The following is a 69006-nucleotide window of genomic DNA, read 5'->3' on the forward strand; positions in this document are numbered from 1 at the left end:
GTTGGACCAGAAATTCGGCGACATATTGAAGCCTCTTATCATCTTTCAATGGATTACTGTGATAATAGTTTCACGATTCTAAGAATATGAAGTTAACTAGGTCTGTAGGAATTGTCATGATTTGATACACGTTGGTGGTATTTAGTGTCTCTTCCCATAAACAACAGTGGTTATTTTATCACAAGCGTTAGGCCACTTAACCCAATTCATAAATATATTTGGCATAGATGAATTGTGCTTTTTTTTTTTTTTTTTGCTTTCTTCAGGACACACATCCCACGGCCCCAACTGTGCATAGACACCAACCAATCACCGGAGTGGTAGCGTTTTGCTATTTATACAATTTAACCATTTTTTTTATTTGTTTCCATGGCGACAACTATTCTGGAGAAAAGAATGAAGTTTGTTTTTGAAACACATCCTTGTACCCTGGGCGTTCCTTCTCTGACAAATATACACCAATAATTTAATAACAATGATTTTGCCAATACACTTTGTTTATTGATTGGTAACGAGTTGTTGTTGGATTGGTCGTAGCGCATCACAGTGTATCTTCTGAACTATGAGCTCTTCTTTTACTAGTTCTTACATTTTCATGTATTTTTCATTATCAAGAGTCTGTTTTTATTTATTTATTTAGAACGTATTGCAAATACACTTTGTTCAGTTTTGCAGGTATCGGGGGGAATTTTGTCACTTGAGTCGAATTCCTTTCCTTGTCAGTCACAAGCTGCTGCAGCGTACGCGTTGTTGTCTTCGCTCTCTGTCTGACAGGTTGGTTGCTTTCAGTACGACACTTATATAAGACGAATGTCTCTCTCCTTCAGGAAACCTTCCACAGATCCTGGACCTGCCATCCAGTGTCACCTGCAGTTTCGTTGAATGCAGAGTGTTTAGTTTTTTTCTTTTGACAGCTCTTCATTGTTGTTTGTCTTCATTCTCCTGCCGAGCTGCTTCACCTTCTTCTTCCTGCTAAATTCCTCATTTTAAGTATTCTGTGTCAATTCATCGTGGCTCCCCATTGAAGGTCTCACTTGAATTTTATTGCGTGTTCTTTTGTGCTTAAATAATTTTAATTTCGTTTGACTAATATCATGAAATGGAATGTGTCATAACTAGATTCTCTAATTTCATTCTTCTTATGAAGGCATCAATACATCATGTGTGGATCTTTAAAAAAATTAATGACCAACAAAAAGACTCAGCAACGCTTCCACTTGAATGTAGTCATGCCATCATCAGACTATGATTACAACTTTTGATATCATTATACATATTAATCAGCGAGAATTTTACCAACCTATATTTAATAAATTTTTTGACATGAGCTATTCATAACATCCAAGGATAAAAAAAAAACTATCCACAGGACTGGAGATGACAAAGTGCTCCTGTTCTGGCATCGTCATTTAACAGTCTGACCTGGATTTAGAGAAACCAAAGCCTTGTTGTCATTCAAACGCTTGTACTCTGGCGCCCCCTGCTGCCAGGTACTAATATTTTGAGGTAGTTTTTCCTGTATTTCTTGATCTGACCGGTCTGTTTCAGATTATTCTGTATTACACCTAATGCTACAAAACAAAAAAAACAGAGGATGCTTTCAGTGGAGTATTGATGAGTAGGAAACGATTTCAGCCGATTCATTTATGAGAAGAGCAGATCAAGCAATGCCGAATTACCGAGTTACCAGTCATCGGTTGTCAGAGTTGTTCTTATATTTATGTATATTTATACATATATTTATCTGCCTAAATAAATAAAAATCACAAATATTTTTCCAGAAATTAGCTCTTTGTTGTTAATTTGGGTGACATAACAAACCCAGCCTGTTTAGGTGGGCTATTTAAAATAAGATACAAATGTCTTTGTAAAGAAAACAACACGTTTTGAGTGGCTGATACTGAAGTATTCAGTGATCTTTTATAGCTGCTGATCAATAATAGATAATTAATAACATTTTGCCATAGTAACAATTGAAAGGAGGCAACTGCACAGTCATTTCAGACAATATATTTCACAGGGAGTGTGAACATTTCAAATGCATTAGGAAATGAGACAGTCGCCTATTCTGATCCATAAAACCTCTCATGAAAATGAGGCATTGTGTCATGAATGCACGATTGAAGTCTTTTTTTTCCACTCTCTAGAATACTGACTTTAGTTGATTGTTGTCATGACAAACAGGTAATTCCAAAATGTTTTTTTTTGTCTTTGTAGTTCCGGGTGCGCGTTGTGTTTAGACATTACGGTAGGAGTCGGGTCAGGTCGACAGGTGAGAGAGGCGGCGGGTGGAGGTGTGAGCGCTCACGGCAAGGGACGGTGGAGAGACTGGATTACTTCTGGAGACAGTCGCCACAGGTATGTGAGAGGTCGAAGCGTGTATTAAGGTAAGTTCATTTGAGAATAGGAAAGCGATCACGTGACGGCAATTGGCTCAGATTATCGTTTATTTATAATGAGTATACAGTATTGATGAAGTATTGATGAATGCAGCTCTGTGTGTATTACAGTTCAGTTCCTGACGCATTCGTCTGAATATTTGAGCTGTATACTTCATTGGTTCATTGGGATGTCATTAAAATACTTCAGTGTTGAATGTGAGTATCCATCAGATTGCTGTCATGTAGTCTCATTTTAACACACGGGTTTCTTGTGGGCCTGCACAACCTCAAATGGGAATATGATTAATTACTTATAGCTCATTATATACAGCATTTATTTAAAACAACTAATGCTGTAATATTTACACAGAAATTCCCTTACAATTCTAGTGAAAATCACTAAATGTCCTATAAATGTAATAAAATTGCCAGACAAACAAACGATCACTGATGATGTCCCTCCTCCAGCCCGTCAGAATGTCCGTGGAGCTCTGCAGTCCCAACGTGAGTGAGAGTGGAGGCTCTCTGTGCCGCGTGAAGCAGCTTCCCTGCCACACTGTCCCCCTGCGTTGTCTCCAGGCAAGTGGACACTGCATGCCCGAACGCCCCCACCTCACCCACCAGCCATGGGCCAACCAACCAGGCCCGGCTGTTGCCTCCGGTCCAGCCCCGGCCATCCGTCACAGGGTAAATGGAGCTATCACGTCCAACTGCAACGGTCAGGAGTGTGCGGCCCCCAGACTGGGAGACGAGGCTTGGCTGGCCGGGGCCCCCACCACAGAGAAGGTGCTGGTGACAGGAGGAGGCGGTTACTTTGGGTCCAGACTGGGGAGAGAACTAGCCCGTCGGGGGAAGTCAGTGATCCTTCTGGACATCAATAAGCCCCCGGCCGATACCCCTGATGGGGCAGTCTTCTATCAGGTATGACGGAGGAGACAAAGAGAATGCTTTTGTCATGAGTTTTGATTATCGGGCTGTAAAGACTTTGCAGAAATATTTGTTATGAAGTATGACAAATTGTAGTTAAGAGACACAAATAAGTGAATGCCCATTGACAGTTGTGCTACTTCTTTACAATGGGTTTGTTATATAACTCGGCAGACCTGTAGTATTTCTCCGTTTCCCTGTACGAGCTGCAACCTGACAGGTGAGTGATCGCTGTCGTCCAGCCAGCTGTTGGAGACACGATTCAGGTTTCACCCTGCCCGGCTTCAGGACACCTTTCCTGGAATAGTTTATGATCACACCTGCTCATATGCTTGTACACCTGCAATTTTCCAAATTTGTGACATTTCTGTGCTGAGAACAAATTTCAAATGATCAAAGACACAACAACAACAACAACAACGTCACAGGTGGAAGACTGTCTCTCTGTGTTCTGTCCAACTCATTAATGAAAGCTTTCATCCCTTTGTCTTCCAGAGCGACATCCGTGACTATTCGTCCCTCTATAAGGCGTGTGATGGCGTCGACTGCGTATTTCACACAGCGTCTTACGGCATGTCCGGACCAGAACAGGTGACTTCCCTTCGTATCCTCTTCATCATCTGCTTCCATCTTCATCATAAGAGAAACAGGTGCTGTTTCTGAAAAGAGGTTGCTTGTAGTAGAATCATTATGAGCTGCATCGTATAGAAATTAAAATGTATTTTCTTTGGTGACAGATTAAACGTTCATTGAACTTTTATGTTCTGTCATAGTGAAGGAGGAGAACAGTCCTGTTTCCAAACCGGTGTGAAGCTGCTGGTTTTTTTATTTCTGTGTTAATTATATTTTTACAGTGATTCAGTTCTCTGTATCTTTATAAAAACATGCCAGTGTCAAGCAGGAGGTATCGGTAGTCGTTGCTAATCTGCAGAGAATGTTATATCAGTAATATAAAGTCAAGTGTCAAGTATTTCTATTCTATTCTATTCTATTCTATTCTATTCTATTAATGCTCTTGTTCCCTTCAAGTCCTCGTTCCATAATAAGCCACAATGGACACTTTTCATGCTACACATTCATCTATCTCAGTGGAACTTCAAAACTCTGCCGTTTCTGTGGGGATTCAGGTGTTTTGCACGGCTAGCAGCTAATGTAGCCTCGGGCTGCTGGTCTGAGGAGAGACTAGACGTCCGACAGAGACTTCCATCAACCTGCACACAGATTATTTTCAAATGGATTTAGACATTGTCAGTCTTAGCCAATACTGACGGCAGCAACATTCCTGCTCAAACACTCCCAGTTGCATAGTCTGTGAGTTCAACGGGTTGTGTGTGTGTGTGTGTGTGTGTGACGTCATTGTGTTGTTTTATGAGGTGAACCTCCTGGATCCAACATGATGACGGAATGTTGCTGATATGGACTTCTGTTGTAATTCAGTTACAATCTGAGGTGTACATGCAGTGAGATGCGTCTTGTGCAGAGTAGAAAATGCAGGATGTGTAAAAACGGGCTAAAGTGTTCTTGAAGCATTTTATCTTCTGTCTTTCTGCCAGTTGAGAAGAGAGCAGGTGGAGTCAGTCAACGTTAAAGGGACCAGCAACGTCATAAATGGTAAGGAAGCGCCGTCACACACAAACACAACAACGTATGGCGTATACTGTCATGAATAAACAACAACAACAACAAGGTGGATTCTAAGGATGATGTGAAATATTTAAATGAATATTAATAGGGACTGATCTAAGCTGCTCTGCTTGTCAGTGAAGGGAGAAAGACTCTTTAATCCTGAGAATGATCATTAGTCTCAATGTTTTTCAGAGGGAACCTGATAAAGATAAAGCAACAGAGGTTTTAAAATTAAAATACTTCCAAAAAATCTTTTATTGATTCTTGATATAAAAAAAAGGTATGTACTTATTAAAATTAATGTATCTAATCGAATCGAATCGAATCGAATCGAATCCAAATTTAAAACCTATTTTACAAGTAGTTGTAGTCTATATATCTATCTATCTATGTTTCCATGGAAACTACTGTACATTAAAGCGTCACCAAATTTCACACACAAAGGAACAATGATAAGCAATCAGAATGAGAATCAGGATACTTTATTGATCCCAGAGGGATATTGTATTGTAATCTAATTAACTGAGCCTTTTACAGTAATATTTTTGGTATTAAATCTTGTATTTGTTTTGTAAATGTTTCTCTTTAAACCGTTCAACGTTCTCTTTCAGTGTGTAAGGAGAGGAGCATCCCCCGGCTGGTGTACACAGGCACCATCAACGCGGTGTTTACTGGAAAACCAATTGAGGAATGTGACGAGGCTTCAATGCCGTATGTTCCCCCTGATGTAGTGAGTAAAAATGAGTGAATACAAATATACAAGTGTCCCTCTTAAACTCCGGTGGCCATCCACTCATGACCGGCTAAACGAGCGATTTCCAGTACTACGGCGGGTGATGCCGCTTGTTTGTGTCTGTTCCAGCACATGGACCACTACTCCAGAACGAAAGCGATCGCAGAGCAGATGGTCCTCTCTGCTAACGGATGCTCCCTAAAAGGTGCGAAGGCCATCAGAATATTCAATGGGATGAAAATCCGGCAAGGAGCAGAGAAACTCGGATCAGCTGACGTTCCTATTTTACAGTTATTCAATATGGTGCAGATGGGTTCAGTTTTCTTCTTTACATTAACAGGTGCAGGGCCTGCTGTTTCTTCCTTCGGTGTAACTGCACACTCTTTCATTTACCACCTCCTCATATATTCAATTAAGCTTAGCGCTGAGCGCAGTTTCATCATATACCGCAGGTTGAAGTTCATGCGCCTGCTGGAGGAGGATTTTCTTTCCCCCCCATTGCCTCGAGCTAAAAGATCTGGTGCCATAAGGACGCCTGAGTAGTGATGGAAAGTACTTCACTTGATGTTAGGCAAGGTCTACGTTACGACAGCTCAAAGGGAAATATATTTCATGAAAGGTTAAACAAGCGCATATACAATGCGTGTAAATCCTCCCTTTCGAAGGTGGAGGCGTGCTTCGGACCTGCGTCCTGCGGCCCAGTGGTATCTATGGACCGGATGAGGAGAGACACCTTCACAGAGTGATGGTGAGAGATGATATACAAAAAACATTTACAGAGCCATCTATTATCAAGATTAATGCTTTCTGTGCTTGCACTGGAAAAAAATAAAAAATAAATCTCATCTTGCAGCGTTTCCGTCCAGACAAATCGTGTTTGTGTCTGAAGCGTTTCCATTATTCATCAGGCTTTTCCACGCATCCAGTTACAGAAGCTTTTTCTTCCTACGAGGCAGCAGTGTCGTTTACTGAAGCTGGTTGGGTCTCTCTCTCTCTCTCTCTCAGGTAAACGTGGAGCGCCGGTTGTTCGTTTTCAGGTTTGGTGACCCCCGGGCCAGGATGAACTGGGTGCACGTGGACAACCTGGTGCTGGCGCACACGCTGGCTGCTGAGGCGCTCACGCTGCAGAAGAGTTGCGTCTCTGTAAGTCAGGACAAAAAGCCCCAGACGACGCCCTTGCAATAAAAGTTCACAGAAAAAATATCTGAAATGTACAATTTCAGGATCAGTGACCAATTCAATAGGTAAATATTAGTTATATTTAAATGAGATTTGGTCCATTTAGTCAACCTTGTTCCGTTATTACACAGAATAAAACCAAAATATGTTCTTAATGCCTCCTGCTATCTCTTTGCGGTTTAAATAAAGACCGTGTGTTTCTGTTTTTTTGCAGAGCGGACAGGCCTATTTCATCAATGACGGAGTTTCGGTCAACCTGTTTGAGTGGCTGGCGCCGCTGGTGAGTTACATGGTGGCAACTCTTTGTCCTCCATGCACCGTTAATGAAGTGTGAATCGGTACACAACTGTTGGTGGGACATTAGAAAGGGCTGAAAGATCGGCGGGCACGTTGATTTGATCCTTTTTTAGGCCGTATCCGTTAAATTTTACAAAAATGCATTTTGTCTAAGCTTTTGTGAAGTTTTCTTCTCTGTTTTCTTCTCTGTTTGATGTCATTACAGTTTGAAAATCTGGGCTACAGCAGGCCTTTGATAACTCTGCCTGTTTCATTCGTCTATTTAGCAGGTAGCTCGCCTCGCTTCCTCTCGCATTTTAGAGATTGGTAATAAGATGAATGAATTTATCTAAGTTTGTCCTTTATTTTCAGCCAACCTGGTAGAACATTTGCATGTATTTCTGAGACCTGTGATGGAGGTGCCTCTGCTCTTGAGCAAAAGTGAGGTAATTACACATCTCTCCATCTCTGCTTGTATTAAGATATTTATTCTGACCTGAATGAACCCAGTGTGTGTGAGTGTGTGTTTGTGTGTGTGTGTGCGTGTGTGTGTGTGTGGGGGGGGGGGGGGGGGGCATTTGGTCCTGTCTACCAGCTCACTCACAAGTAGATTCTTGTTCAACAGTGAAGACAGACTTCATTAAGGTTAGGATTTGCCTACCAGACCCCCCCCTCCCCCCCCCTCGTCTGATGCATCAATTATAGAGAAGCAAAGTGAGCCTTTCATGAATTTAAAAATGTTGTTGAATAACCAATGCTTATTGTCACTGGGTGGAAGCTTTTAATCGGCCTACAATCAGATGGGCTGAAGCACTATAAAAAATAAAAAGCCAGAAGGATTGTCAAGTATCAGGAGCAGTTTTACCTGGGGAGGCCTTTATGACACATCTTAAGGCGCCTCCCTCCATCGCGGCCTTTAATGTCCTCATGAATGCATGATGATGTCGAAACCAAAGCTGAGCCTGCGGTCCTGTACCCGGAGCTCATTCTGTCAGACAGCTGACGGCAGAGGGATCGATGATTTTCCTGTGAATAAAACATAAACTACTGTAGGTCAGACCAGGAAGTCCAAAATGAAGCTTACAGGAAGTGACCTCACTATAGTGTTCATTGCTATGGTGAGTATAATCAGATACCCTGTGATAACATGAACAAGAAACAGGCTGTAAGCACATTATGTATTCATAGGGGGTTGTTATTTAATTTGTTTTGTCCCGGTGTTGCTTAGGCAGAAAACTTTCCTGGACTTTTAATCGGATGCTTCCCCAATGAGAAAAAATAATAATAAAAGTGCAGCAACTCAACACCGCATGTTAGGTAGTCAAATGCTGCAACAGAAAATGATGCATTTCTTGCTTTGATGTTTTCTCTTGGGATTATAACACCAACCCTTCTGATAGGAAGTAACAAAAAAAGTACCGGTACAAAAAGAAAATTCCACATTACACGATCTTTACGCCACCAGTGGCTGCTGAGCCATGTTGCTGCCAACACCACCCCTCTATGATCAGATCTTGGGACTCAATGGGTTTTGGGTTGGCGAGGGGAGCATGGACCCCAAATCTCTGCTCTTCTGTATAATTTTTCATCACTTCCTGCTTGCTTGGTCTGTCTTCCACACAAAGTGTATCACACAATAGGCAAATAGGCTGCTGGAGAAGATTCCATCAGGAATGTTGTCCGGTCAAACCGGATGAGCCAGACTAAATACTTTACAGTTATAGTTTGTCTGGCAATAGATCAGCAACCTGCAATTACTCATCCAGTGAAACGCACAATAATATTTTAGGTAAGGGTGTGCTTGTTGAGCGTGTGCTAGTCTGAAACCCTTCTGTCACGGCATGTGATACCTTATCTCCGTGCAGTAAGAGGATGCAGGAGCTGGAGGCATCGGTCAGTCACACGCTATCAGAGAGTATAACCACATGAGCAAAAACAGTCCGTCTGAACCTTTGGCTCCACAGCGTGACCTTGAACTTGCTCTCTGCAGTGGCTTACGAAGTTTCCGGTAGAAGGCTCGTGTCTTTATGAATGAAGTTGTGAGCTACGTTTAGCAACCTTTCTTCCACTGCAGGTGCGGAGCATAGCCGTGAGCCACACTTTTAAGATTGACAAGGCCCGTCGAGAGCTGGGATATTGCCCAAAGACCTACAACCTGGTGGATTGTGTAGAGCAGTACCTGAAGTCCAGACAGCCTCACTCCAGCCTGCTTCCTCTCAGCTGCTCCTGGACCTCCGTGTTGCTGCTGATGGGCCTCATCTCGGTGCTACTGGTGCTACTGGTGCTAATCTTTCAGAACTAAGTATTGCTTACTGGAAGATGATGGATGGACAGCAGCACAATAAGCTCATGTTGTGTTTTCACAAATTGATAATCCTTATGAATGAAACTTCCCAGACTAGAATATTTACTACATATTATGTCTCCTCCATAATAACTCAATAACTCAAGTCATTTCTTCTATTTTTTTTAATGTTAATTTGTGTCAAGCTATAAAATTATAAAACCTTAAAGCTGCTGCAAAAATATTAAATCTGAGTTGTATGAATGGAATCTTCAGTTTGAAGTTAACATAAATTCATAATATCAGGGTTTGTATTAAAATATTAAATTTTTGACAGACTGCATTTAAGGATGGTTTTAAATATTGTTGTTGACTTGTTATTTTCGTTTTGTAAAACACTCTACTCTCAAAATTAGAGAACATTATGCATCAGCTCAGACTGGTCTGATCATCATCTGGTTTTCTCAACAGTTTGAATTAAAGAAATATTTCAGTTTGTGTTACAAATATTTAAATGTTGACTGCATGTATTCATGGATTGCTTCTTGCTTTTTGTTGTAAAGACTTGTGATTTGTTATGGATTTTACTTAGTAATCAATTAATAATTGTGTACACATTAAGCATTTAAAGTAGTAACAACACCCATGTCAACAATTACTTCATATCTATAAGAGCAGATTTTTCTTTCAGTTAATGTGAAAACTTTGAAGCAATTGCCACAATTGTAAATTATAATCCGTGTTTTATGAAGTTTGGTGAAAATACATCTGTCACTAGGGGGGGCTGTTGTGGCACCATAACGGTTTCCCAGAAAGAAGGAATCACTATTTAATTTATTTAGAATTTAAAATTAAGGGGGAATGTGTGTCAGTTTCCTTACAAACGTTGCATGGGTTACCAATAGTTACTGGATGATAGAAAATAAATAAAGATGCTGGCAGCGGTGGGATTCGAACCCACGCCATCGAAATGACTGGAGCCTAAATCCAGCGCCTTAGACCACTCGGCCACGCTACCACGTCGTTCGATGCCTCAACAGTCCAAAAGTAAAACTCAATAATAATATATATTATGAATAATAAAAACCCAAATAATAAAAACCTAAATAAAGTTATCAATATTATAAATTTAGATTATTCTGATGTGTTTCAAAAGAATGTGTTTCAAAAGAATGTGTTTAGGGAACGTTTGACAACTCAACGCTTGCTAAACTCAATATTTTGATGCTGTATATGTATGTATATATATATTTCAAAAAGTACATCACAGAAAATATACAGTAAAGCTTTGTATCTCTTTTATTCTAGCATGGTTATGCACTGATTGGAAATTGATTAATAGTATTTTACTAGAAATACAAACATTATAGATCACCAGGTGTAATAATAATAATAATAATAATAATAATACGGTCCAGATCAGAATTTGAGGTGCGGTATATCTTATGGGGAACTCGGCATATAATCATAATTATAATTATTATAATTATTAGTTACTAACCTTATAACAATCATTTAGCATTATTTGCCTATTGCCTCATCCCGTAAAAGTAAAGTCCTTAAAATGATCGTTGATCCAGATCGCCACCAAAATCTGACGGATTGTTCTTTAAGCCATAACGTCCATTTCCAACATTAATATAAGAAATAATCAATAAACTCAGTTCTTTATACTCATAATACTGAAAGCAGACAAACGATGGCTTTACTTCTGTTGCAGAGGGACCTCATCCATTATTGTGTGATTGCAGCTTTCATGTAAGTGTACATACTGATCTCTGTTTTTCTGTAGGCAACCCTTTTTTTGAAATCCAGATTTGACGTGCATACAACCATGATGGCAGAGTCGTACACATTAGGAGACGCACCAACCTTGTGCTACATTTTATTAGTTGCAAGAAAAACGTGTTAGTCTTCATAGAGGTCATCTATGCTGCACAGAAACAACTTCCATAGCAGTACAAGTTTCACAGCCTAAAAATAGCACATTGCTAAACGCCTCTGCTAAACTCAGCAGACTTCTTCTTTGTCATGAACATCACCTCATATGGAAAGCAAAATTAAATGACAACAACACTATTTGGATATCGGATTCTGAGGTATCATCAGTTGAGAACTTGTAATGATTTGATGGGATGAGCCAAAGACCCCAAATCGGTCCAACTGTTTTTGGTTTAGTTTTCCTTCCCTTTTTACTTGCAGATTTTTAATCCCACAATATCTAATCCCAACAGAAAATAAGCACCTCGGTTTGACTCCTATCATATTTGATCTGAAGAATGTGCTCTGCATGTTAATGTTGCCTTCAGGACACTCTACATTTCTTTTTGCTCAGAAACTCAGAGGCAACCAAGTTTAGCATCGTCCTGAACGCAGCATTAAGGATGAAGTAAATAAAATATAATTTCATCTTTTACTTTATAAAATAAAATAAACAAGAAATACAGAAAACATAAAAAGTGATTCAGTCATACAAAGTGCAGCGTTGTTACGCGTCCTCCTCCTGGCAGAGAGACGCGGGTCATTCGAGAAAAAGAAGTAAAACGCCATCACCCTCAACTGGTAAATACTGGCAGCATCAAAAAAAAACTTACAGTAGCAGTTAAACTAATTATCACAAACTCCTGAGTACATGGATATTACTATCGTTTTTGACCCATTATTACATTCCAACATTTCTGTTAACATCAATCGCACTCACAGAAACAGCGACATCAATATTCAACATTTGCCTTTTCCTGTAGTAGCAGGGTCAACATCATATTAAGCCTGAGTACTGTTGGAGGTGGACAGAATACCTGCTGAAATATATTATTTACCTCAACATAAATATCGCCCTAACGATGCAAAGAACACTGTAGTCACAAATAAAATATTTTTGCTGTTGAACTTTGGAGTGAATTCTTTAACCTGACGAACGTGTAACAAAAGAGAATAGAATTAAAGGAACAGTGCACGCTATCAAAAGTACAGCTGTATTGAAATGACATGGGATAAGAGAATTGCAGCAGGTGTAATAACGGACTTCCTGCATATGCGCTGCAGTGACCTCCTGAGCTCGCCGTCCACGTGAAAGACGCTGGACGGTGAAGGAACACGGTCATTAGGCAGCGCCCTGGGAATCGCTGTCCTTGACCGGACATCTGTTCTTGCCGAGGTCCTCTTTGGTCTTTTGGATGCAGGTGAAGATTTCGCTGAAGAGGGCCTTGTACTCGGGCTGCTGGCCGTCTTCCTGAACCACTTTCAGATCAGACAGTGCAGCCGAGCTGGACAGGCGGCGGCGGCGGGTCCGACTGCTGGATGTCTGGACAGCTTTATGGTCCAGCTGGTATGTTTCCTGCTGGCACCGCTGCAGCAGCTCATCATATTTAACCTAAAAAAAAAACACACACACACACACATGCAATGACTTTTAGTGCATAGATTTTCTTAAATGGATGTGCAAGTTAAGAAAAGCGTCCTAAGAGGACCCTGACGCCTCGATGAATACGCCACCTGCAATGCGTTGTACTGTGCGTCCACTTCGTTGAGCAGAGAGACGCCCCTCTGTTTCACCGCCTCTGCACGCCTGATGCACAACTGCTCGTGGCCACGGTAGAGCTCGTCTGGGTGCGTCCCTCTGACAACACTGTCGCTGTTACGCCTCGCCCCACTGCGTGTCCTTTGCTCCGCGTCCTTTTCTTCCTTCTCCATCTCATCGTGTCCAGGACCGGATCGTTCTTCTGAGACAAAGAATACCGCGTCAGGCAGCAGCAACTGCTCCGGTCTTCTGGGGGGGGGGGGGGGGGGGGGGACACCAGTCACAAATTGCTGTATTATGTGAAGCCAATACGACTGAGACATTTGTAATCCCGGTCAGGTGTACCTCTCGGCGCAGTCGGAGCGCCACTGAAGACGTAGCTGCTCCACCTCAGCCTCCAGTTCCCTCTGCCTCGCCCGGCAGCCGTCCAGCTGGGCCAGCCGCTGCTCCAGGCCTCGGTTCTCACCGATCGTCCACTCGCTCTCCCACTCTGCAGTCTCCCTACGGCTCCGCTCCAAAGCTATCTGGCTCTGAAGGGCCCGAACGGAGCGCTGGAGGGAAGCGTTCTCCTCCTCTCGGTCCCGCCGCTGGTCTCGGCCATAGTAAGGGCCCTGCGGTGACCAGAGTCCATCAGTGCACAGACTATCCTGGAGCCGATCCCTAAACCGGGAAAGTGCAATGTCAATAAATCAGTTTCAGTAACACTGAGATCACAGGAGAATAGAAATAGGTAGAGTAGTGTTTTGATTTGTTGTGGCTGAATGCTGTGACGGAAATGTTCTGATTTTTATTGTGTCACAGGATCTGGGTCAGCATATGTTGCAACACGGAGAGTGTGTGTGTGTGTTTGCTATGACATATAAGGAGCTAAAGTATGAAAGTAACAACAGGGGGGAGGATTAACTTCCTCCTCCTTCAGATTATGTCATTAGGAGGGGGCGTGGTCTGGCTCTGGATGACGTAAGGGTGAATGGTCAGCATGCCGAGGACTGAGAGAGCAGTGAAACGAGGGTAATAATGTGAGCAATGACACACACACGCACACACACACACACACACACACACACATAATACCTGTCCAGGTGTAAGTCATAAAGCTCTTTGAGGCAGGACACGCTTTGTGCTCCGAGGCTGCGATGCTTCTCTGCCTGGTCTCTTCTGTTTCGCTCTGCCCGGGCAGACTCCAGCTCCTCCACTTGACCTTGCAGGTCCTCCATGTAGGTCTGAAGGCCGTCAACGGCCTCCGTCAGACTGGGGGGGGGGGGGGGGGGGCGGCACCGAGGTGTGACATTCTGTCCATTTAGATTTATCTTTCCATATTTATTTGTTAGCGGAAGAATTCATGTCAAATATTATTGAAATAGCAGACTCATAACTGGAGGACAAACGAACCTGCTGATCTTCTGCTGGGACAGACGCTTGTCCTGCACCAGTCTCTGGTTGCTTTGCTCCAGGTCTCTGGCGGCCACGTCCAGCTGCTCATACAACCTGGAATGCTGATCGTTCATCTGACGCAGCAGATCCACCTGCTTGGCCAGGTGCTGTGAACAAAAGGAAGGAAACAACGTAGATTAGGTGAGCTGCATGACATTTTATTACCAAATACACCAAGTCTCTGCTGGAAGCTGCCAGCTTGGAACCACAAACAGGACTCGTCAGTCTTTGAAGGAACAACCACCATGTGAATTACATATTTTCTACTAAGACATTTCATTTTTTAGCACATTTAAATCACCCTGGAAGACTTATTTGAACTTATTTGGCTTCAACTAAAAGGCTTTTTCTCAAGTAGAAATCAATGCTAGCATTTATCTAGCACTGCAAGACTAACGCTGCATGACGACCGTTATCAACCTCGATAAACCCTCAAGGCGTCGGCCCTCTCAATGCCGTAAGCAAATTAAGGCTCTTATCCTTGCCGATCTACTGCCTACAGTGTCCTTGAACTCAAACGGATCAGCAGTGTCTGCATATGCCAAAATTAAACGTCTGAGTACCGATGCTCTGATGTGTTAAAGCAGATTAAGAGTTTGGGCATTTGTACTGCGTCCAAGAGCAAGGTGGGGAATGAGATGCTGAAGGTTCTCCTATAATTAGATGCATCCTGCCAACATGAAAGGCTCGAGACGTCCGTCTGGCCAGGATGAGCGTTCCTACTACATCCTGTTAAAAACTGTTCATGACCGCTCTTCCCTTTCAGATGTAGTTTTTTTTTTCCAATGAGTGAACCCCCGTTGTTTTATCAATAATTTAAAAATCACTTCATTTATGGGTTGACTGGCAGCACTGACTGTGACTCTTCACACACTGTGATGAGCTCCTTCCTCATATCCATCACCTCGATCTCCTGCAGCTGGTCCCGGTTGGTGGAGTACATCTCCTGCAGGGCCTGCTCCAGCTCGTGGTTCCTCTCGAGGAGGGTTTTCCCCAGCTCCGCTGCCAAGTGGAGATCTGCCCGGGAGGAGCAAGCGTGTAAACGTAAAGACACGAGTCTGTTTCAATGGGCAAACACGGGCAACAGGTAGAACCAGTTGTGTGTGTGTGTGTGTGTGTGTGATGGGTATGAACACACTAACAGGGACCTCATTGTATCATGCCAGTACGTGGCACTGTTGAATCATGGAGGACTCTTGAGGAATGCTTTGAGATCTCAGGATTCTGGCTCTCGAGCACCGAGCGTTGACGAATGAAGCTCGTCTTACGTGGGACTAACCCAGACTAGAAGTTAGATCTGCAACCCGCATGAAGGAATTATGACCTACAATGGTTTGTTGAAACAGAACTCTAAACTATTTGCTGCTATTTCTAGGTACAGGCAATAACAATACAAGGAAACCAAAGCAATATGGCGAGTCCTGTCGTTCTTTTTTTAAACGGGCAACCTTTTGGCCTGCTATGTAGTCCTTCAAATTGGTAGCGACGCAGGCACTGTTGCACAAAACTGCAGTATGGTACAATTCCCTTCTTCACTCGACAAACAACAGAGTGTTTTCTTTTCTGTTCTACAGATCCACTGTGGAATGCTGTAGGAAGGCTTTCCTACCAGCTGCCTCGACTCCGCATACCGAGCTGCCTACAGCCAGGAGAGTCATCTAATTATTCATCGTTAGTATTATTAAAAAAAAAAAAAAGAATCAGGGCTGCAAATAACATCTCTTTGCTTTATAAGTGAATTGCCTCGGAAGTTTCATGAATGATTTGCTGTTCTCTAAATGATATAAAATGTAATTTGCAAGAATTGATAATGAGCTATTAAAACATTTTACCTAAAAACATCCAAACAGATCTACTCAGTTTATTTTTAGGAAATCCAGTCAGAAGCAGCAAAATTGTCCGAAGAATTAAATGAATGTTTGACATTTTGTTTGAAAGATGACTGAAAGAATGATCAGAATAAAAGGCTATTATTTTTAACAACTGTGTTATCCCTGACTCAAAAAGAGCTTTCAGTTCAATAATGTTTCTGTTTTCTATCTTTTCAGCACCATGCGCTGTTTGTTGTCTCTCGTTCCTTTGACCTCCATCTTTCTAATATTCCTCAACACGATGCTGCGTATTCCAACATTTCACCATCCAGAGGCGCAACCTTAAAATAAAACACAAATATGAGCAATATAATGTGTCATAAAATGAAAATAGATCATACTCGGTTATAGTTTTAGTCATAGTTTCTCATTTCAACAGTTATTAAACATCATAAATGGGCATACTTATTTATTGTGTCCCTGTTTTCACCATTTAAATAACTAGCCTGCGGGTTTAAGCTCACACTGAAGGGGATGAGGATCAGGGGCTTTGCTGTTAGAGCTCCGTAGCTGTGGAAAGACCTTTCTGAGGATCTTTGTGTTGTGACATTTAAATAAGTTCTAAATATTTAGTCATATCAAAACACCTTTCTTATAAGATTCATCATTTTTTCATTCCCATCTGGACTAGATGTTATTTAGATTTTGGTGCTGTAAATCAGATAATACACTCTTCTCTGTTTTAAACCACTTGTTTTTTTACAGCATGTTTTAGTCACTGTACTTTATTATTTGATGATTCAAATAAACGTATTAGTATCTGTAGCAATACTTATAAAGTACTCTTTTGATTTGAGCACAGACTTACCGTGCTCCAGGTCCCGTGGGTCACACCAGGGCTGTCCACTCCTCTCAAACTCTTCCTCCAGCATCACGTCAGTTAACATTTTAATCTCAAATAAAGGCTCCTCCCGCCACAAACCAAACACACAGGTGTGTTTTAGTCTAACGACCAACGCCCTGTACGGTAAAAGTGTCCATCCTCCTCCTTGTCGGCGTATTAGTGGAAGGAAGGCGGGGTGGGTGGGTCTGTCTCTCCAGCAACGTGGCGTATTCCACGTCAACATCCGGTGGATGGCAAGATAAAGCGCAATATAATAGGATAATTTAATTTCGTGTTAAATTAATATTAATTTATATTTTAATACTATATATATATGTGTCGTAAAAGCTACGGCGACGACTTATATATATATAAAAAAATAGCTTTTAAAATGTACAGTCCCACCTTCTTTCTTCCCGCCCACACCAACCTTGTCGACGAATCACAGAGCAGCATCTGGCGCCAGAGATTATTCAGCCAATCACATTTTTTGTTTTTATTATGAGTCCCTTTCAAGCAGGAAGAGAAAGAGAGTTCGGCCAGCGTCTTCAGGGACAGTTTTAAACATCTAGTCGTCATCATTATCAACAACGGGAAATAAATTTACATCGTGCCAAACGATGCAGATGGAATAAATAGTATTTGTTTTTTTTACTCAAGGTCATTCACATTTTTTTTTCCTAATATAGTTATTTGAGAAATGCAAGACAACAGCACAAGATAAAGTTCGTTTCGTGTAAGGCGCAGCGTTTTTTTTTTTTTTTTTTTTTTACCCAGCTTGGTGGATTGATCGTTGATCTGCAATGGAGGTGAATCCTCCAGGTGTGCACACCGGAACAATGAAGATAAGCCGACACTTCGGTTTACGAGTCAACCCCGTGGCTCTGGCTTATGCCATGACGACTTTGGGATCTGCCATGATAAACAACATATTCAACTTTTTCTATGTAAAGCTATTTCTCAATAAGTACAAGATATCAGAGGGCGCTTTCCACCAGTCGCAGGTGAGTGTGTGCAATGCTATTATTAAACAGGGAAATCATTTAGTCTCTATTACACATTCATTACAAGACCAGTACAATGCAATACATTAAAATGGAAACAGAATGACACGATATATAAAACAGTAAAAAAAATACAGAGTTTGTTCCATTTGAGCCCAGTTTTAATCCAGTTTTAATATTCCATCAGTTGCACAGTGGTTACAGGTTACAGGTGTATTACGTGCAACAGCACTCACCGCATTTAATTTGGAGGGACGGCACCAAATACTCCAGTTTGGAAGCTGGAACTAAATAAATCAGAACGTCCTGGAGATCGTCTTAGCAAGTCATCATGTCAGCAGTATTTACAGCTTCCCATAATGCTCTTGTCTCCACAGGTGGTGTACATGGTGTGGAATGCATTCAATGACCCGATCATTGGCTACATACAAGATAATTCTAGGGTGCCCTGTTGTTCCCAACGGCGTCTCTCCATCCTCTATGGGGCTCCCTTGTACTCCTTGAGTTTTCTCATAGCCTGGTTTCCCTGGCGGACCTACGCCGCCGGGGACTGGCTGAGCGGCTTGCACCTGACGGTGGCGCTGTGCGCGTTCGATGGCATGCTTACGTTTGTCTTGCTGGCACAATGCGCGCTGTTTGCAGAGATATCCAGCCACCATCAAAACAGATTGAGGCTTATTAAGTACAGCCAGGTGAGGACATCTGGATGCAAAGCTCCTCCTCCATAGTTCTACTTTTTGCCATGCCTTTTCACATTGCCTCCCTGTGATCGTTTCCCAGGTGGCTTCTCTAATCGGCTCCTCCAGCATCCTGTTCTGTGGCGTGGTGTCCCAAAACATGGAAGACTTCGGGGCCTTCCAAGCCTTCGCAGTGCTGACTGCCGTCCTGAGCTGCAGCTGCATGCTCTACACGGGCTTCCACTGTCAGAGCCGCTTTGATAAAAAGGGATCTGAGTCAGAGCCGCTGTGCTCGGACGACCATACTTCTCATCAAGCGGCGTTTTCTTTCTCCACATTCAGAACTTTGACATGGCAAATCCTGACCAACAAGGACTTCCAGATTTTTGTGCTTATGAACTTCTTCCAGGTGTTCATGTTGGCCTTCTTTAATAATTTTACCATGATATTTACTGAGCAGCTGATTCCTCCAGATGTGCTTCCATCACTGGCCCAGAGCCTCATGTATGGAGCGGGATTCATCTGTCCGCAGGTATTGAGGCGTAGCGCTGCTTTGAAATGTTGTTTTCTATAATTGGGTGACACCAAACACGCCACGCTAATAGAGTACGGTTTAGTCTGTCAGAAACCCCGTCCTGTTTACCTTCAGGGTTTTAATTATATACAATCATTTTTTTTTAAATACAACACTGATATGTCAGAGGTCCATCTGAATACAACAATAAGCAAATGCTTTCAAAATGCCAAACATTGTATTTACGTGCTATCCGGACCCTTTCTGCCGCAGCTGCTGGTATTGAGCTGTCAGAGTATCCTCCGCGATATCGGCTACTACAAGGTCATCCTCTTCACCTTCTACATGGAAACTGGAATGGCGGTTGTGATGCTAGCACTTGGTTCTCATCACTACTATGCCCTTGCATTTTTCCTCACTATTAACATGTAAGAGTTTAAACCGCTTGCAAGATTCTTTATTTTATTTTTTTGTCTTTAAACACACAAGTGCGATCACGCACACGAGATGATCGCTACTCTTTGATTGTCCTCTGCTTTGCATGCAGGGTTATAATCCAAGCAGCATTCAGTCTCTTTGGATTGCCTTTGTCCGACATCATCGACACAGACATGCAGGCATATAAGCGCAGGTAAAAAAGAAAAAAGAAAAGGCAGTTGCACAAAATCAAACAAAATTCCTGCTTTGATTTGTGATCGCATGTTTTATTTCTAAATGTTTTCTTTCTTTTTTTTTCTACAGTTCCCCACTCTCCTCCATGGTGTTTGGGACAAACGCTCTATTCACTAAGCCAGCGCAGTCTCTGGCTCCTATGATCGTGCTTAATGTCCTCAACCACTTTGGATACGAACAGCTGACGAATGAGAGAAGTGATTTAAATCCAAGGTAACGATGTGTAGCTATAGCTTCTGCTCCGATAACTGGCGCTCCGCTGTGTCTGAACTCAAACCGATGCTGCAGATGGACTGCTTATGAGAATTAGTGTATTATTCACCCTTAACTCTCTTTGTATAAATAAGCGAATGGTTCTTCACCAATAAATCCCTTTAAAACCTAATGCAGCTGACGAACAAATACATTACCTGAAAGCAACATTAAATGAGGTTTGGTGAACAGTTTTTAATGCATAAACTATAAAACAGCACACAGGTCACATGTGAAGGTAGATTTTGCCGCTTTTAAATATTCCTCTTGTTTCCTGTTGCTTCCTTTTTTCGAATCTAATCATCATCAGTCTTCAGTCTCCGCGTTCATTGTTGACACAATTCAAATCATTTCCATGGTAGCCTTGTAACAAAGCATCTGTCTGTCTGCAGCGACCTGGACAGCCTCCGCAGCGTCATGTTCTACCTGGTGTGTTTGGTGCCCTTGATTGTTGCTGCTTTGCAAGCACTGGCATGGAGGCTGTTTTCCATACGCAACAGTCATACAGTCGACCCAAAGAACATTGACAGTTAATTAAAATCTTTCCAACATTTGAGGAAAGCTGGGTGGTGTGCTGATAAGGGATTGTGTTAAATGTGAGGTGAAAATCATTGTGATGTTAAAATAATCTGGGGTTATACAGACACGAGATGAATGTATGAAATTGCTAAGTAGCTTTAACTCCTCGACATGCATAGAGGAATAATGATCTCTGTAAAGAGGAGGAGGATATTTCACCGGCTGGAGTGTAGAGATGAAGATAATCACTCCTCTGTAAATGCGTTCATTTGATGGTGCAATGATTGTCCTTTCATCCACTCTCTCTGAGCCTTTCATCCGTTACAACTGAACTGCTGGACCAAACATTGCAGGGATCATAATTAAACATCAGAACCTTTTTTTTCAGTCACTGTTTTTAATAGGGAAACTATTTGTCTAAACTGAAGGTTGAATTTTTGAGTGGAATGTCATCTGAAACAGAAATAATACATGTACAGTGGGAATTGGGTGAGATCCCATTTAAAATGTACAAGAGTCCTCGAACCAAGAGCCAAGTCGCATTGCTGTGGATTCCCTCCTGGTCGGGACGATGGAGGTCTGAATCGCTCATCCGATATCCTGGGATGACGCTCAGACATTTTGATAGATGTCATCAGACGAGCCGAGGCGGTTGGTGCTTGTTGCCTGCAAAGGTAGTAAATGTTCTACGGAAGCGATAAAATCAGCAAAATGCCGACACGCCGTAAGACAAGATGTGCTGAAGCCTCATGTTTACACAGCTTGTGGACTAAATCTAAAATGCGTACAATAAGATTCACATGAATCCGAGAAGAGTTCCCTACTTACCGTTTTCTTGGTTATCTCCCGGTTTTCTCTCCTGTACATTTCTTGCAGCACGTGATGAAAGCGTTTTTTCTTGCTTGAGTTATTCTAGTTGGAAAGGTAAGAGGCAACTAATAAAAATAAACATATTTAAAGAGCTGGTGAACAACTGCTTTCATGTGCGTTATGCTGTAAGAGCTCCTTTTTTTTTTCTTCTTTTTTGGTCAGTCAGTTACAGAGTTGCTGGTTCCTGTTCCTCTTTTGGCTTCTTGTGTCTTTTCCACCATTTGGTAAAATTATCAGACACACACAGACAAAAAATGTAAATAAATCACAGCCGTTTCTACGAACCTTGTCAGATTTGTGAATCTTTCTGCATCCATGCTAGGATCAAGAGCAACACGTACGTGTAGATTAGTATTTTCACTCTTGTTCGACATAACTCAGATCTGATAAAGATTCAATGTGTCGTTTACCTTCTTTACAATAAGGACCACTAGAGCCACGCTGTAAATGAACAAGAGGACAAACGACAGCAGGAGAACGATCCTTATCGGTGTAAATCTTTCTGAAAACAAAACAAAACAAAAGTTGAGTGTCCCATTTTTTGTCTTTAAAACTTCCAAACATTATGTGCCTTGACTTTTTAAAACAGGTGTCTCTCTTACCCCTCACAACAAGAGTAGTTCCCAACCCCACATGTTGTAACCCTTGGGCCGGGTATCCCTTTGATACCGCAGCACAGTAGTAGATCGCGCTGTCGTTGGTACGGAGCGAGCTGATGTGCAAAGACGCTTCATTCAGTCTGTATTTGAGGGGATTGCCGAGCGGCTTTAGACGAGCGTGGCAGTGTTCCTTGAAATAAAACCACTCATAGTTCCAGGTTGTGTTTGAACAATGGAAGCTGACGTGACAAGAAAGGGCAACACTTTGACCTGGGGTCACCCATATTTCCTTCTCCGGCTGCAATAAGCAACCGTCAACTTTTTCCATGCGCTCTGGAATGAACAGACGGAGGAATTTAAACAGATTAAGTATCTCCTAACCCCCAAAATGTCTCAGAAGCAGTCTGATGGGCGCGGCGAAGCATTGCGTCCTGAAGGAATGATGTACGTAACATTGACGCCTTACCTGCTGCTGTCAGGTAAATCAGCAGGAGAGAAAACCAACACGGCCGCTTCATGTTGAGTAGATGAGCTTGTGAATAGTGAGCCTTTTCCTTGTGCGAGTCTGTCTAACTGTCTGACAACATGGGATGTGGGTATATTTCACTTCCTCAACACTTGAGCGCTGCTTATTTTACTGTTGTTTGCAAAAGAATGGAAACACTGGGTTTGCAAAACCACGAGTCACTTCAATGTGTTTACAACAAGACATGATAAATAATAAGGACATATTTTGATGGTATATTTGTAGCTATAGGGATTGAGTCGCTATGTTTTTATTCATTGTTAACTGGAAAGTATAAAAAGCTCTGTTGACTAGTTATTGGTGATGTCAACAGAATATCTGATCATGTATGATCAATAAATAAATCCTGCTACACACATTTTACACATTTAAGGCTTCCTAGGCATCCTAGAGATCAAAATAATCCACAACACCACCTCGCGTCCATTTACTCCAGGCTCCGGGTTTTATTCCAGCCCGTCGTTGTGGGCGGGTCATCCTGTGCTGTCGGTCAGTTTTAATCCAATACAAACCGCTGTGTTAGATTTGACACGCCCCCTTCCACGTCGACCTGCACTCGCCATATTTTGTGTTGAACGTAAATCCCAATCCCGGTTCGGAGACCGGCAGTAAATCTATAGAATAAAGAGAACCCGCTTCGCGGCTGCGTTCGACGTTTCATCCCGCAACAATGAACGTCTTCAGGCTGACGGGAGACCTCTCTCATCTGGCTGCCATCATCATCCTGCTACTCAAAATATGGAAAAGCAGGTCATGTGCAGGTGAGCCTTACCTGTACATTTTATTTATTTGGAGGGGGGTCTTACATACGTCACTAGAAAGTAGTTCATCTGTCTCTTCGGATTTAATTGATATACCGGCTAAAATGACCGGCCAAGTCCCAAGCTAGCTGGTTAGCTTCACTCCAACATTGCTACTCATTCATTTCAGTCAGTGGCTTCAGGGAATGTAGTCAGTTGTACATACCCGGAGTCTATTAAATGTGGCACAATAATGTAACTTTGATGTATTTTCGGTGCCGTTTCATGTGTTTATGTTTACATGCTCCGAGTTATTCCCGCACCGTTAATCTGCTTGTTTTTCTTTTCTGGTTTCTGACGTGGCGTTCTAGAAGAAGCTACGGAAGTAGCTAACCTTAGACAGAAAAAGAAAGAAAGAGATTCCTTCACCTACGTTCAACGTAAACAGGGATACTGAGATGGAATGAGCGGTTGCTATGGGTAACATGTTCAAAGGTATAAGCGAAGATGGACAAAGCCCTGCTTTGCAGGCTTGCAGGTCCTTGACGCTGCTCATTCCTGAATTATGTGGAAAAACAGCTAATTTTTGACAGGTTGTCAACCTGTATGACGTGAATGCAGGCAACATTTCATCCACACTTAGACTCACCTGCCCTGCGTGCATTCACACGACTATGCATGCTAAGATCATTTCTACGTTTGACATGGTTACAATCAGAGAAAGATCTTTTGATCTGCATGTAATTAATTGCCTTTGAACTAAGATAAGGCAAGAGGCTCTGTTTTGCTGCTAGAGTCCTAAATGCATGCATACATGCACAGAATCAGGCAATCAGAATTCTAAATGTCCAGGCATACATGTGCATGTTGTTTCCAGTAGATGCTGCTGTTTAGCAAGGAAACACTTTCACGTTTCATGTAGGCTGCACGTGAAGCTGTCGGGAGTCCTCTAATTATATCTCTGCTTGATATTTCCCATCTTTAGGTATCTCCGGAAAGAGCCAAATCCTATTTGCCATCGTGTTCACCACACGCTACTTGGATTTGATCTCCTCTTTCGTCTCGCTCTATAACACATGCATGAAGGTAAGAGGCCCTTCTGGGCTGCATCCTTTTATACAAGGCATCTATTCCTCCTCCCAGTCCTCGGTGACGAGCTGCTCTGTGCCATCTCAGGTGATCTACATCGGCTGTGCGTACGCCACAGTCTACTTGATCTACGTGAAGTTCAGGGCGACCTATGACGGCAACCATGACAGCTTCAGAGTGGAGTTCCTGGTTGTTCCTGTTGGGGGCCTTTCTGTGCTCATCAACCACGACTTCTCTTTCCTTGAGGTGGTTCAGATTCTGACATTCATGTTAAAGTGGGGACATCATTTAATAAAAAGTCGCTGCTACTAAGTCTGATTCCTGCAAATAGAGTGTGAATGTGTCTGCCATCAGATCCTGTGGACGTTCTCCATCTACCTGGAGTCCGTGGCGATCCTGCCTCAGCTCTTCATGATCAGCAAGACTGGGGAGGCGGAGACGATCACCACCCACTACCTTTTCTGCCTGGGCCTGTACCGGGCCCTCTATCTTTGCAATTGGATCTGGCGCTTCTATTTCGAGGGCTTCTTCGACCTGATCGCGATTGTGGCCGGGATAGTCCAGACTGTCCTCTACTGTGACTTCTTCTACCTTTATGTCACCAAAGGTGGGTTTGCGCATTGGTACCATCCGTTGCAAAAAAATGGCTCTGAAGCGATCCCTTTCTCTATGAACTTTGAATAAAGCGATGGGGCGAGAAACACAGCCTCGCACAGACCCTTATTCTAAAGTTCAGTGAATTTTTCCAAGTCAGTTTACCAAATAAAGAAATTGTTTTCAAGTCACGGTGCTTTGCATTTAACACGCTTTGTATTGCCGTCCCTCCACGGTAGCTCAGATAGCAGAAAAAGGAAATGTGCCAAGATAGTTTTGTGCAGAGGAAACCATGAACATGGAAGCGCACACTTAATTCGCTGAAGCCGCGACAGATCAATTTTGCCATGAAAGCAAGACTGTGGGTTTTTTGCCACATTCCTTGGAGTTGCAATACAAAGCAGGTATTATGAAGAACATAACAACTTTTATAATACCCTCTATAATAGTGCACTATTTACAAAGTTTATTAAACGGCAGCTGGTCATGCTAGTACGCTGCTGACATTTAGTAACTTTTGAAAACGAGACACGTTTATGAATTACACATCCGAGTACTGTGTGCCATCTACGGCAGCGTGAACTCGTACTAACTCGGTACTAACTCGGTACTAACTCGGTACTAACTCGGTACCAACTCAGTGATGTGGTCTTTCCTGATGACTTTCTCACCTCATCTTTCACCCGCTGTAGTGTTGAAAGGGAAGAAGCTGAGCCTGCCTGCGTAAAATAAGAAGGAGGTGGCGACTCTCAGCAGACTCGGGCGGGATGTTGGAGATGACGGCATGGATGGAGTCTCATGATCTCCAACGCAAGACGCCTGAGACAGAGGGCCAACTATCAGGGGACACACACACACACACACACACACACTAGTCTTGTTGATGATTGCTGATGGAACTGGTTCATTTCAACAAACACCAGAGCTGAACAAAGATCAACCCAATCTTTGGATTTCTGTGTTCAGCATCTTGCCTTAAAATTAATTTCATTGTTGTCCAAGTATGAGAAAAGTTTTTTTTTTTTTTCTTCAACATGTGAGGTGTAAACGCTTATGTTTTATAACGTCACAAATAGGGTCGACTCCGAGAAGTACCTTGTTTGGCTTGGTAGTGAAATGCACAAATGTACAGACTTATTACAGCGTGAGAGAGAAATGTGCCTAATGAGGTTTATGTCTTTTCTCACAATATGTTATCCCTTTTTACCTTAAAATAAAAAAACAAAAGCAAAACATTTTGTTTTTTGGTCATAGCGGTCAGTATTTTATGATGGTGCCTGTCATTTGGAATAAAACATGTTTTTTTTTTTTTTTTTTTTACTTCATTGAATAATTTACAATTTCATGCAAAACCAAGCTCATATTGTGGATGTAAATTGAGAACAGTTTGTGTCATTGACTTATCACCGCGTTCTGAATTTAGCAATAATGAAATGACTGAATAATGAGCATTCTTCACTTACCGTACTCGTACTGGGATCAGTGTGCAGGTATTTGGCATGAGAATTATTCAACACGTCACAAGTGATATTTCAGTTTTTGACTTTTATTCAGTTGTTAAATCCTGAATAATTAAGCTTGATGCTTTTCCCAAACTTTTCAAATTTGCCATTTTGAATTTTTGCATGATATCACCTCCATTAAATATTTTATGAGAATTACTTTCAAATGTGTCCTTTATTGTATAAGCATGCACTTAAGAAGGTACTTCAGCAATGCGGTTGAGTGTTTATAACTCTTGCATCCCTGTTTGTTTACTTGTGTTACACCAAGTGGTGGATCCTGGATGTTAATGCAGGGTTGTGGGGGGGGGGGGGGGGGGGGGTGTAAGGCACGTTGTGTCACTTCCACACTCTGTTTCCTGTCATCTAATATGACAACCCCAAAACACACTTTTCCCACAAGTCCAGTTGAATTTATTTAATACAGAAATTATGAAAAAAATAATGCTTACAATTTGTTTTACCTTAAAGAAAATGCATTCACTAATTTTTGTCGAACGCGATGGTGTTTTTGGGTTAATGTAACAGAGACGGATGGAAAACAATTCTTACATCACCTTGCTTTGTCTGTGGTGATGGAAAGAAAAGAGGAATAATGAAGGTCATGAAAGAAAATATACAGCAAATATATATTCCATGTAACATAATACCTTTAAACCAGAAAATGAGCTAAAAAGAACACAGATAAAACATTAAGCTGCATTAAAGATGTACACTGTACAACATGTAACGTGTAGAAGTGCATTTGGTTGGACACGAACAGCCTGAAAACCTGAATCCATAGTTAATAAACAAAATACATAAAGGAAATGACGCACTGTTGCATGTTCTATACATTTAGACTGCGCTACATGAACATATACTTTCAGTCGCTGACTTATAAAGCAGTTAGGGTTTAGTAACTAAACTAAACTTTAGTTACACCGTGTTAATTATTACTTCATCGCATATAAAGATTTCACAACCCATCTCAAGCCATGATATAGTACCGAGAATAGAATCCCCTTGGGTTTCCTGTCTAGTATTTATACTTTCCCACATCAAACTTGGTAAACAAAAGACAATCAGCAAGCAGCCACTACATTTCCTTCAGCTTCGACGTTTCGCTCTCCTCCCCCTGGTTTTTACTTTCCTGATAGGAGTAAAAGAGAAGAGAAGAGCCTTAATACAAACAGTAAAAGAAATGATTTTGATATGAATATGTGAATGACAACCTACAATAAACCTCTTCCACATTACCTGAGCCAGATGTGGGTAACTGAGGATCTTGGAGACGGTGACGTAAAGCACACGGAAGGTCAGTGAAACCACAAGAGAGAAGAGGGCGAGGCCGACGAGCGCGCAAAGCAAAACAAACGCTCCGACGAACAGCAGGAATCCTGAAAAACAGTATTAACAGGTTTGAAGCTGCAAAGTTTCGTATCAGAGGATGTCATGATGACACGATTACAGTACACCTACCCTCAAAGACACAAAAACCTACTGCAGACATGATAATGGTCACGAGAGCAAAAGTGAGGAAAAGTCCAACGGGTAGCGCAGCCACGACGCTGAACGTCACAGCCGTCACAGCGAGGAGAGGGTGGCCGATGAGGTACTGCCCTGTTCTCGTCTTCATCAGCTTCGATACCTGTGGAAGAGCGAGAGAGAGAGAGAGAGAGAGAGAGACATGATGCCGCACTCAGTGTCGGGGGGGTTTGGAGGTCAGAAGTTTCACCGAAATAACTTCCAGCAATCTATAGATTCATGAAATCTGATTCGTTGACTATGAATCTTCTTCAACTGAATATTGGTCGGCAGCGCCGAGTCTTTTCATGACATTGTGAAAATGTTACATAAAAATAAAAATAAAGATCCTTTCAATGTTAAAGAGAGAGAAAAAAAGCAAATCAGCATTCAAATCCAATCCAGAAATTAATGAACTCCTCCGTGGCCAAGATCTGTCGAGTAATTCTTGGGAAATCTTACAAGCAAATACTTTTAGAGTTTTAATTAGTGTGGACCGAGGGAGGAAGATTTATTGCTGTATTTAAAAGGGGGGACTGAGCTGATAACGTCCTGATGTAATTTCCTGAATAGAGGATATGCACGTTACATCGGGGTCTTCAGAGAAGCTGCTCATCCTGGTGCTCCAGCTTCCCCACAGCTGCTGGAGGTCTGCCACGCTGCTCGGCTGCATCTGCATGATGAGTTTAGATGGGATTCATTGAACAGTGGCAGAGGATAAAGAACAGAGAGATGTCATATAATCATAATAATAATAATATCTTCAAACATGTAATAAAGTTTATGAGGACAAACCTTATTAACGTAGCAAAACCAGGTCCAGGAAGACGTCAGCCCAACGTGAAGCGAACCGAGCGACACCAAACAGTGGAAACAAATTCTTTTTTTGAAACCACGCCCACTACTTTTTCTTCCTCCTCCTCCTCTTTCTTCCTCTCCAGGATTTCTCGCGACAGATGCACTATAAGTCGGGCCGTGCTGCCATCTACTGGCCATTGTGTTTCATTATTATTTTCTCACTAGTTAGAGAATAAGATACCAAATAGTGTCCTCTAATAATAAACTATATGGGGCTCCATAAATAAAGTAAATGGGCAATAAATGTGAGCCTGGAAAAGACAAACTAGCTCATTTATGGGGGAACAGTCTAATAGTTACTTTCATAGTTACATAGTTCAATAGCTGCAGAAATATGGATTCAGTGCAAGTAATGCTGGTTAATTCCAGGTTTTTAACCTGAACCATGGCCTCCAGTGTTGACGGGGCAAACTGTGTTAATAATAAGCATCTTATTAATGCTTTTGCTGATGTTGATGCTTATTTGTCTGCTGACTTCAATACTAAAAATACTATCAACAATTATTAGCAGAGCCCAAGGACTAATCCATCATATTTTGGCTATAATCTGGATCATCATTTGGATCGAGATTCTTAATCATTATGGGATAGGGGAAACTACAAGATGTTTAATTCTAAATTAATGGGTAATGCTTGCAATACCAAGACAAAATTGTATGAAATGATTGTAAATTATTATTATTATCCTTAGCAGTAGTAATAATCTGCTTCTTGGGTGTATCACAACTCAAGCAGCCGTATCACCTCCTCCTTTCTCCTTCTCTGACATTACTCCTTGTCATCAAAGTGCCTCTGCCATCAGTTTGTTTATGCCTGATCACACCATAAACATCAATGACCTTTATTTGATAGGTCATTAATTATGAAATAATTCATTTGCAAGGTAAAACATGCTATTTTTTGCATATTTGTATTATGTTATATTTATTTAGTATATAAATGTAGTAAGTTTACACATACTATATTTAAAATTTTAGAATTTTAATATATTGCCAGTAACTTTTCTGCATTTCAGTTTATTGGAGAAACATTATCTACCCCTGTTGGAATGAATTATGGAGTCACAGCACAGGATTTATTTATTTATTTATTTATTTATTTCGACCACGTAAACAACCAAGAATAAAATGATAAAACAATGCCAAATACATATACATATACATATACATATACATGCACACATATACATAAACATAAATACATATATATACTGTACACACATATGTAAAGACATATTCACACACACACACGCAGCACATGTAATATTAATTAACAATAACTCAAACAATAAATAATAACCATAATGCAAAACAACTTAAAAATGCATAGTTCAGTGCTGTGATTGTTGAGCAGCCGGTGTGTCCGGTTTATAACAAGAGAAATCACAGCAGCAGAAGTTCTCCAGCGATCCAGAAGAGAGGGGATCCTGGTACCTTTCAGCTGTCAGTGAAATGGCTCCTTAAAAAGGAATGACCACACTTTCTGTATTATATGGCTGCAGCCAGAGTTCTGCATGATGGTGGAGACTGAACAGAATATTAAATAACTCAACTTCTCCACCACCACTGATTGTTTCCTCAATCAAAGGCAGGAATTGCCGGTCTTGCCACCACCACCTACAAATTAAGTTTAGCCTCCTGAGTTTTGGATACCATTAAACCTGCAGCATCTTTGCTAGTAAATAAAAATGTGACCGGTTTAGAGCCACCCCCAAAGACAGACACCCGTGGGACCAGTGATGACAATGAATTTGGATGCTTTATAGCTGTCGGTCCATCTAATTAATCACGCTATATTGTTGTATTGAGTAGAGGGTAATGATTTTGTGAGAGCGAGGAGGGGAAAATGCACACACTTCTCCAGACTGCTAAACACGATGAACCCAGTGAACCAAGCCTTGAGGAGCGAGCTTTGTGGGCTTATTGCATGCAGTTTGTGCATCAAAGGAATAACCAAAAAAATAGGCAAAACTAATTTACTATTTTTCTGTAAACTTCAACTTGTCCTTCCCATACTCGCTTTCTAAAAACGGCCCATGGTTGAAAAATTATTGTGCAGTTTTGTGTCCTAATTCCAAACATATTGTGTATTCAAAGCAATCATAATGCTTCCAGTGTTCTTATGATGATGATGTTCACTCCCTTTTAATTCCATTGGACCAAAATTGACTGAAATTCACCGGGATGGCGCTCACAAAGGACGGCAAAATGGCATAAATGGTAGAATAAAGAATAAAAAATGTCTGTCACTATTGAAACTGAAAAAGCTGCAGAAAGAAACACAGAACCACTGAGGACATGTGTTGTAGTTGTCACGCCTCATTTCAAGAGGTGCAACAACCCTGTCTTGAGTTACCATTTTAAAATGATGATTTTACACACTTAGTTTTACACACATATAGTTTTATTCATTTTGATCTGAAGCCACAAATTAAATATCTTCTAGATTAATATTTTTGCTATCAACCAAATCAATAAAAATGCATTTTGACTATAGGATTAATGGCACACATCCTGAAATATAAAACTTGTTAAATATAAATCTGTTGTCCTGCTGAGTAAAATAAACAAGTTGAGATGAAAACTTAGTGTATCCTGTATGTGTCCGAAAACATAAATGGCTGTATGATGTGTGCGCTGCCACGCGCCTAGTCGCTCAATAGATGCATCCAGATTGTGATTGATGGGTTTTGAGTAGATTGTAATTTGCATGAGCGGATTGTAAAAACTAATCACTGCGAGAGTAGAGGCGTAAAGCCACCATAAATCTCCTGTAGTTCCAGGGTCTTGATGCATGTTCATCTCTTACTTGCATGCATGCTCACCTACATTATTGATGTACTGCAGGCAAAACCACGTGTATTTTCTGAGAAAACTAGATTAAAGAGGAGCATCTGATGCCTCCTCCATTTCACTTTTCATACTCAATGCCTGCACGTCTCTATCGCCCATCTGCATCTGATCCTTTACTTGGTTCACCTCTCTCTGAAGCTGCAGGGGACCTTTATACCAACAGTTGGCCACAGGCCTACAAAGTGTCGATGGAGTTTGCCTCATGCCAAATAATTATCAGTGGCAGTCATTTTCCAGATGAATCAGGCCGTTTCCAGTTCCTGTCAATCCAACTGTGGAGAGGGAGACGTTCAAAGGGAGCTCCCCGGAGTGTTTTCCAGGGGGCGGCAGAGTCAGAGCCCTTCATTAACCTCTGAAAGCTCGCTAACAGCAGCAGCATCTCCAAAGTAGAACAAACAGAAAGATACATTTTATGGAGTCACCAGCATCGTCATCATCATCATAGCTCCAGTCAGGTCCTCACTGATGACTGATGTAATCTAAAAATCAGCTCCATGCTTTTGCAATACAAAATGAGACGTTGTCCTGGGATGGGCTCTGATCTCACCACCTCTGGTGATCAGGCCGATGATGGTCATGCTGTCAAATTTAAGGTTAGTGTTGGAGCTGCGTATTGTCACGCAGTCATACTTGGTGACGAGCTTCAGAGGTACAATGGTATTGAACCCTGAACTGTGGCCAAGGAACAATATATACATATATATTATATATATGTATATTATGTTGTATTCTGAGTCTCGCTGTCTTGATCTGGTAGCAAGAGAGAGAGGCTCACAATACAGAGCAGATATCATTACTCCACTATATTGCTACCTATCAATAACAGTTATTTGCCGACACATACATATTAATGCTAAGATGCTGTTTGTGTTGCTTCAAATAAGCAGCATGCAACAGAATTAGAGAACTTTGATAATGCTGGCAGTAATTTCTCATCTAGTTTCCAATCCTAATACTAAATTAAGTTTGCTGATAGAGAAGTATTTCTTGGCAAAAAAATAAAATTAAAGAAAAAGGAAATGTGTGTTTCACACAGCCATATGTGTGTCATGCTTAAGCTGTTGCTATCTGCCTCTACCAGTATATTGTGTCACCATTTGATAAAGCCCAAGAGCAAACATTAGGTGTTTCATCTGCTTCTTTGACAATGTTAATGTCAATTGACATTAACACTGACTGAATTTGCAATCTTTCATTAGCGTGGTTCCCCAACTCGTTAGAATATAATGAATCAACATCTGCCACTGCAGCCTGTCAAAAACAACAACATTTTCATCATCAAATTTATGGAGGTGCCATTGAAAAACCCAAGTAGTGCGGAGCTCTCTAAAAGCTGTGTCAGGGGGTTCACCCGACATCAGAGAAGTTGCATTGTTTCTCCTCCTCATCAGTTATGCAGCTCATGTATTTTGATAGATTGCTGTTGCAGCCATTTGTTTTTGCATTTTGATACACAGATTGAGCAATGATTATGAAGGGCGACGGCTGAAAACTGATGCAGCTCATGTATTTTGATAGATTGCTGTTGCAGCCATTTGTTTTTGCATTTTGATACACAGATTGAGCAATGATTATGAAGGGCGACGGCTGAAAACTGATGCACGATTGGTGACCGCTCGTGAGAAGAAAAAAAAGGTGATAATACAGTGATGCACCCTCATCCATTATTTGCTGCATCTTTATATGAGGCTGACCTGGAGGCGACCTTTGGACAAGAGGGAGAAGAGGAAGGAGATGGAAAGTAAAGGAAGACGATGAATAGGATTCACAACATGGGGCGGCTAGAGGAGGGCCTCGCTCTCATTAAACCTGTGACCATCCTTTTGTATCCGCTACATTTTCTATCACTTCACAATGTGTCCCTGGAGAAGAAGGGCACGGCGGACTCCTGTCTATCCACGGTTTTAATGTCAACTCCTGGACCTGCTCATTAAACATCGCTCGATTGTGTTAAAGGGTAGGATTTGTGCAACGGTGTCGTTTTGTGCGGGGAAGGAGCGCCGCATCTTTGACCACATGGCAGAATATCCTCCGATTAGACTGCAGTGTCCAGCTTCTCCCGGACGGACCTTTTGAATGCAAACGTTAACAAACTTGCACGTGTACAATGCACAACAAACGCAACCCACACAAGCATCGACTTCACAGGTGACACTTTGTGTCTGCGGTCGTTTGAACTTGCAGATTCCTTTTTGATGCTCTAACCACCCCGAATTAAGGCCTATACTCAAACACGAGGGTGTTGTGGCTGGCTAGATGAAAGCAGAGGAGGTTGCAAAAGGGTGAAATACATTAAACAGGTAAGTACTCAAAGCTTCAGATGAGGCAGCTGCCGGGCGGAAAGGTGGGGCGTGATGAAAAGGAGATTAGCATGGATACATCATCTCTCTTTCACAGGAAAGTGTTAGATGAAGCGTCGCAGTTGTCAGGAGAGGAAGACAGAGCTTTTATATTATATATTTTATTTTATTGTTATATTATTATAAAAGGCTATTTCTTATAAACATTAAATATTTATGGATAAATATGCAACGGTCATTCCATAAGTTCCATTTCGGAAACTAAGCAGAATAGTCCATTATCAGGAGTTACGGGACAATTTCAAGGACAAAACCTGATTCAGTGTCTTCAGATAAATGAAAGGCTGGTGATTGCTGTAATGTGATGACCTAAAAAGTTTAGAAGAGCAGTGCAGATGACCTGCAGCTTGTTTGGTTTCCATCCCGTGAAGAGGATGAGGCCTTGAAGGACTGCACTCAGGAACACTCAGGGTTGACATTCAGATCCCCCCCCCCAAATGTAATTTATTTCTCATGTCAAGGTGCCCAGAGTCAAAAGTACTCATTTCAATGGTGAGCAGTTTCCTTGCAGCTGCTTCGTAGATGTGTGTTACCAGGAATTATGGACAGCCTGCAGCCAATCAGAATGGAGTATTCTCACATCCTCAGGTACCAAAGGTGCTGCTGTGAAACAATGTTTCAGTCAGTGCGTGAAGCAACATAGCATTGAGAGGAGGCATCAGGGAAGACCCAGGACACGTTGGTGATCTGGCCCCGGAAAAGCAGTAGAAGATGGTTAATAATCAGCTGGTTTGACAAACATTAAATATTATACTGGTACGCGGTTAAGAAGAACGAGGTTAGAATTAACTCAAGTAAAAATTTGACACAATATTCCAGTAATTGTACAAATAATACAGGAAACTTTTCCATGATTCAGAATTTGCACTTCTTATTTGTAATTAATCAATCAATACATTTGTATTGCTGTGTGTGATGTAATCCTGCAAGAAACTTCACAGAAGACGCATCCCAGAATGTGCGCATGTTCAAAATCAAATAATAATGAATAGTAATTGTAGGGGCCAAATGCAACTGATGGGGTGCCCGAATGCACGACAGTAGAAGGAAGAACGAAACTGCGCTTTACCAGGCAGTCAGTCCAAAGCAGCAGACAAATCAGGATAGGAGCAGGAGATGAGGCAGATCCAAAGGTCAGCCAGAGGTCACCAACCGGGTCACAATAGACAGGTAGACAGACAGAATCCAGGAATCAAGCAGGGTCGAAACACGGGAAGTCAATTTGGAACATATTTGTAGTTTTCTTTTAATAATTCTGAATGTGTATGTTGTAGATAATATTTATTTATTTATTGACTGTTCTGACTGACTGGCCTGTCATAATCATCTTTTTTTGAATGTGAAACGTTTTTCAGAAGCACTTGTTAAAGCTGAGACTTTGGAATTGTCGCTATAAATTGAGATAAAGTTCTGTGATTTTGAATAAAACTTTTAAGGAGTGAAAACACATTGCTATGCTAAACTACAGAAGAGAGCAGCAGGGTGGTGCATTGGGTAGGACTGTTCCCTCATAGCAAGAAAGCCCCGGGTTCAAATCCAACCTGGGGCCTTTCTCTGTCCTCCCCGTGGGTTCATTTGTCTCTTTAATTCACAGCATCACTGAACAGTCTTTAAACAACAGCCTTCAGTCGTCACCTCAACTATAGTTGCGTCAAACATTGTCTTAACTTCAGCTGCACTTCCAGGCAGACAGAGAAGCTTAGGTGCTATTTTCCAAATGTGAATCTGTCACTGACTTTCTGTGAAACTGAATGTGGTTCAGTTTCTCTCACAGAAAGTTGAGTCACAAGACAGAGTGCTGTTGTTTCGCTTCTCTTTATCAGTTTAAATGTTTCCTTTTTTTCTGTCTGAGCACTCAAAGATGATAGCGATTATTGTTCAGTAAAGAAGACGTTATTAATATGTATTTGTGAGAGCCTGGAGAAGTTAGAGACACAGACACATACTGTAACTGAGAAAAATCATAAGTATGAACCAAAGTTTGCGATGGGAATAAATGAACACATCTAATAATGTGGAAAAGTTCCATTCAAATGCAATCATCACGCAGGAACAAAGATAATCGATACAAAATCAAAGCAAAACCAAAAAGCCACCACCTTGTCTTGTCATGGACATGCGGAAACCAAAAAAACCAACCAAAGTGGGCAAGATAAAGAACATTCCCCGAGTCAATGCCGCGGAAAAGACGGCACTTTCAGGATCAGCACTGGACAGCGCCATATGTAGCCTATGGAGCTGTCCGGTGCTGATCCTGAGCACCATATGTAGCCGGGGTCAACATGTCAGCACAAGCTGGAAAAAACAAAAAAGTTCAAATAACTTTCAATAGACACCGCCAGCAGATTATTAATTTCCTGACTGCAGTGTGTTGCTATTGTTATTGACATGTTGCTGAATTTTTCCTTTTTCTTCACCATTTAAAAGTGAACAAAGAGCAAAAATGTTATTTCAATGTATACATTGTGTGGAAGTGGTAGCTAGAGGATTATTTTAAAAGCTAAGATAATTGGTTATATAGTAGTATAAAACATACTTATTTCATTGCACCACATATGATAAGAATCACAACGATGATTCAGAGATTATTAATAATCATACGTATTAATCCAGAAGATAATAATAGAGCTCTGATAGTGTGAAGACATTATAGGAAATATTTGGATGTGCTGGGTCTGACATTTAATGCTTTAAATACAATTAAACCAATTTATGTTGGTGTGCAGATAGGCTACAATTTGGTTTTTATTAAATCATATTGCTAGCAAGTGGCTAATAAGAGACAACATGAAGTTTAATGGCTGGGAGAGAAAAGAGATCTTATAATACAATAATTACAGTGTAGTACTAAAACAATACTTGAAAACACAAACTTATTGTAGAAAAACACATTTTCTTGCAGAGACTGAGATGTTTTTTCACTCGGTTTTACTCAAAAAATGCACACAAATAAATACATATTTTTGTATGCTCAAACATAATGTACACTCACAATCACCAGCAGTCCCAATCACAAGACCTGCAGACATGCTCATCAATCTTTATCACAGCTGCAACACACACACACACACACACACAGAGTTTTTATTTTGTATCCTTCCAGTTTTCTGTCTTCATTCTCACATTTTTCTCCGTTTCTCTCCCTCTGATTGTCTCCCCTGTTGCTTTGCCTGAGAGACAGTTCAGGGCTGATGGCACATTTATCACAGAGACCTACTTTATATTACAGTACGGTTGACCTCTGCTATAGAGACGCTATCTATTGAAAGAGTCACTAGCAGGCAGTGCCGGTGAAACAGACACTGATCCTTTAACTCATTGCCGTTGACTTATGCAACAAAGTCAGTTAACAAGGAGTCATACTTGTCAGAAGTGTTTTTGCCTCTTTTTTTCTGCAAACAGTATGTGAGAGGTGTTAATTGGCTTATCACAAGCTCTGTGGGCTGATGATGATTGGTCGATTGTGAACATGAGCGCAGGCGATTGGCTGCCTGTGTCTGCAGATGTATCCAGGGGGAGTTTGAGCTGAAACTCACGTTGCTTTAACTCCAATCAGAGGTGATGACAGGAAAATAAAACATCGTCTTTGTACGAGTGATTTCATGCACACTGTGCTCCGTTTCTTACTTGTTCTGATATTGACGAGGATAATGTGTCAGCCACGTCAGAGCAGCAGGCATGACTTAAATTGGGTGCAGACAGACATCGACATAATGGAGCTGTGATTATCACATTGGTTGTGACAGATAAGCCGATGCTGGGGAACAGCAAATCCCTTTTTGCCACACTGTATCTATAGTACAAAGCCTTATCTTACCCACACAGTGTGACCACACGGCAGTACACCAGGGGAGACAGCCAATACTGTTGTAAGAGCTCTGACACTGATCGTCTATTGATATTCATCTTTCTATTACTCACAGTCAGAGCGTCTGGAGATAATTCAAATATCCTCAAGCGTATAGCTTACATTTTTTTATTGCTGCGTAAAACAGTTGCCTTTTGGTCTTGCAATGTCTTGAAGCAAGGGAGAGATTCTGTCCAAGATGTTTACACATCACATTGTTATTTGGTCAAGGGAGGGATACGTGGATTTATCATAATCGATATAAAGGCTTTTATTTGAGACTGGAACATTTTTTTCCCCAAACTTACATTGGCTGTTTCCTCATAATAACCAGTGATTTGGCAAAAGTCATATAGTTCATCACTCTGTCGGTGTGGTGTTAATTTTAAAGGGAATTCAAAGTTGTTGAGCTAGAGAATTAGTAAAATTATTGTTTTACTGGTGCATTTATAAAACGGTGATCATTTTTAAGGTTTAATCTTAGTAATCTGTGAATGATGATGCTATTATTGTCTGAAATCAACCGCCTACTATGTATTCATTGGCACAGAACCGCCAAACCTTATAGCAGGTTCACTTTATGCTAAAACCTGCAAAGTGATGTAATATATTATAGACTCATAATCTCAAAATTCTATCTATGGATAAAATGCCAATAATTTATATACAACCTTATCATTGTCCTTGTCAAAAAGTTATCAAACGATAATTTCTGCGACCCACACACTTGAGTCTGGAATTCTTCATATTTAAAAAGTTTCTGACACAGTTTCTACTTTTCCCACAGATTGATTTTGATCATTTTAGTATCATTTTGATCAATAGTACAATGATTTCAGCCAGAGGTTACAGTTCTCTTTTGCATTGCCTGTTTAAGGTGAGACCGTTACGTCTTTATTGCTTCCTGTATGGATGCTAAACAGGTGGAAATGGAGGGTCGCTGTAATTTGAAATGGCAGATGTAACGGTGCATAAACAGGGAGCAACACTAGGGGTGTGATGTTTTAACAACATATAATCTGTGTGAGTAAAAACCAGGAGGTATGAACATCAGATGGTAGAAATTATCAGCAAACACAAAGGAGAAGAAAATCAGATGAAAATGTCTTCAAACTAGAGCGACGGCGCAAAACCTGGGAGCTCCTTGCCTTCTAGGTTGGAAGGAGATCAGCCGTTTTAACAGGGAGGTGTCCTCCAGGGGAAGGGGCTTCATTGTGGCGCTATTGGCTGATCTCTGTGTAAAAAGGGTGGCAAAGTTCCACATCGCATTGGGATGTTTGCATCTTAGGTGGTAAGAACGATCGTCCACTTATCAGGAGGCAAGGGAGGGAACCCCAGTTTGTGGCTCCTCAGGGATGGGTCGCACACGGCGAAAGAGTTTCCCCACGGGGATGATAAAGTTTAGGTTATCTCAGTTCAGATGGCCATTTAAATTAAACGTTAGATGCTCAGAAGGTGCTGAATTGCAGTTATTTCTAAGTAATTAAGCAACCTGAAGGTTGCCATAGTTACCAGATGTCTCATGGCATTATGATTGAGAGTGGAATTTTATGGTTCTTGCTTTATGTAATGTGTATATTTGTGCTAAACATCACCTACGCAAAGACTGGGAATGAAAATGCGTTTTCATGTACCGGTATATCTTCATATTATGCATAATTATTTCAATTTATATTCATTATATGTGGCCCCAGTCCAACGGATAAATAAAATAAATATATCTGACAAGAGTCACTTGCCTCGCCGTATTTACCGTGTTCTCTTAATTAGGCCCGACTGTGACTGTGTCGTGTAACACGAAGAAAAGAGACACAAATGATCCTCATCAGCGTCTCGTCCGAATCCTCAGAGATACTTTATTACTTTAGTCAAAAATATCAATGGCAGCCAACACTTTTCTGCACATTTCCCCCACACCACAGGAATAACATACTCTTAGTACAGTCGGTACATTCATTAGGAGAGAACTGAGTTAAGCAAGCCTATAAACACTCCAGTACGATCAAACCAAAACCGTTTTAAAACACTGGAGAATGAAGAAAAGGTAAAAGACTGCTCAAAAAATGTTATTGTGTAGAAAATCACAATCAGAAAAATACCAACAAAGATGGCAGAAGCGTCAGTTGTACATTCATGTATATAACATTATAATAATGTGCTGTATATTAATCATGATTGAATATAAATACATAATTTGATTTCATACATGACAGGTCCTATGGCACAAATACTTTAAAACTTCTTTCTGTCTAACACGGACGTTAAGTACACACACACACACACACTGTAGAATTATGCAGAAGAGAGAGATGGAGAGAAATGTGAGCAGAGCGGGATGCGTAAGAGAGACAATATAATTTAACCTCTGATTGATTTATGCTTATCTTTTTAATATCTAGCTGGAGAATATAAAGCTGCTGGCTTTTTTTTCCTCATAATTGGACAATTTCACGACATCGCCTCCTCCTCCTCACACACACACACACACACACCCTCTCTCCTGCTCCTAAGTGCCTCACGTGGGAGAAGAAGCAACACCTGCATGTGACTCACTTTTGAGCCCCCCACCTCCCTCCCTCCAATCATCCTCGTTGCTTTGGTTTCCCAGCATGCCCGTCGCTTTCCCTGAAATGAGGCGCGCTGGATCTTGCACATTTGTTGGCCAAAACAGAGGATGGGGTTAACTGGCTAAATTAATATTGTTGCACTGAGTTCTTCAGGCTGAAGCCTCAATCATTTCTGTGATCACTGCATTCTGATCATTAAGATGCACCAGTCACAATTCAAGGACATATTTTAGTGGTTTTTCCACTAAATAAGGTGAAACATCCTGCTGAGCGTAACTTTAATAGATGGAGTCAAAGAGGTTGGTGAGTGATTACTGGTTATTGACCCCTCGGCTCCATCACATAATGCTTTGCATTAAACGGCACCAACTCAAGGTCCCTAAAAGCATGGATCAATACTCTGACAAGGAATCACGGTGCGATACGCTCAGAGTATGCACATGGTGTGCAACGGACTTCAAGGTAATCACGTGAAGGAAAAAGGACACTTGTGGAATAATTATTGACAGATGAAATTTGACAAGTGGGAGGAAACAAATGAGCATGGCGCCTGAGTACACGACTGCGTTGACTAATAGTTTAGGTTTACTCTGTTTGAAGGGATGTTTCATGAGAAAATGAAAGAATAAGAATAAACCAAGGTTTACAATCTGTACAAATAAAGCAACATTTACAATTCACTTTTATTTTAGAATTTAACACAGAGTAGTAATATTTCTTTTGTACATTAACTCATATGCAATCACCAATGATATTGCTGAGGTGTTCGAAAGTTACTTTTACAATACCCACAAATAACGGGGTTTTACGTATTCGTTCTTCACTCGTCCTCTAAGCTTGAACGTTTTAAGATTTCGCTCAGTATTTCTCACTTCTTCCTGAAATTCTTATTTTGACCACCTTTTGCTAACGACTTCATCCGATCTAGGCAATGAATAAATAAATAAATAAATAAATATTGTCACCTTCACAACAACAGTTCAGTAATTTGACACAAACATATGCTAATAACACAGAAGTTCAAATAATCTGATGGTTTGAGATTTTTACACCTCTAGGCAAAGGTTTTGATGTCTTGCCAGACATCTGCTGTTTGAGCATCGAACAAGAGTTTGGAGGGTACGACTTTATCAGCTGTGACAGACCTACATAACATTGTTCAGATTTAAAGTCTTATCCATTACAAAGGCCTGTTGTTCGCGCTTTGGCACGACTCCATTCTCACGAGATAAATGAACACTCAGGTGCCCCCAAGGTGTCTGCAGAATTGATGTGGATTGACCTCAACATGCTGCTATCGTGGATAATACAGTTTGAGTGTGTGTGTGTGTGTGTGTGTGTGTGTGTTTACATTTATGGGTTGTTACTGGGCAGGAATCAGAGCTGATGAACGTGACTGTGAAATGTTGTTGCACTGCCTTTAGCCAGCAGCAGGATAAGCAGAGCTGAAAAGTATTTCTCTGGAACCGAGAGCAAAGCACAATGACGGAGCACGAATTGTTCTGTTCTCTCCAGCTCTCTTATTTTCACCCATTCTCTCTAAAAACTGGAGGATTGAAGATATCTTCAGTTACATTCATTATATCCATCCAGATAATGGCTAACAGTGAGGACCATTAATAGATAATAGAGGACTATCTACAGATAGCAGAAATTTCCTCGCCCTAAAATTGGAAAATGTGATTACAAGTTAGAGTTACTGACAACATGGAACCAAATTTTTTTTGTTTCTTTCTCTTTTTTTGCAAAACTACAATAACAGTCAAGTCTACCATTAATAAATATTTAACCAACAATAAAAGTGAGCGTCCAGAGACATTCTGCGAGCTTGGATTTGAGATAACTCCGTCTTGCAGCCAGCCTCCTCTGCTCAGATCAGCGTGCACGAGGAGCGCCCGGGAGGGCCGCTCCTTTTACAAAAGCCCAAAACATGCCAGTGAGACTCCCCTGCATATTAAAACTAGAAATGACAGAGCTCTTTTAAATTGCTTGCAGCCAGTACAGTGAGCAGTGGACACACACCGTTTGGTTGCTCTGCCTGAGTGAATTACCCATTGAGGTGCGATGCTTGGTGCTCGGACTGGATCTCTGCTTCCTGGAAATCGCTCCCAACAGGCAAAGACGCAGCTGTTCAACGATCTGCACGGTTTGAAGCTGTGCAGCAGCGTCCTCAAATCAGCCGCTGTCGCCCAGCTATTGATGCGCTGGCTTGGGATGCGTCAAAGTTGTCAGTTATTATTTTAATGACAATACAAACAGAGGTTCATTAATGTTAATGGTCGATGGCGGTGATATCCCTTCATTAGTCTGAGCATTCCCTCACTCAAACAGTCGATTACAGTAGCTTTAGTTTTTTTTTTTTTGCATGGAAACAATCATCGTCATCTATTTGATGCTGGTTGATGCTTCTTTTTTTTTTGAATGCTGAGAATACCTGCTGTTTGCTTTTCATCCTCACTCGCCTAGCGCTTCGCTGTCACTCAAGGTTGGCTAAACTGTGACCTCTGTGCTCTCTGGGCGCAGTGACATTTTCAAGCCTCAAAGAGTCCAATGTGAGAAAAGCTGGTCGCCAAGGAGACCAAATATCCCCCCCCCCCCCCCCAACAATCCAGGTTGGGGTCAGCTGCCGTTGGCTGGGGGCTCAAGAGGAAATACAGATGGGCTTCCCATTTTTGTCATACTGGTACACCAACATCTTGATGCAGTGGGAGTTAGCTGGTGAGATCCAGGGGCTGCTCGTGATCGAAAAGTTGTGGCTGGCGTAGAATGGCGGCGGCTGCTTCCTGCAGCGGACAAGGGCCCGCAGCACGTTGGCCGCCATGCTGCGGAAACGCTTGCTGATGAAGCAGTAGAGGAAGAAGTTGACGCCGGTGTTGAGCAACGCTAACATGTTTGCCAGATCGGTCAGCGTGTGGAGCAGCCGGCTAGCACCTTGTGAGGCGGGAGGAGGGGAGTAGAAGTGGTAGAGGATCACGAGGGTGCGAGGGGCCCACAAAACGGCAAAAATAGAGGTGATGGCGAGGAGGATGGCGGTTGTCTTGCCGGTGGAGTAGCCGCGCAGACGGAAGCAGCTTCGGCGTCTGCGCAGTTTCCGTACGATGACGGCGTTGAGGGAGAAGAAGACGGTGCAGGGGAGGAGGTAGACGGTTGCGCAGTGGGCCCACACCAGGACATGCTGGGACACAGTTCTTGTGTCACGCTCTGCGCCTCCTCCTCCTCCTCCACCTCCACCCACACCAGGGTGGCTGTGCCACAGCTCAGGCCACCAGTAATAAGGGGCTGCAGAGAGCAAGCACCCAATGTACACAGCAAATATCACTCTTCGTGTGCGGCCTGGGTAGGAGACTGTGTGGTAGCGCAGTGGGTGGCAAACAGCGATGTATCGGTCAATGGTGAGCGGCACCGTGATCCAGATGGAGGTGTGGATCGAAGAAAACTCCAAAACCTGCACTGCATTGTTCAGTGATAGAGGCAGAGGCGTGGCGAGAATAAAATCCTCCAAAATAAAGTCAACAAAAACAATCAGGAGTAGGACGAGGATGTCGGCAGCCGCAAGAGCAAGAAGGTAGTTGTAGGAGGACTTCTGACGACGCAGCACCAGCTGGGACAGGATGACCACGGTCAAGATGTTAGCTGGGAGGACGAATGGGGGGGGAAGGAGGCGGGATGGGGGGATGATTGGAAAGGAAAAGGGGCAGGGAAGGAAACAGAAAGACTGGTAGTTAGTAGGCTGGTAAATAAAGGAGGGAACACACAACAAAGATGCCGTGAACTGTAGCTGCTTAATGCGTTTAAGTGTAAAAACTACAACATGGACATAAAGTGCAGTATTAAAACACACATGTCTTGACAGGGAAATGCTTTGCATCATAGCGCAGGGAGTCTGGTGGACCGATTTTCAGTTTCAGTCTGATACACGCAAAGCCCTAATCTGTTATCAGCCCTCTTATTTACCACGTTGGACCAGCTCTCTCTCTTTTTATTATTATTATTATTATTATTTCATCTAGCAGCACCTTCCTCTGCCTTTGAACAAATTATTATTTCAAACAAATTAGCTAAAACCGCAGGGCAATGTGCAGCTTCACTGCTCTGGCAATGAATCCACTTCTGCAATTTTGGCTTTCAAAATAAAGCACAAAGGACGCTGCATTCCTCCGTCGGCATCTTTCACCGCTAGCTCCATATCCCCAACAAATACCGTCGTACCACCTCTTCGTCATTGCTAGATTAAATCTTTACCTCGCCTCCATTAATCCTCATCCAACTCAGTTTCTTACAGGACAGTTAATTATTCCAGGAGGCGAACAAACACACCAGAATAAAGGTCAGGCTGGGATTTATCCAGCTGCTGCCAAAGCATGGCTTCTGTACACCTGCATCAGACAGACAAGTACAGCTTTCTGCTCCTCATGTGGGGAACTGCAGTTTGTCAAATGAATTGAACCACAAATTTTCTCTCTTTGTTGTGCTATTCTGTTCTCCCATCGCCACGTGAGCATATTATTCCCAGGTTGTCCCCCCCCCCTCCCATCTTCAAATCCACCGGACCCAGAGATAGTTGGAGGTGAAAGCTTCAACAAAAGAAAAGATGCAGTTAAATGAATTATTTCCAAGATATTCCCCAAATTGATTTGAAAGCTGAAAGTACTGCAATCTTCAGTACCTCATGTCATCACTGTTTGATGAAAACGTTCTCTGGAGAATACTTCAGAAGGTTTTCCATATAATATTCAGCAGGAAAGGCAGCTTTGTAACGATTCCCAGAGACAAGCACTATTTATCTATCAGCATTTTGGCAAATTTGAACATTCTGATGATTGCATTACATTACTTTACATAATTTGGAACCCCTTTGAACAAACAGACAACTAAAATGAGGTATTTCAGTCCTGTAGTATGAGGAAATATGAAATCATAAAGATGGCAATAAATAAAAGAACAAAAGAAAAAGAAAAGAAATGATGGATTATAGAATCTGTGTCCTGACATCAATCGGGTAGATTATGGATGGAACTATGAGTGTAGATAGCGCTTCTGCTAATATTCCAAGATCCTCATTCCTGTATTGCTTGAATTATTAACAGAGTAGTGAAGCTTCCGGAGGTTTAGTCGGACCACAATGTTGCTCAGCTACTCAGTCACTCAACCGCTCTGAGCGGGTGGATAAGGCATGCAAATAATTCAGTATTTTAATTCAAGATAGTCTGATTGATGATTTTCATCACTTAAGGTCATAAAAGAGCTACATTTGTCTCATAAGAACCAACTAATCGCTTCTCCATTTCTCACTTCTCAGTTGTACTAATGAGAAATAAAGCTGGGCATGCACGGCATGGTTTTAGAAATGCTAATGTTTAATTACAACGCATCCTGTATAACTTATTCATTTGAAATGTGAAGCAAAAGCCCATGATTGCCCTCACCCTCTCACAACTGTATTTAGACTGTACATGTAAAATGAGCCACTAGAGATAAGACAGCCAATTGATAATTGTCAATAGAGATTGATGGGAAGGCTCCGAGTAATTTGTTTGTTGGATGAAAATGAATGATCTAAAAAAGAATGCAGAATCTTACATCTTACATTTGCTATTTCTCATCAATATTTTTATTATCTTCAAAAGAAATCCATGTTTGTTTAAAAACAAATTCCCCCCCTCTTGGGATTTAATTTTTTCCATTTAGACATTTACTGACCAATGACAGCAGAGAGTAATTATATGTAGATTATTTAGTCACATATATTAATCCAGCGGTCAAGAATGAACCTTAATGTGTGGCGACTGGGGAAATAAATGGTTAACATCGGAAGCAAAGGTACGGGAATTGTGTAAAATTTAGAGCCAGAATTTGAGAAATCAACATTTTAAAATAGATCCTCAAGCCCCGTTTCACACCAGACTGCTTCATTTATCTAAATTAACGTTCTAATGCGCACAATAATGCATCCATCCTGTAGGATTGATGTCAAACATGATGCTGCAGTATGTCCAATTTGTTTGAAGATGCCTCTGGCATCAATGCATCAGTGAGACATCAAAGCACTTAGCGGACGTCACTGTTCATATGGACGAGTGCGTCTGTGTCTTCTGGAGTCTCGTCCTGCTCTGCTGCACCAGAGCTGGGCTTGGATTAAATGGGGCAGCTTGGAGTCTGGTGCACCACACTTCACAGCCTCAGACACGAGCAGCTGATTACAAATTACAAAGTAAGCGCCACACAATGTCCTTGCCTGGAGGATGTGCAACAGAAGATGCACGCACACACACGTTAGGGAGGCATCAATTCATTACCATGTAATCTAGAATTTCAAAGTATTTTACAAGTCTTGGCGTGCAATGTAGATGTCAGCCTGCCGGACTAGATCACACTCCCCACAATTGCAATAATACAAACTTGTGTACCACAGTCAATTGAAGTGGCAACGTAAATTTCTTTCATGCTGAGTCTTGAGTTATTGATTCTTCTATTGATTTTCAGATGCTGATCTTCCACATTCGGACTGTTTCTGTAAATTTGGGCTACACAATAATTGTGTGTTAATCCAAAGCACATTCAATTTAAGTTTAATGTTGGACTCAGTAATATCTTCACAACATAATGCTAATTTGGAAGATATTTGACAATTAGCATTATGTTGTTGAAAATATCACTAGTGTATATACGTCTCTGTACAGTAAATCAGAGACATTATTCACGACATCTAGAAAACTGTAAGGGAAAGTGGAATGGAATTTATTCTTTAAATTTATTTAAATATTTGTTAAATGTAATTATATTTGAAAGTCTCTTTGCAATTCTTGGGTAGTACTTTCGCATACAGGATATGCAGAATAGTCGCACTGCAAAAACATTTGATATAAAGTTTAATCGGAACAGTATTCTGTTGTATTAATGTGTAATCTGTAACTGTATAATCTGTACTGTAGACTTTACTGAATCAATGGAAGGTTAAAGAAGTGTTGGAACTACATTAAAGAGCCAAATTCTCAGCCTCGAGGCACAGAAAAAAGCGAGTCATCACTTTTATGCTCCCTCAAAGTGCCAAAATGGCAAATCATTAGTACGCTTTAGTATTTTTATCAACATGAATTTTTTATTAATGTTATTATTACAACTATTATAATTATTGCGTTTATTAGTAGAAGCAGTAGCAGTTAGATGTTCAGTGGGAGCATCTGGTGCTCAACAGATACAGATCCACAGACTGGTAACCGTGGCTTCAAAGTACAAGTTTGAAATTGAAAATGAAATGAAGGGTAAAGAGAAACAGGTGATCTTAGGTCTCCGTGGGCAGCTCCTTATTTCTGCTTGTGACTCAAGGCTGTATTTGTATAAAAGGCCTGAACAGCAGAGCAAACTTTAATGTAATAAAGAGAATGTCAAGCTGAAAATTGCCATGGACTATTCTCCTCACAGAGCAGTTAGAATACCGTTTCATATAAAGAGCAGAGTTCTTGTTCTAATCACAAGATATATATATATAAAAAAAAATCCAAGATAAATGTAGATATGAGAAGAAATATAAACACAGGCTGTCTCATCCAAATATATTTGTATTTGGCCTCTAACAACAGAGAATTGATGAGTCATGGAAAATGAAATTTGGCAAATGTTTTATCCATGTTGTTTTTAAATCTTTGTATCATACAGAGATTGACATAAATTAGTGTTCCTGTCTGCTCCTGCAGATCAATATTCACTCAGACTGCAACTATTTTGCTGATTGTCTGATCAAGACTGTGCTGTCCCCGTGCCCTACCGGAAACGGTGAGGCGTCAACTGTTGCTTGCTGGGTATTATTCTTTCCGGGCTCCCCCGGTGCGACAGGGCCCTCCACAGACAGACAAAGGGGACCTGTGGCAAGCTTGACATTTCCATTTAGCTCACGCCAGCTTGCACTGGGTTTTCTATTCATTTCAATTGAGGTTGTGAGTGGGTGTGGGTGTGTGTGGGGGGGGGGGGGGCATCGTGCATGTACCACCACATACCTGCTCCTCATTCTGCAGACAGGACGGGGACAGATGAGTTAGAGGGATGCACAAACACTGAGACACACAGGCATCTCTGAATGCAAACAGTTTGAACATTTCACACCTGGACTCAAATATTAAGGCAGAAACACATGAAACAAATAATGTTTCCAGCTGAGAGGGGATTAGAATGACCTGCAGGACAGATAATGGGTTGCTGTGTGTGTGTGTGTGTCTTCATGGATGACCCCTACTGTCTATTTGTGCTATTTGTGTGGGAGTGCTTTTGTGTATCGCCCCCCCCCCCCCCCCCCCCATGCTTCTGTAACATAACGAGGACCATTGATGTTGTTTAGCGGGAAAAGAGAAGGCACAGCATGCTCCCCGAGGCGTGTGACGAGGCTGACTCATCCCACCATTTTAAGGGAACGTGTTCAGACGGACTCTTGTCAAATTACATCGAGTAGCTTAACCCCGTAAAAAACGGCCCCCTCACAGCTCACTAGTGTTTGAGATTTTTTTTTTTTTTTTAATGGGCCTCATATAAAACAGACCGGAACAAAGTTACGCCCCACCAAACGGGGAATGACAGGGAACAATGCTAGTTTATTTTATTTCAGGACATTTAGGTCCGGCTTTGATGGTTTTTCGGGAGGTTGGTAAGAAAACCTGAGGAGAACAGAGGGATACAGATGGTCGGTGGAAGAAAGTGTGTCCCGAGGACGGTCGTAAGGAATAAAGAAAAAAAGAGCAAGATATTGAGAAGCGATGGAATCAAATGGGAGCAGAATGAAAGAAGCATGGAAGAGAGCAGCAAGCAGTGGGAGGAAAGGGGGAGAGGTGAGGGATAGAGAGGGGGCGCATATCAAAGCTTGTTTCAAAGGTCACAGACACTTTGTTCCTGATGACGACCATTTCCCTTTTTTCCTCCTGTCAGTGTCAGAGTGAACAAAAAGCAGGGCAAATCCTTAATTCACCTGAACAAAAACCAGAAGCACAAAGTTGAGATAGTACGTGCCGAAGACAAACTGTGCTGAATTCTCCAGAGGGAAACCCTGATTTGGTAAAGTCCTTCTTGTGCCTGATTTAGAGACATAGAATGACATGAAGATATCATTATGAGGATATGCCTGTTCTGGAGTCAGTGACACTCTTGAAATAAGGAAATCAGAGCCATAAATTAAAGAAGAAATATATATATATTTAAATTACATTAAAATGCAATATATAAGGTTAACTACAATGTAAAGAGAAACAGGTTTGTGCTAGTAGCACCAATGCAGCTGCAGTGTTCTGCACCTGCTCCTGTTTGCAGTCATTTTTCAGACAGGATATAATAAGTCAGACTTTGTCCCTGCATCCAGGCGAACCTCGTTACTAGATGTGGCATCGCAACGGCAAAGTCAGCTTGTATGAAAAGGCTTGGAAACAGTGGCGACAATCCCGATCTGCCCTTGATGCTTCCTGTGGGATTTTTTTTTTTCATGTGAGGTTTTAGCTGTGAAAGAACACAAAGGGTGAGAGTTAATTTGTCGTGAGGTAGAAGGTAGATGGGAGAGACACACAGGCACAATAAATGCAAAGAGGCGATGGGAAGTGAGGTAAATGAATGGAGGGTGAGGAGGAAGACGAGACATTATAAAAAGATGTCCTGCTAACAGCTCTGTAATCAGCCCCAGATTGATGCACACATTTCCGCCACGACAATTTCAAACTCTATGTGGGGGTTTGCATTTGAGGTGTTTCAGCAGCAATTTTGTCAACTGGTCAAATAAAGTCAGCTCTGTCCTGATTTATTGCCTCAAACAAAATCACCCTCCTCCCTCACCCTCTGTTCTCCTGCCCCCCCCCCCCCCCCCCCCCCCCCTCACTTCCTCTCTTTTCTCAAAGCATAGACTGGACATAAACCAGAACTCAAAAATCTCAGCCTTCATCCGTTTCATTTTTTCATTCCCTTTCCTCAGTTACCCATCCCTCAGATCCTTTCCTCTCCGTCCAGTTTGCGCCCTCTAATGTCAAACGCCACACCTTTGGAGCGACAAGCAGGTGCAGATTGACAGATCAATAGTCCAAACTGAAAATCGATGGACTCCGTCTCTTTATTAAGCAGAAACCGACTCCTGAGCTAAGCTGTCACGATGGACAGCGTGGTCATTAGTGCTGAAAAGCTCCAACATTTGCTTCTGGGAGGATAAGTGGGTGTGGCCAGAGACGTGTACCAAATAAAATGTGCTGGCACTTGACAAATCAGGGGAAAGTAACAAACCGTCACTCCGTGGCGTACGTGAGCACATGCATGTGCGTATAGACACGTGGAGAAGGGATTCATCTCTCCGCTATGCAACCATTTAGAACACATGTTGACACCAGAGCCTGTTTATTTAACAAGTAATACATCTCCAGCCTATTTATTTGATGTGTAGTTCATATTTGTGCGTGACATGCCTGAGTGAAATGATGGAAATTCAAAACATAAAAGGCATTTTGGCTGAAAGCAAAATTGAGAATAAATCACAGCACACTACATGTGACGTGCGTAACTTACTTGTCACAACACCTGTAGGAAGCAGTGGTTTGACAGTACGCAGCTAGAAATTCATATGTAATGTAGTTTTCCACCGTTTGAGCGCCTCCATCTGTTTATATCAGTGAACCCACATCCTCATCTGTGTGTGTGACAAAAGTGATTGAAAACATGCATTTTCTTATGCCCAAAATTGTGACTTAAAAACACAATTCTGGTACATTTGGGAAAGGACCCGACTGCAAACACTGTACTACTTGTATTGTCGGCGACAATGACTGATTTGTTCACTTTGCCTTGAAGTAAACCTCTAGAATATTAAATGAATAAAACACATTAAAGAAATTACTGTATCTCAATACTTCCTATTTCCTCTAGCTTCACATTAATACTTGTCATGTCCTGTGTGCAGAGCACTTGATAGCAAAGTTAATTTACGTACACACAGTAATGACCTGTGAAAATTGCACATGGTCATAGAATTAATAGATAACAGAATAATAATAGAATAATGGAGAAGCTATAACTGAATTTATTTTAAATTCAAGGATAATTAAAGGAAGTAAATCCATTAAGTCTTCAAAATACTAATGGTATTATTAAATAGTATAATATACAATAATAATCTAATAATAATACAATATTACTATAGAATTATTCTATTAAAATGATTAATAGAATTCAATGTAATCCTCTTAGTCGATCGATGCCCTGCTGCAGCATTTTGGAGAGCAGTAATCTAATAAACATCAGGGCATTAGATCTTCAGCAGGCAATATTCAGGCATCAACAGTGACCTGAGCGCTTTTAAAAATGCGTCGGCAAGTAAGAGATAAATCTATAAAGGAAATAATTGTGCATGAAACTATTGAAAACAGATTTGACTACACAGCATTGCGACGTGCAGACACTCCACATGCCGTACAGTGAGTGCTTAGAGACGTACTGTACTCTACAAAGAGCAGGCCTCGCTTCTGTAATCCCAGCATGTCAAAGACTGAGGCGAAGAGTCGGCTCCTTCATTTTGCTATTTCCTATGCCAGCACACGTCTGCTTTGTCTCAGACAGTGTGGTGTGGTGAGAGAGAGAGAGAGAGAGATTAATTAAAAATGTGGCAATTTGTCTCGCCCCTATCGTCTGTGTCTCCCTCACTAAGGGCCTGAATGGTACTACTTCAGCTGGCTCTGCTGTTATTAAATTCTCTCTCTATTACTGCTTTCATATATACCTCTCTTACCTTTTCTTCTTCTTCTTCTAAGCATCCTTGTCTTTTTGACCCCCCCCCCCCGAGCTTTGGGTTCCTTATTTCCCTGTGTCAAACTGTAATCATTTCCCTGCACTTTACTTCCGCAATCCCTTTTCTATCAACATCCTTCATGTTGGATTTAACCATCAAACCTGGGCTCTTGATGTGACCCCCCCTCCATCTGCAGCCAAAAGGTCAAAGTCTGTGAGGAATACGCAGACATGACATGCCGTCTCTGCACCATTAACTGATGAAACGCTGGCTGATCATCACGGTAAAACCCCCAATAAACCAAGGCTGTGGAATACCCGTGGATCTGTCAGCCACGTTGCTGCTGCTTAATGAATGTTACACTCACAAAACATTCATGATTCAGTTTGGAGCAGAAAAAAAACAACTGTTGTAATGATTGAATAATCAAGGCCATCATCATTAATTCAGACAACTACTGTAAGATTGCATTACACCCTTGGGTCGTTGTCGCTTTCTGATTAAACAACTAGCTTCAATCACATCTGTGAAGATGACGTAGCAGCAGAATGAAATAAAACTTCCCAGGAGACACGCAAAGGACAACGTGGGGAATTGCTCGCGAGCAAGACTTGGTTTGTTGTTTGGGGGGAAATAATCAGGTGAGATCTGATCAGAAAGACAGACTTTTACCTTTAGTGAGGCTGTAAATCTGTGGCGCAACTGCAGTCTCAGCACATCAAGGCTGTTCATTTTGCAGATCTGTTTAGAACTGCGACGACTTAGAGTGCGAATCAATCTTTACATCCGAACAAAAGAGACAAAATGCCTTTGTTGTATTCATTCTAGGGAAAAAAACTGTGGGTTAATTGAATTGAAATCAAGAGGTGAAGTTCACCTTTACATCAGAGTTGCGTATCAAAATAGTTTAATTATTCTTTTTGTTATTTGCTGCAATATTTCTGTAATGGTATGAAGCAGAGTGTGTATCCGACAGCCCGGAGGATGTTCAACACCTGAACTGTCGTCTCTGATGAGGCAAGGGCACTTTTCTCTTTCATCTGACCTCCACATTTTCTGTCTCTGTCCATCCACACACACACAGGCAAGGCGCACGTACATGCACTGCACTTGCATGCACTATGCCTTTCTCTACATGACCAGGTAAGTGTTCGTCCGTGACGCTGTGACGCCAAGGTAGTAAGTGGGTCTAACACTGACTGTGGAACACTGACAAGGAATTGCCTTTGATTCAGGCTATCAAGAGGAGACACACATGTATGTGCAAGTGACTGTCACAAGGTCAGACTGACAGATGTGTGTATGCAGAGTGACACTATGGAGAAACTGTGGGCGACACATACTCAATCAAAACTGCAGGCAAGTGCACAATAAATCAAAATGCAGTGCATGACTCAAGGAACCGATAGATGTAGGACCTAATCGTAATTATAAAAAAAAAACACAGAGTGATTGTAAGATGTGATTCAACAGGCACACTAATATACACATCTCTTACCCGGCAGGCCAAGACACAGCAGGGCACTGTAGTAGATAACAGGTAGTGGTCCGAGGGGGCATCCCTGGGCAACCTCAGAGGGATGCTGTCCAGGGCTCCAGGTGCTCCCATTTGGAGGGAAAACAGGGAAGATGTGGCTGTGCTCCATGGCCGGTTTCTTCTCCTCTTCCTCAGCTGAGCTCAGTGTCCAGAAGCCTGGCCACACTGGTAAAACTTCTGGTGGTCGGTTTGGGAGAGACGTTGCTCTGTCCTTGGGTGCCAATAAGCATGAGTGAGTGTGCACGTGAGTTTGCGCGAGACGGCAAGGTTGACTGTGTGAGAAGGAGGGAGCAATGGAAAAGAGGGAGGAGAGTGGAAGAAGAGGGAAACCATAGATGGGGGGGGGGGGGCGATGCCAGAGATGATATGTGTTAGTAGGTGATGACGAGGAAGGAGGAGAGAAGAGAGGAGTGGAGTGAGGTGAGGGTGAAGACAGAAGTGGCGAGGGGAGGATGGTTCCTGAGTGTGTGTGCAAGGAGGAGTGAGAGCGAGTCGAGAGCGCAGCCGGCGGAGGAGGAGGAGGAGGAGGAGGTGGAGGAGAGAGGAGGAGAGAGGGAGGAAAAGGAGGAAGGTAGAGGGAGAGCCAGGGCAGAAAATGAGGGAGAGAGATAGAGTATAGAGTGCAGGTGGAGGGAAAGGATGCTCAGAGAAGGAACGAGGGATAACACGTTTATTTCTCTCAACACAAAGACAGAAAATGGTGCGGCTGCAGGTGTGACAGATGAGAGGTGACAAATTAAGAGTTAAGTCGACGGTTGGAAAAAGACAGCGCGAGTTTGTGCTTGTCATCCTGTCAATTTGTCTCTTTTTTGCATGAGTGCATTTACAGCCACTTGCTTTTGATCATTTTTTTTCACAAATAAATGCACAAACATGCAGGTCCAATCATGTATCCAGAAGAAACACAGTACTAACAGGCGTGACCAGTCGTGTGTGAAGGTGCGTGTGCGGGATTGTGGGTCGACACTGGCTGCTTCACCCAATTTGCTACAGTGTGAAATTAGTCTCTGGTCAATTTACTTTTCTCATCTGCCAGTTTTTCAAATGCATCAGATAGCTACGAAGTCTGATAAATATCATTTATAATTTAAAGAATGCTCGGGAGTGTAACTAAACATGTACATAATTAATTAACCCTGTGTGTTGCTCATATTTAGCCACTCCGTGTTTATAGGTTAGATTACACACACAGCAGTACAGTGTAAATGTACACATTTCTTTCCCAAGGAATTTACTAACAATTTATAACTCTTCAGTCCAGTAGACTAGTTAAAAACTCGGATTTAAATAGCACGAAAAATATCTGTCTGTGGAGGAAGCATCCATCATTATCCAACAACATCCTTCCATGGCACATGATCCACCATTCCACCTGCTTTCATAATATTCCATCATGTTATTTTTTTTGTAATCGACACAAACAATCCATTATCTTGCAATATTTTAGAAGGCAGATAAAATTCTCAACATTGCCTTTTCATTTAAACCCACAATGTAATGGCTTCTTCCTGGTCACACGCCCAACTGTCCCTCTGAGTTTAATGAAAATCTAAAATCCTACCAACAGACAAACTGACGGACAAACCAACACCGGCAAAAACATTACCTCCTTGGCGAAGGTAATGGAGTGCATGTGGCTGTGAAATGAACTCCTGGACGGAGGGAGTTTTACAGAAAGAAAAAACAAAGAACGTTTTTTTTTTGTGCGACAAAACAACTCCTGAGTCACCAAGCGGAGGATCGTCTTTGTTTTTTGTGTCCTTTTCTCCCATCAGATGGACGCCATTAAATAGAAGGAATAATTCATTACAGCAGCATTTAATGCTTGCCCTGTTCCTGTTGGATGCCACTTGAACGCGATGCAGGAAAGTGAAATAAAAGAGCGAGAAGAATGGGAAGGAGTAATCGCATGCTCCTCATTCTTTTCTCCTGCATGTGACCAAATGAGCTGCAGGGGACGCAGGAAGGGAGAGCCACGACTGAGTGATAAATAAAACATGGCCTGCTGACGTGAACTGATCGCAGAGAAATGGGATAGAGTAAGGTGAAGCATAGCTCTAAAAGACCCCCACAGGCCTGCCTGCCTGCTCGCCAGTATTTAATACGACATCATCATTGGTCCTTGTCACACAAATTCGATTACATGCCAACTTGTGATGCTTTGATATAGGCATGATTGCTATGTGTGTGGGTTTGTTGTGTTCATGTGTGAGAGTATTTATTGATGGGCATCTGTGGTGTTACACTGCAAAGGAAACCAGGGCAGGTGGGGGCTGTTGTGTGTGTGTATGTACTGTGATCAACCCCCCCCCCACTTGACCTCATTACATCCCATCGTGATGTATGTGTATGAGGTCAATAGTAGATAAGGTCTGTGCAGGGACATTAGTGTGTGTATGAGTCACTGTTTGTGTGTTTGTGCTATTAAACCATTACATCATCATTACACAAATCCTCTGGGAACCGCGCGCTGTCATGTCTCACAAACTGAGCAATCAAACGTGGACATGAATAAACGTGCAAGAAGCAAACTCGTGTTATCGCTGCAAATACCACAGGAACGTTTGCCTGTTTCTATCTGTGCCAGGCTGGCATTTGAAGCTGGTTGCTGCGGTGGCACGGGGGTGTGGCAGGCCAGCGCTGCCACCTTGTGGAAGGGTGGGTTTCTGTGTGATGTTTGCATGCCACCTTTGTGGCAACATACCAGGAATGTGCAATAATGGGGCATTTCTACGTTGCCCATAGGTATGCGTCTGAGAATGAGTGGTTATTTGATTTTCTTTGTATCGGCCCTGTGATGAATGGGAGGCCAGTCCATGGGCGTCAACCCCACCTCCCGCCCCATGTCAGCTGGGACAGGCTCCAGCGCTCAACGGCAACCCTGCAAGGATAGGCTGTCACAGACGGATGGATGGTTGCTTCGCAGAAAGGAGCTTTATGATCTGTGATGCTTGAGAATCTGGGTGCAGCGTGGTTAAAATGAACAACAGGTTGATTTGGTTGAGACAAATCGTAAACCAAATTAAAGAGAAATGCAGATATAGAGTAAGAGTGTGCGTGTGTGTGTGTGTGTGTGTGGAGGGGAGGGGAGGGGGTATGAATATTGCAAAATTCATAGTTTAAAACATTCATATTTTAAAATGGACTTTAATGACTACTGAATATACAAACATCATAGTCATAAACGGCAGTAAATAACATACAGTAGCCAACATGAAATACTAAATAATGGCCTGATGACAATAATTGGCAGCAATCAAAAGTTGTTAAAATCAGAACAGGACAGCTCAGCGTTAACAGTAATCAAGCGTTCACTCAGAATGAGCTCCACAGAGCTCCAGTTTCTCCTGGCACTCCACCTGTTGGTCATTTTTGAGAAGCTCCGTTCTACATAGCCAGCAGCTTCGGATTTCATGACTATTACTATAGTCATAGATCCTCACGCTTCCAGGGAGCACGCGTTGGACCAGGCTATTTGGAATGTCATTGTGAATATTTAGAATTTCATAGGAGAACACTTTACTGTCCCTCCACTTCTAAGTACTGTATAGTTGAAACCATTCTGGCAGCTGAGCTTCCTTCTACTGGAGAAAATGTTGCTCGTCCATGCATAGTTTGGATTTACGCATGCAGTTAACCGATTCTGGACAGATTAAGGGTAAAGTGAACTGCTTGAGTGAGTGGCCCATCATTTACACAGTGTGACCTTCTGCTGTGGGAGACGGAGATGGGGGGAGAGAGAGAGAGAGAGCGAGAGAGAGAGTGCTGTCAGTGATAGATGAGAGATGACTGGAAGGAAATAAGATGAATCATTTGAACTAAAAGTTACAACTAACAATCTAACCATTACTATGACAGCATCCCATTGTAGCATGCCTCAGGTAAGTAAAGAGTCCCATTAGGACTACATATGAAGCTCCAGGGACTATTGTTAGAGTGGATATATGTACACACAGTTGATAAATGTACTGTATAGCGGTCAATGAAAACGCATGATGCAATACATCATTTGAGGACCATGAAAAATGCAACAGTTCTCAATCAAATCGTTGCACCGCTAACCTGCCTACCAGGTAAATGAAACCAGTGATCAATAGCAATGGAGGTAAGATGCAATGCTAATCAAGACTGCAGCATGAAGGGCGTTCAGGAGATTTCCTGTCCTGCCTGATAAAAATCCATCACAGTGTTGTCAAGTGTTAGTTGGAATTAATTATAGGTGCATTCTGTAATTCTATATGTTTCGTGTTCCTGTAAAATTGAATCCTTGGTTTGAAGATGAACGGGTGAACAAGGTCGTGTGAGAAACTGCAAGCTTCGGAGCGCTCTGTCTTCACGGCTCTCCTGAAATTTAGAGGAGGCACTCGAGGAATAATGTGAAGGAAGGAAAGGAGTGGGAGCGATAGAGAGACAGAGTGTGAGAGACAAACGGGGGGGATGTTGAATAAATGCAGTGACACAGAGTCAAGCCGTAGCACGCACATGTGGGGGCTCGACAGCTTTGGATTTCACCTCTGACCGAGATAGCCCAGGGGAAATTACCACGATCTTAATCGTTTATCCATCTAGCTACACCTCTGCAAGCTGCAACAGGCTTTCCCACCCATGGATGAGTCTCCCTGGACTGGGCAGTCCAGGTCCTGCCTCTGTCCAAAACCAGCTGGCCAGTGAAAGCTGTTATAAACCCTCCGTTATTAGACTTGGGAAATAGAGACATTTAACACGGCTGCAGCTCAGACGAAAGCCCCATGGCCCTGTCTGCAAATTACATTGTTCTCTGTGGAGGCTCCTGAGTTTTTGAAATCGGTGTCTTGTTGGCCCCGTTTCCTGTTATTGCCGCTACCAAGAAGGTTAGGTTATCCGTTTCTTGTATGTCTTTTGGCAGCATTTTTTAAATATTTGAAAAGAAATTGTGAAATGTGGCGGACAGATTGTTTGTAGATGAGTTCTCCTTAGGTCCCTAAATGTGTCCAAAATGTATTTTTAATTCAAGAAGTGAGCTATAAGACGGTTTCATACACTACATAAAAAAAGAGTGAGATTACATAATACACAGTGCAATTGTAAAATCCTATTGACCTTATCCTTAATGATGGTCTTGAATTTCCCCAGAGTTAATAGATGTGTCAATTTCAAGACCTTGTGCATGTGATTCCATTAGCCAGATCATCACAAAGATTACTCACATAAATTGTGAACAACAATAACCCTAATATAGAGCCTTGAGGCACACCCTTCCAAATAGGGAGGTAATTAAAGAACCAATTAACAGCCTGGCTAGATAAGCCAATCTGACAGGTGATGTTGTTGTTTAATGTGTGTGTTCTCAGCTTGTAACAATTCTTTCTGAGACCTGGTGGATATTATGTGTCAGTGGATTTTACTTATTACCTTTACATCAACACAACTTTCAACTGTCTTTAATCCTCCACACTCATCTCTGGCCTCCTTCTCTCCATTCAGGTTTCTCTCTGCTAGAACCAGTGGCGTCGTTAGGCCTATTTTAGGGGGGCTTACTAGCCAGCCCCCCTAAAATATTCTTAAGCCCCCCTAAATAATTTTGGGTTGTTTTTAAAAAAAGATTTTTTTTTTGTTTTCTTTTGTTCAGTGACCAAAATTCTCTATTCTATTAAAGCCGCCAGAATATATGTTTAAAAACATATAACCTGTCATTATTTAATTAAATCTGATCGTGAATCTGTTTCCCCTCACTTCATGACGCGAGGTAGAGAACCCGTTCCACCTGTTCTTATAGAGAATGCCCACATCACTGTAAATCCAGTCCCCGTTTTCCCTGTGACCGCGCTAATTGTCGGTCCCTGCAGCGTGTTTGAAGCACACAGAGCATAATAAAAGAGCTTTAGGACGTGAACGGATGGCTGAACAATGGACATAAGAAAGTTTTTCAAGAAAGTAAGTTTATCACTGCTGGTAGTAACATTTAAGCCCTGTGCCACGCCCACAGTCTCCCTGAATCAGAGACAGAGACCTGCAGAACCTGCAGAACCTGGAGGAACCTGCAGGTTCACGCACTGAATAGAACTCAGACACAGTGAAAAGAGTTACTTTTCCCTTGGATAGGATGATAGCTTGAGTTAAGATTCTGCAGTAGATGCAGAGCTACTAAAAGGCATCCAGGCATGCAGTCCTAAATGTGAGAACTTCTTGAGTAAATCACACTTGAATGAACTCTCAAAACACTCCAGTCTGAAAACAGAGGAGGTTCTGGTGGCCACAAAACAGAGACTGGATGTTCTCCCAAAGATATATTATCTCTGCACAACCTCCTTGATTCAGACATGTTTCCCTCTCTGAAGGTTCTACCCAAGTTGCCCTAACGGTGCCCGTAAGCAGCTGCTCATGTGAAAGGTCCTTTAGAGCACTGCGTCGGTTGCACTGCGTCGGTTGCACTGCGTCGGTTGCACTGCGTCGGTTGCATTCCTGGCTGCGTCAAACTAGCCAGAAAAGACAGTCTTGCAGTCATTGAAAAAGACGAGCTTCAGAATCACAACAGAGTGATCGACTCTTAGAAACAGACGCTTTCTTTGATGCTTCCATCCACCAAGTAGCTTGTAATTTTAGCAATTTTTTTCTTGTTAATTCTGTAAACATCCTGTTACTGTTTAAACATGTTTGTTGTTGTACTGTATTAAAAAACAGACAGAAATAATCATAATGTATAATTTATCAGCCCTTGTTAGCCGTTTGAGGTTTTGTGCTCGTACGCTACATTTGCTCACATCCTGTGCATCTCCTGGGGGCTAAGCCCCCCCTGTCCTTAAAACCTAGTGACGCCCCTGGCTAGAACATCAGTCAAACAAGAGCCTCTTTCTCACTCCTGATTATCTTATTACACCGACATAAAATGAGGATCAATGCCTCATTATCATTGAATTATCATTATCAAAATATGAATAAACCACATGTATCTACATTTTTGTGCTAGATGTTAAACATAAATTGCATTTATTTAACTGGACTGTCGATAAAATACATAATGATAAAGATGTAACATTTATACTTATAATGCTTATCCTAAAACAGACCTAATGTTAGAAATGCACAACTAAACTTATTGGTGTCCTTCTCACGGAAGTCCTCCCCAAATTGTTAGACTCTGTTAGCATTTCCCCCCTTTTTTTTTTGTAAAGAAAATTTATTTTACAAATATATTTTCATAATATTCGCCTGTGTTTCACCTCACCCTGAGCGTATTTGTGGGCGCTTTAATCTAAGGACAGATGGTGCATAACACCCATAAAACCCATTTCAGCATTTAATCACAGTCATTATTTATCTGAGATCAGTGTGACCAGACTCGAACCCTGACTCCACATTCACAACAAGCAAGCTGCTGAACATTTGTAAATGTAAAAAGTGTTTCCATATCATTTTCAGACTCATGTTGTTGTTGCAGGACTGCATATTTGGTATCTGAAGTACTTCTGTTTTACTACTGTGGTACTGCACTGTTTAGCTGCAGTATCTGTCCTGCAGCTCCCACTAGTGGCCGTTCTTTGTCATTGCACGTGCATCGTGTAAACAACAGTGGGGCGGGTGTTTGAAGCGCTCGGACGAAATTATTATCCATTATTATTGTGGATCGATAGGCTCGATCCTTCCCGGAGGGCGTTTCACTAACAAGTCGGGCCGCTTTCTCCATCCTGTCCGAGGCGGTATGTAGCAGCTCCTGTTGTTGTTTTCATATCGTTACCGTTTTATAGCCAAATAACGGGAACGGTGACCGTTTTAATGGCATCTTTCCCTCAGCGTAGAAGCTCCATTACAGCTGTACGGTAACACCAGATGAGCTAATGCTATCCGGCTAGTGCGAGCTGCAGTTTAAACCGAAATAGGACTGATGGCAGAGGCCTTCGGTGTTTGTTTGTGTTTGCGTTTAACCGACCAGCCAATAGGGAAACAGAAGAACTGCGCTATCACGCAGAGTGTGACGTCATTTACTGGCTCCTCTCTAATCGCAGAACAAATCAAAAAATAAAAGGCATTAAAGGAATTTAATGAGATGCTTCATTATAAGCAACGTTCCCTCTAAGGTGCGCTCGTGCGTAATTACGCACAGCTGATACGGTCTTCGCGCATTCTGTGCTATTTTCCATTATACTATTTCGCTGCACCAATAATATATAATATATTTTCCATTATAATGTTGCTCAAAGTTGTCCAGAAGCATGAAAGATTAGAGGGAACATTGATTATAAGGTCTCTGTCTTTAATTCTTTTTGTCGACATGACTGACACATTCTTTCTAATTCTTTCTTCAGTGCCATTTTCTCTTCTTGTCTACGCTTTATTGACGACCACAACGTATTTATGAGTGTTATTGAGGTGCCAGTGATGTGCTCATCTTCTTCCAATACATTTTTAATGAACCAAAGCCTCTCCTAAACCATTAGTGCGGAAGGTGCTGGAGTCATCTCTGCATCTTCAAGGGGATTGCAGCGTTTTAGGAATGTCTTGAAGATCAGATTAAATGGACAGTAGCTCCGGCAGCAGAAAGCTGCAGACTGCAGAAGAGCTATCCAAAACGATGCTTGGAGATAAACTGCGCAAAAGAGGCTAAAAAGTAATGCAACTTAAAAGAAATGCGACTTTCTCAGCCTCGTATTATCTTCCGTTTCTTTGTCCTTTCTGCCATCGTCACATCCAGTGTTCCTGCCTTGCCTGAAGGAGAACGCATTGATCCCTGGGGGGACCGATATCTCCACTCAGATCACGCTCCAGCGCCACCATGGGCTCCTCCACCACGTCTGCTGCTCTGCTTTGTCTTATTGCAGTTGTCGCGGCTGTTCAGATGCCCGAGACAGGTGAGATGAAGCCAGATGAAAAGAGCTTCAGGGTTTAGTGTGAAACGCTGTTGCCTCACAGCAAGAAGGACACGGGTTCAAATCCAGTTTGGGGCCTTTCTGTGAGGAGTTTGCATGTTCTCCCCGTATCTGCGTGGGTTAAGACCAAATAGCCAGCTCAGACATGCACTGTTCCTCCAGTGTTCCTGGGCAAGCAGCAGGCAACCTCGGTGATCCGGCAGAAGAGGAACAGCGACGGCAGCCCTCCGTCCAGCCTGGAGCAGGCTTGCATGGAGCGAGTGTGCACCTATGAGCAGGCCAGAGCGTTTTTCCAGGACACGTATCGGACGGTGAGCGGCGGAAGTCTTTCAAACTTCCTGCGGCGCCTCGTATTCTTTTCTGCGAATGTCAGCGTGCGGCTTTGACTTGGATTCATGGTGCATATGCTTTCTTGCAGGATATCTTCTGGGCTGTCTACGTTGGTGAGTACTGGATTTAAATAATGTTCCTCATCAGTGCACAACTTTTAGTCGTATCTAACGACTTGGTGTGAACTTGTTTTCTGAGTTCAGATGGGGATCAATGTGCAGAGAAGCCCTGCAAAAATGGAGGCATGTGCTCCGACAGCGTTGGAGGCTACGACTGCGTTTGCAAGGCAGGCTTCACCGGGGTCCACTGCGAAAAAGGTGAACAGCTTTGGTTTTATTAATCCACTTCTGGTCTGGCGTGTGGCTTTTGATACCTTCCCCTTCTGGTTTCAGATGAGACCATCTGCACCCTGGAGAAGGACAAGGGCTGCTCCCAGTTCTGTAAACCGGGCTACATGTCCTACCAGTGCTCCTGTGCTCAGGGATGGAGGCTCAGGCCAGACAAGCATACGTGTAATCCTGTCGGTAGGTTTACATCCACTATTACATTCCAGTGCAACACAATTATTTGTTGCACTGGAATATAGTCCAACACTCCTCTATCATTTATATTTTACTTCTTTATTAACTTTTGGAGAGGAGGCATGTAAGATAATCTGATAAACGGTATTTACCACAAGAGCTCAGCCTCTGGCATGCTGAGACAAAAAGCTGCATTTCTAAGATTCCCCCCCCCCCCGAGACATTTTCTTCCTCTTCAGGACAAAAAAACAATTCACTTGTGAAATAATGGAATCAGAAAATAACCTGCCCTTCTCCCTTCAGGCAGCTTTTCCTGCGGTAAGTTAAACAGTCGGAGCCGATGGGAAACCAGACAGGCTAGCAACGTGCGCAGCAGCTTTGAAGGCAATATTTGTACTTCTTCAGAGTGTCCCTGGCAGGTATGAACACACACACACACACACACACTGAGACACACTTCAGATCAAAGAGGGTTGCAGGGACCAGCCAGAGTGATGAGATCATTTTTTGAGTCCAGACAGCCAATATTTGATCTTTCCATATTGAGTTTTTTTATTTCTTAAATTCATCAGCTGTGCTTTTCCACAACTCCGTTTGGAGAGCCCAGCTGATAGCATCAAGAAGAAGGAGCGTTGAATCGATGGGAACATTTTACTGTTGTGCTTCACATAAAACAACACTTGGACTTCTAAATATACTTTTGCTACTTAAACTTCAAACTGTCGACGTCCTCTTCTTTTTTTTTTTCACCAATACGAGCTCAATATGGTGCAGGTGAGCAGAATAATCAATTCAAACTAGAAACCGCCACCACTAGGAGGACAGATAGAAATGATCAATAATGTAAAAAAAACCCGTCACTCATCCCTGAAGCAGACTGGCATTATGCAGCCGACCTTTGACCTGCTGACCTGGTCTTGTTCTTCGTAGGCCAGCGGTGCAGGCTTGTCTTTGTTTCATGTCACTGTTACTCCGTGTGCTGCCTGCAGGCTCTCCTGAAGAGTTCAGAGTCGGCAGGTTACTGTAGCGGGGTCATCCTGGGGAGGAAACTGGTCCTGACTTCGGCTCGCTGTGCCAACAAACACGCCGCTTTCCAGGTGGCTGTCGGTAAGTAGACATTCGTATATTTACCACGCGTTACTGCTTTCTACAGTGCAAGCATTTAGCTCTGCAAACCCACTCCAAGTCACACACAGGCTTCTCGGCGTTTTGTTTGGCCTATCAATCAGTACCTGCTGTCACATTGAAGAAACGACATTGTCTTACCTTTGTGTGTCGTCAGGCAAGCGTAGCGCCATGTATGAAGCCGGAGAGGAGACACTGCCTGTAAAGTCCGTTTCCGTCCACCCACGTTATGTGAACGGTCGCCCTGACAACGACCTGGCCGTGATCGAGCTCTACGTCCCCATCCGTTTTAAGTCGGATGTGTTTGCGGCCTGTCTGCCCGAGAGAGACTTTGCAGAGAGCATCCTGATGGCAGGGGAGTACCCAGCCTTCATCACCGGCTGGAAAGAAGACGAGCAGAACGCATCTTTTCAAGGCCCCCTCAGCCTTAACCAACTTGCATACAACCGCCTGCCTGTGTGTCTGGAGACTCACCCCAACCTAATGACCAACAAGATGGGCTGCACCACTCCCCGCAGCAAAGCCGATTGCACCATGAGCGCCGGCAGCCCCCTGCTCACCCTGTACAGGGACGTGTTCTTCCTCACCGGGGTGGTCAGTCAGCCGCCAGGGGCCGACTGCGCTAATGGCTACATCTTCCAGAAAGTGTCTCGCTATCTTGACTGGCTGCAAACGCTGATAACTCGCATGGGGGGAGATGGGGAGTAAAATGCAGCTCTATAAATCCTAAACACAGGGAATCAGACCAACATTTCATTATTCCCATTGCTTAGCAACCATTTATTTACACTCTATTTAAGTATTTACTCGTTTAACCACTAGGTGGCGGTCTGTCGACACAAGCAGAGGCAGAAAGAAATGCAGAGAATTATTCAGCATGTGTTTTGTGAGGCGAAAGTGTCCTTTGATGACCTTTAAAGTGATGTTATTTTAAGCGACTACTGTAAAAGTATATATGCACCTTGAAATACTAAAGGTAAACACTGTTCTGTAAATGTAATAAACTATAATATCACAAATAATTGTTTCTGAGATTGATTTAAATATCTTGTAATAAATAAATAAAAAAGTTGAGGTGATTAGAAATTTGGTCAGAAGCTTTAATTGTTAATAGTTAAGGTATAAAATTGCATCTTAAATTGGACAAATGTACATTCAGTTGCTCTTTCATTTCACTTAAAACAATTCAAATTCAAAATCAGATAATATTCCTTGCTGAATTCATCCTCGGCAATCCATTCAATAATTGAGATCCTGAAGGCATGCATCTGACAGGAAGTGGATAAACCCAGAGTTTTACGCTCCAACTTAAATGCGGAGAAAAGAAAACTATTATTTTTAAATATTATTATTAAAGAGCTGTTTGACTGACAGCAGAATCAGGAAGACGTTTTGATCTGTCGTTCTTTTTTCCACAGGCTGGAAAATAGAAGCAAGCAAGTCGCTGCTATTCACAAAAACAACCTAACAAGATATGGCAACATTGCTTGTTATTTCTAGAAACTCGTACTAGATGCAGCCAGAATTTCTTGTCCTTCACTTTAATTTCACGAATAAACTCTGCTCCAGCATCGCAGTCTGCCGTCATGGCAGGTCCAGTGGTTCTTCGGTAAGTTAGGGGTCACTGTCAAGTCCAACTGTGTTTAAATGGAGACATGATACAAGATTCCCCGACTGAAGGAAGCCATGCTGCAGGATGCACAGTTTTCACGTTAGATGCAACGTAGCCATGACGATCTTCCTCGATTACACGTACAATCCCTTTTTGTTCCAGACCATCTCACCGGTTCATCCCCCCCGTGTCCATTTGCCAACATCTTCCCACCCTCCGCAGTCTTCTCACAGCCTTCTCTCTCCATGTCATGCAGAGCGAGAAAAGGCGATAGAGAATAATGGCCGAGAGAGAGAGAGAGAGTAAGAGACACCACACAGCGAAAAATCCTGGCTTGCCACTGTTGATCGGGTGCTTGAAAAGGACAGCCATGAAAGCTGGGGCCCACATTGGCTGTTGCCATGGTACTCGCCTAGGAGATGGCTCCTTGTTCTCAAAAATGGGCTCTGCTCCTTTTTTGGGCCATCCAGTGAAGATTAATCGGAGTGGCGCTACTTCCTTCCTGGGCCTGCCGGCTCCATTTATATTCCCTAAACATGGAGATGCTTAAAAACACCGAGCGGCTGAACTCCATCTGCTCTGAGTTCGGCCTGTGCTTCCGGGCTGAGTAAGAGGCGTTTGATAGCTTGAGAAAGAGATGAAATGGAAAAAGGCTTCTGGATGGAGAGCAGGGACGGACTAAAATACCTGGAATCTGGAATATTGACAGAAAACAAGTGAAGTGTGGGCAGGCTGATGGACCCACAGTTTATTAGACATGAATGGAACGGCCTCTGAGAGAAACATTAGCGAAGCCATTACTGGTTCAGGGAAGTGAAAACAGTCAATGCCAAAGATTCCACTGACACAAATCAGAAGTTCGCATTGCTGGCTGATGCGGTTCGGTCTCACTGCACCGACGGGCGTGCGGTTGCATCTGATCAGTGTCCTAGTAAGTCAATAATCCTTCACTCTCACCAAGCCCTACAAAAGTAGTTCATGCTGTGCCCACAACCCCCCACCAACACACACACACACCCTGTTAACCCTTTGGGAGTGAGTGTGTATATAAGCATACATGCTTATTTTTGTCTCGTGAGTTAGGGGCGGGGGCAACATCAAAAGACAGACTTTGAAAGGGATTATCTGTCTGTGTGGAGTCTGATTCCAGGCAGGGGGTGAGCTGTGTGTCTGAGTTAACGTCTGGTGCTATCTGTGACAACATGTCTGTCGTCTTGTCCAGGAACCCCTTCTTCATGGGGGGGGGGGGGGGGGGCACAGAAGCAGAGGCTCTGAGTTCAGATAGGCCGGCAGGGCCAACTCTGACGACCCCACCTCATCTCCGACTCTTCTTTATACCGTGTTTTAGACGACAAGCGACATTATAAAATAAGAGCAAACATTGAATCGTCTGGACCCAACAGTCATTGTGTGTGTGTGTGTGTGTGTGTGCATGTGTGTGCGTGTCCTAACACCGTTACTGCTGACCTTTGCTGGGTTGAAATTAAAAGACGCTCGATGAAACGTTAAGTGTTTGCCAAAATAATTACGTCTTCCTAATAACTTCAAAACCACGAATGAAGACCTTGTGAAGGAACCAGACAAACCATGTGACCACGCCGCTAACCAGTAACGCTTTGTAGGACGCCACACCAACCCCGAGAGTTATGCCACACCAAAGAAGACAGACACGTCCCTCTTTGTGGACAAGTCTGTTTTTCATATCCTGTATTTTTCTGTGCTGATTGACATTTCCGCTCGGCTGATAAAAAAAAAAAAAAGAATCCATTATCCACCTCAGTCCTTGAGACGGGCTTTGAAAAACAATACATCTTATAATACAGGCAGACTGACTGAAAGGTAAATCCTGAAGCTGCCTTTATTCCACTAACCTCACCCTGACCTTGGCAAGGTTAACTCCCGTTTAGGCTGCCTGGCAGAGAGCTCTCCAAGGCCCACTGAAGGAAAACAAGTGTGTTAAAGTCCATGAGGTGGTGGTTGAAATGGTGTCTCTGTATTTGATTAAGATATTAGTGCTCTGTCCTCCACGTGCACAAGATGCAAGGTCCTGGAAAGGTTTCATGTAGCTGACCTTTAATAGCCACCCTCTTTCTGTGAGGCTATGCTATGTTGAAAGGTCGTGGCACCTGCTAATTTTATAGGACTCTGAGCGCTCAGTGGCAGCCGGAGGGTTTGAATCACCATGACAACCAGATGAAGTTGGGATTATTCCACTTAACACATTACCTTAATTACCTCAGTGAGCGCATTTCACCATGTTACAGTGCTACAACATCTGCAAAAGAAATACAGGCATTCTGAAATTGTATGTTTCCTATTAGCATATATTTAGAAATTAATAGTCAAACGATATTTTTTTATTTTATTCACAAAATTATTCTTCAGCTGCATCCTTTTCTCCTCGCCAAGCATCTGCAGTTTGGTCTGAATTTACACACACGTAAGACAGATTGCAGCGAGTGTAAAATGAAACGTGTGTCTGGAAATAAAGTCATCTTTAAACTTAGACTCTGTCCTGCTTATTTTGGACACCTGCATCCTGTCCTAGTTAGTACATCCTGCGGGGTCACACAGGCCTTCATCCTGAGAGTCGTCAGTGGAAACCGATGCAGGCCGGCACGCATGCAGGCCGCCCCGCTGCCATGTCTGTGGTTCGTTGTGTGAAGCCAAGTCAAGGTGGGGCAACCTCCACGGGGGCA

General features: G+C 42.3%; 8 protein-coding genes and 1 non-coding gene across 10 annotated transcripts; 4 read left to right on the top strand and 5 right to left on the bottom strand.

Annotated features, from left to right (window-relative positions):
* Positions 1 to 2858: 2858 nt before the first annotated feature.
* Positions 2859 to 13132, top strand: sdr42e2 (short chain dehydrogenase/reductase family 42E, member 2). The gene is made up of 13 exons (XM_068749819.1): positions 2859 to 3302; positions 3804 to 3899; positions 4862 to 4919; positions 5546 to 5664; positions 5797 to 5872; positions 6333 to 6415; positions 6673 to 6810; positions 7061 to 7126; positions 7349 to 7412; positions 7495 to 7568; positions 9197 to 9394; positions 12564 to 12734; positions 12941 to 13132. Exons 1-13 carry the CDS (start codon positions 2859 to 2861, stop codon positions 13130 to 13132), a joined length of 1779 nt encoding a protein of 592 aa, XP_068605920.1.
* On the bottom strand, positions 10343 to 10424 carry trnal-uag (transfer RNA leucine (anticodon UAG)). Its single transcript has one exon. It is a non-coding gene; the product is annotated as a tRNA-Leu (tRNA).
* A 129-nt stretch (positions 13133 to 13261) lies between the features above and the next one.
* cdr2a (cerebellar degeneration-related protein 2a) lies at positions 13262 to 17118 on the bottom strand. The gene is given in 7 exon segments (XM_068749821.1): positions 13262 to 13586; positions 14001 to 14177; positions 14319 to 14442; positions 14445 to 14467; positions 15265 to 15302; positions 15304 to 15377; positions 17040 to 17118. Coding segments are annotated over 7 exon segments (840 nt in total).
* Positions 17119 to 17857: 739 nt separating this feature from the next.
* Positions 17858 to 20720, top strand: mfsd13al (major facilitator superfamily domain containing 13a-like). The gene is made up of 7 exons (XM_068750231.1): positions 17858 to 18058; positions 18436 to 18750; positions 18839 to 19267; positions 19523 to 19677; positions 19797 to 19880; positions 19991 to 20134; positions 20566 to 20720. Exons 1-7 carry the CDS (start codon positions 17858 to 17860, stop codon positions 20705 to 20707), a joined length of 1470 nt encoding a protein of 489 aa, XP_068606332.1. The 3' UTR covers positions 20708 to 20720.
* Positions 20721 to 21242: 522 nt separating this feature from the next.
* Positions 21243 to 22746, bottom strand: si:ch211-139g16.8 (Ig heavy chain V region B1-8/186-2). 2 transcript variants are annotated; one of them, XM_068750233.1, is made up of 6 exons: positions 22628 to 22746; positions 22165 to 22494; positions 21973 to 22064; positions 21848 to 21880; positions 21521 to 21604; positions 21243 to 21358 (listed from the first exon to the last, which is right to left on the bottom strand). In XM_068750233.1, the coding sequence occupies exons 1-6, from the start codon at positions 22677 to 22679 to the stop codon at positions 21305 to 21307; spliced, it is 645 nt and encodes a 214-aa protein (XP_068606334.1). In that variant the 5' UTR covers positions 22680 to 22746; the 3' UTR covers positions 21243 to 21304. The 2 variants fall into 2 exon arrangements, with proteins under 2 accessions (XP_068606334.1, XP_068606333.1); XM_068750232.1 differs by lacking the exon at positions 21243 to 21358 and having other exon boundaries at positions 21433 to 21604.
* A 558-nt stretch (positions 22747 to 23304) lies between these two features.
* On the top strand, positions 23305 to 26861 carry LOC137905644 (ER lumen protein-retaining receptor 2-like). Its single transcript, XM_068749886.1, has 5 exons — positions 23305 to 23448; positions 24413 to 24513; positions 24604 to 24762; positions 24871 to 25123; positions 25803 to 26861. Exons 1-5 carry the CDS (start codon positions 23358 to 23360, stop codon positions 25835 to 25837), a joined length of 639 nt encoding a protein of 212 aa, XP_068605987.1. The 5' UTR covers positions 23305 to 23357; the 3' UTR covers positions 25838 to 26861.
* Positions 26862 to 27012: 151 nt separating this feature from the next.
* On the bottom strand, positions 27013 to 28797 carry LOC137906024 (lipid droplet assembly factor 1-like). Its single transcript, XM_068750316.1, has 4 exons — positions 28708 to 28797; positions 28074 to 28242; positions 27852 to 27991; positions 27013 to 27744 (listed from the first exon to the last, which is right to left on the bottom strand). The coding sequence occupies exons 1-4, from the start codon at positions 28795 to 28797 to the stop codon at positions 27691 to 27693; spliced, it is 453 nt and encodes a 150-aa protein (XP_068606417.1). The 3' UTR covers positions 27013 to 27690.
* Positions 28798 to 43243: 14446 nt separating this feature from the next.
* Positions 43244 to 53985, bottom strand: gpr139 (G protein-coupled receptor 139). The gene is made up of 2 exons (XM_068750274.1): positions 53838 to 53985; positions 43244 to 44235 (listed from the first exon to the last, which is right to left on the bottom strand). Exons 1-2 carry the CDS (start codon positions 53983 to 53985, stop codon positions 43244 to 43246), a joined length of 1140 nt encoding a protein of 379 aa, XP_068606375.1.
* A 7427-nt stretch (positions 53986 to 61412) lies between these two features.
* proza (protein Z, vitamin K-dependent plasma glycoprotein a) lies at positions 61413 to 65717 on the top strand. Its single transcript, XM_068749909.1, has 9 exons — positions 61413 to 61552; positions 62545 to 62701; positions 62882 to 63030; positions 63138 to 63162; positions 63253 to 63366; positions 63442 to 63573; positions 63874 to 63989; positions 64560 to 64677; positions 64853 to 65717. Exons 2-9 carry the CDS (start codon positions 62626 to 62628, stop codon positions 65401 to 65403), a joined length of 1281 nt encoding a protein of 426 aa, XP_068606010.1. The 5' UTR covers positions 61413 to 61552; positions 62545 to 62625; the 3' UTR covers positions 65404 to 65717.
* Positions 65718 to 69006: the final 3289 nt, after the last annotated feature.

This window comes from Brachionichthys hirsutus, chromosome 16 (assembly GCF_040956055.1).
Source record: "Brachionichthys hirsutus isolate HB-005 chromosome 16, CSIRO-AGI_Bhir_v1, whole genome shotgun sequence".
Lineage (NCBI taxonomy): Eukaryota > Metazoa > Chordata > Actinopteri > Lophiiformes > Brachionichthyidae > Brachionichthys > Brachionichthys hirsutus.

Excerpts from the sequence above, each read along its gene's own strand:
- si:ch211-139g16.8 (XM_068750232.1), bottom strand. The coding sequence starts at position 22,679 with ATGAAGCGGCCGTGTTGGTTTTCTCTCCTGCTGATTTACCTGACAGCA. Across the intron at positions 22,065-22,164 it reads AACTACTCTTGTTGTGAGGG|AAAGATTTACACCGATAAGG; the intron begins GTAAGAGAGACA and ends TTTTGTTTTCAG. Across the intron at positions 21,605-21,847 it reads AGATTCACAAATCTGACAAG|AATAACTCAAGCAAGAAAAA; the intron begins GTTCGTAGAAAC and ends CTTTCCAACTAG.
- sdr42e2 (XM_068749819.1), top strand. The coding sequence starts at position 2,859 with ATGTCCGTGGAGCTCTGCAGTCCCAACGTGAGTGAGAGTGGAGGCTCT. Across the intron at positions 3,900-4,861 it reads GCATGTCCGGACCAGAACAG|TTGAGAAGAGAGCAGGTGGA; the intron begins GTGACTTCCCTT and ends TCTTTCTGCCAG. Across the intron at positions 7,413-7,494 it reads TTCATTCGTCTATTTAGCAG|CCAACCTGGTAGAACATTTG; the intron begins GTAGCTCGCCTC and ends CTTTATTTTCAG.
- LOC137905644 (XM_068749886.1), top strand. The coding sequence starts at position 23,358 with ATGAACGTCTTCAGGCTGACGGGAGACCTCTCTCATCTGGCTGCCATC. Across the intron at positions 23,449-24,412 it reads GAAAAGCAGGTCATGTGCAG|GTATCTCCGGAAAGAGCCAA; the intron begins GTGAGCCTTACC and ends TCCCATCTTTAG. Across the intron at positions 24,763-24,870 it reads ACGACTTCTCTTTCCTTGAG|ATCCTGTGGACGTTCTCCAT; the intron begins GTGGTTCAGATT and ends GTCTGCCATCAG.
- proza (XM_068749909.1), top strand. The coding sequence starts at position 62,626 with ATGGGCTCCTCCACCACGTCTGCTGCTCTGCTTTGTCTTATTGCAGTT. Across the intron at positions 62,702-62,881 it reads TGTTCAGATGCCCGAGACAG|TGTTCCTGGGCAAGCAGCAG; the intron begins GTGAGATGAAGC and ends CTGTTCCTCCAG. Across the intron at positions 63,574-63,873 it reads GCATACGTGTAATCCTGTCG|GCAGCTTTTCCTGCGGTAAG; the intron begins GTAGGTTTACAT and ends TTCTCCCTTCAG.
- LOC137906024 (XM_068750316.1), bottom strand. The coding sequence starts at position 28,797 with ATGCAGATGCAGCCGAGCAGCGTGGCAGACCTCCAGCAGCTGTGGGGA. Across the intron at positions 28,243-28,707 it reads GCTTCTCTGAAGACCCCGAT|GTATCGAAGCTGATGAAGAC; the intron begins GTAACGTGCATA and ends GCTCTTCCACAG. Across the intron at positions 27,745-27,851 it reads GTTACCCACATCTGGCTCAG|GAAAGTAAAAACCAGGGGGA; the intron begins GTAATGTGGAAG and ends TACTCCTATCAG.
- gpr139 (XM_068750274.1), bottom strand. The coding sequence starts at position 53,985 with ATGGAGCACAGCCACATCTTCCCTGTTTTCCCTCCAAATGGGAGCACC. Across the intron at positions 44,236-53,837 it reads GCTGTGTCTTGGCCTGCCGG|CTAACATCTTGACCGTGGTC; the intron begins GTAAGAGATGTG and ends TCGTCCTCCCAG.
- mfsd13al (XM_068750231.1), top strand. The coding sequence starts at position 17,858 with ATGGAGGTGAATCCTCCAGGTGTGCACACCGGAACAATGAAGATAAGC. Across the intron at positions 18,059-18,435 it reads GCGCTTTCCACCAGTCGCAG|GTGGTGTACATGGTGTGGAA; the intron begins GTGAGTGTGTGC and ends TTGTCTCCACAG. Across the intron at positions 19,268-19,522 it reads CGGGATTCATCTGTCCGCAG|CTGCTGGTATTGAGCTGTCA; the intron begins GTATTGAGGCGT and ends TTTCTGCCGCAG.